The sequence below is a fragment of the Lottia gigantea genome (genome assembly GCF_000327385.1).
Source record: "Lottia gigantea unplaced genomic scaffold LOTGIsca_39, whole genome shotgun sequence".
In the NCBI taxonomy this organism is placed as follows: Eukaryota; Metazoa; Mollusca; class Gastropoda; family Lottiidae; genus Lottia; species Lottia gigantea.
Genome location: NW_008709333.1, coordinates 877,851 through 949,939, shown reverse-complemented (window position 1 = coordinate 949,939; position 72,089 = coordinate 877,851). Strand labels below are relative to the sequence as shown.

Sequence of the window (72,089 nt, the reverse complement as noted above, 5' to 3'; positions counted from 1 at the left end):
TTTAGTAAATAAAAGGCTATCTCTGTGACTCCCTTTGAAATGCATCAAATTTGACTAACACCGTTAAGATTGTGTAATATGCTAAAATGGGGTCAAGTAGGAAAAGGCGAGTCACAAGTTCCGTCACTTATATAAGACAGGGTCAAATCATGACATGACTGATGGTTCAACACTCGGGATCTGACAAGTTAAAACACATCTTCGCAATGTCAAGTTATTATACCACCGGCACACTGCAAAAGGTGCGCTGCTACTGCGGCGAAAATTGGCTCATTAGGTCGTCATAAGCATTGTATAAAAGTGACAAAGACGCTACAAAAACGTTAGAACGTAGCTTTTCAACCACAGGGACATGTCCCAAGGTGGGGACATTTGCACTTTTCTTTGGGGACATTTGATGTAAAACAAAAACTTTCCAACTACAATATATACAACATCTCATATGATGACTACACTATACACAGTCTTAATTAACATTGTCTAGAAGTACTTGCAGAGAATTATTACTATCAAACTATGCGAGAACGTGCCTGGTATCCAATCATAGATACACTTGCGATATTCATTTATATATCATTTTCATGCTGATTCGATTTGGGGACACATACAAAAACAGGTTGAAAACCACTGCGTTAGAACGTAATATGGTCGCATAACTCGCAGTTGTAGGTCGACTGTTTTTAAGTTTGTAATTTTTTAAGTACTTTTTCTGTAATTTTCTCACCGTTTTACCGCGACTTAGTACATTTCTGTCGCCGTAATATCGCAAATGGTCACAGTCCGGTTTTACGGGCTATTACGAACTCCGTCTTGTATCATGAATTGAGCGATTTGATTGGATCGTACGCCAGTGAATACAGCCAATCAGAGCTTTCGACACGAAGGTTTATTGTTTACAGACTCTCTGACGAGAGCTCTAATGGGCTGTATTCGCCAGCGTTTAATCCAATAAAATCGCCGTATTTATCAACTTCCGTATTACAAAAAATAGTGCTTATTGCAGTCAAGGTATAAGACGAGGTTCGTCGTACGTAATAGGTTGTCATTGTGAAGATGATTAAAAAATTAAAGTGATGACAAGTTATAGCAGTCATGAATTGTGAATTAATTTGAAGTATAAAATACAGGAAGAGACAAGAATTCTATACAGAAAATTGGAGACAAGACACCTGACTACATCTATAAGGTAAGTATTCCTCTTTTCTACACTCACTTCTTGGTTTTGGTGCGTTTTATATGATCTGATGTGGATGTTTCTTATTTCTAAATGAAAATGATAAGAATGGAGTTGTACGTCCTACCTTTCTGTACAGTGTGGGCTAATGAAGACGGAAATGCCATGCCGTGTGCAATGAGGGACATTTTGCCAGAGCAGTGGCATTAGCCAGCTCTTTTTCGATTTCCAACTGTCGAGGGATCTTTAACGTGAACAGTCTGTAGCACACGGGGCCTCGGTTTATTGTCCCGTCCTAACAACTAGACACTTTTTTCCATGTCAGTCCCTCTTGCCTGCATCACTGACAGGGGGAAACCAAATTGAAAAATCACAAGGTATCATCTCGACCTATGCCGGGATTGAACCCTGGACCTTCCGGTTGGCGAGCAAGTGACTTACTCACTGAGCCACCGTGGCTCCTTGATTTGTTTTTGCGGTGACTATTCGTACCACCCATGATCTGACGAAATTGTTATACATCTTCTGTTATGGATCATTTAATATTCAACCTATGCAATTTTCCAAAATTTTCCTCATTGTACACATTGTATGGCGTTGTCCGTCTTAATAAGCCCAATACGATTAGGACGTAAAACTCCGTTCATTTCATCTTATTTTCAAAAAATGCGATTTAATATAGATTCGTGTTTTATTAAGGTAACAAGGAGAAAGTCTAAGAACAAGATATCAACATGGCGGCCAAGATGACCAGCATGCTGGTTTGCTGTATAGCGATTGTCATCCTAGAATCCACATCTGTACTCGGGTGTAAGTAAACCTCAATTTTCCAAATAAGGCGCAATGGTGTGTGGTGTTAAGTTGCAGTAATGAAACGAAACCAAAAAATTTGCGAGGCAAGTTGAAAAAGAATCATGATTGTTAATGCGTTTCCTGTTTTTTTTTTCAGTTTTCCACCCTCCTATGCCGGACTGTAAAACCGACGCAAGTTGTGGAGCTGATTCTGTAACCGCCAGCTATGGAGCGATTAATTACTGCTGCGCCTCGGGAAGCAAGCTGTCTCTGGGAGTAGAATCAGTCAATGGTCAAATGAAGTCGACTTGTAAATGTGTCAAGCCCTTCAGTTTTCAATCATTGATGCCAAAAGGCTTCCAAGTCCCACGATTTTGCACACGATATGAAGCCGGACAACCAATTCCTTGCGGAGAGAATGCGGACACTGGAACCGCAAACAACAAGAATGTATGCTGTGGTACTGGCTATACACTTCATATTACCAGCAAGATTAAGCGTGGTGTAACCAAGGAGCACTGTAGATGTAGAGCGGTGTCAGCTGCAGCACCCGCAGCACCCGCAGCACCACCACCAGGAGGCGCTGTCCCACCACCACCACCAGGAGGCGCTGTCCCACCACCACCACCAGGAGGCGCTGCCCCACCACCACCACCAGGAGGTGCAGCTTCACCCGCTGCAAGTCCATTGTAAGCAACAGTGCCTGTCCCTCAAGAGCCGTGTATTAGACAGTCCATTCCCCGGATTCATAAAAACCTAACCTGTATAAATCAAAATCTTTTGACTTTCAAACAAAATAGTATGAACAAATGGGTCTAATAATAATAAAAAACATTTTCAAAAGTATGAATTTTTAATATTATCAAAAAATTTTGTTTCGCATTCAATTCATGCACTTTGGTACGGGACCCGCTATGTCTTACGAGACATAATTGAAAAGATATCTCGAGTTATAATCAGTACTAGAAATAAGGCGAACACAATCTGTATCTTTAGCAGGTTGCATTTAATCCCTGTTGAGTTAGTGTGCTTTATTCTTGTGTACCAAGATCTATCCATCTGACTGACACGCTCTACTCCCATTCGGCGACGTAAAACTCCATTTATTTCATTTCCACTCCCATTCGGCAAGTCTGGGCAGTTTTCGTAAAGCTGAATATGTTACAGAGCGCTGGCAGAATTTTCACGGTAGGCAGTTCAGTCCAATTTGACACAACCTTCGCCAAATTCGTTAGTTTCCATGAGATGAACATTGACGAGCAGCCCCTAGTCTCGAAGTCTACGGATTTAGTCCGTATAACATGTAATATCATACGATTCTAGCCTCTATCACCCAGTCCCACTTTGTCTACGCATAGCTGCGACAAAAGATATCCATTCATCTCAACCTTCGCCAATGTTCGTTAGTTTCCGTGAGTGTTAACTAGCATCATTCTAGTCCTCAAGTTGATACGAATGCGACATAAGATGTCCTTGTTAAAGACAGGAGAGGTCTGGGTGTCAGAGACTGAGACAATTCCAGCTACTTGACGACAGATTTCAGTTTATCTAGGAATTGATAGTAGTTGTATTTTATATCATACTCCATATCGTACCAATAGTTTACTGTAAATATAACAGTATCACTATAGCACACAATATAAATATTCAGAACGTAGGGGTAGTCAAACTCTCATCATAAAGACTGTAAACAGTTTGAATGCGCGTGTAATCGGTCAGCTATGATTGGTTATATTCACTACCGTACAATCCAATAAAATCACTGCAATTACAAACTTCTTTGATACAAAAAGGTTGTCATTGCAGTCAAGGTATAAGATGAAGTTCGTAATATCTATACATTGTGAAGATGTACATCTGAATAAAAGAGCCAGAGCGTTCAGAGACGGTAGACCCTGTCAAATAAAGCCTATTTTGGCATACACTGGTAACAGAACTAAAATATATTAAAGAGTAAAACGAACCTGCTATACAACCATGAGATTGTTGAACATGATGAAACCATAGTGACGGTAAATACAATGTTTCTCCAGCAAATACAGTTACCTCCCTTATACTGGCTTTTTTAAATTGGGGATATTTCACTAAGTCTGGGTTTAACGGGTCGACAGCTATCCATGGTACCTTAAAATAAATTAAGCTTTAAGTGTATACAGATTTCTAAATCGGTTTCCTGCTAGTCAGTGATGCAGGTCAGTGAGCTTGACATGGAAAAGCGTTTGGTTCTTCAGGTGGACTGAAATTCTGTGTGTTACATTCTTTATGAAAGATCCTACAACAGTTGGACATCTATAAACAGTAAGTGATTGTCACTGTGCTGGAAAAATTTCCCATATCACTTAATAAACTACATCCGATCAGGGGCAAAAAAAATGAAATGTAAAATTCAAAAAAAACTTTTATTCACAGTGAATTGATTATTATGATACAAAATGGTGATAAATAAGAGGAACCCACTGTTCATGCTTACTTCCAATGTTCAGGTAGAAGATGATGCACAGAAGGTTAGAATTGATACGCATTACACTCGCAATTATATGGTATACAGAGAACATGTTTTGAATGCCTGTAAAGAACATTATAAACCTCTACCTGTGAAGTATTGGGATCATCCTCAATCAACCACTCTCCTTCTTCCTGTTGTTTATAAACACCAGTTTCATATGATTCTATAAATATATTATCCTCTTTCAATATTTATATCATTCCAGCATAATTCAATTTCTAGTTTTTGCATTTTGTTTTAGCATGAATCTTTGGTCAGAGACTATGATCTCATCACCATCTAACATAGTTAAGCAATATCTAAACCATCTTCATAACATTACGAACTTCTTCTTATACCTTGACTGCAATAGTCACCTTTCTTGTATCACAGTAAATGTAGCGATTTGATTGGATTGTACACTAGAGAATACAGTCAAAGCCCTCTACAGAAAGCCTGAAAACAATTAACCATTATGCTTACAGCCTTTCTGTTAAGGGCTCTGATTGGCTGTATTCACTAGTGATACAAGAAAGGTGGCTATTGCAGTCAAGGTATAAGAAAAGTTCGTATAAGTTGATACAATAGCTTGATTGAAGATGTATCTCAGCTTACCGTAAGGTACAAATGGTAAATCAGTTGGTGGAATCAGTAGAAATTTTTTCCAGCCGGATATCACACAATACAAGTTTTCATAATGATCACGATGCACTGGAAAAACAAGTCACAAACTGCAGTATAAGAGGAAATGATGTAAAATCTCTGTTTCACTGAAGTTTATTCATAAGTTTAACAATCCACAAGTAAAATATAAGACTAACAATCTATCATATCATAATATTAATATATTTTAGTCAAACACAGTTGCTCAACGCTTCAGAACTGTACTTGGCACTACGGCAGTTTCTGTGGTCAGAATATATCTAGTTACTTACTAGATGTAACAGCCTTTCCATCTCCCATCCAAAAATTTACTGCATCAGGCTCCTTTCCTGAAAAAACAAAAAAAATAGTTAGCCATCCTGGATCATATGAGAATCTGTAAAATATGAGTGCTTCGTCACAATTTTTTCAACTGTTGCTTGAAACCATCATGCAAATACATAAAGTGTTGTGCAGAAGACCATCAATTTATATAAATTTTATTCAAAGTGGCAGGGAGAAGCTTTGTACAACTGGGGGTAACAATATGGAGTGGCAAGTTTTGGGATTAACATTCCAAATGTGGGAGCTACCTTGAAGAGTCATAGACAATAAAGGGTCCGCCTTTCAGTCAGAAGAATTGTCTTAAACTATTTCAAGCCCCACTATACTACCACTGGATATTCATTTCGTGCACATCAGAATTCATATCGATATATAAAATTTGATGGTACAAATCTATAGGCCACAACTTGAGAACAGTCCTATCAACTCCCTTATCTGTAATATTTCTTACCGAAAGCATCATGTCCTAGTGGTATATTAGTTGAAACATCTTTAATAATAGACTGAAACTCTTCAGTAAGATTCGAATTCTGTTTCTGGATGTAAAAGACTTCTTTAGAATTTGTGTCTAGGACATCCAGGAAGTCTGACATGGTCATTGATCTTTCTTCAGGCATTACAAATTTCCCATCACACACAGCATCAGCATAACCATTAGGAGTCACTGTAGCTGTCACTTTCAGACCACCAATCTTCTCTCTGTAAATAATTTGGTCACATTTTAAGCAAATATATTTGGACTTTACCAATGACAAATTTGAAAATGTGAAAAATGCACAAACAAGTAGGCTCAATAGTTAAAAACCAAGAATAGTAAGTAACACAAATAGGGCCAGTTTGTCTTAAACTTATAGGGATTGGAAAGAGGATTTCTAAATTTTGTATGTGTATCCAAACACTAACAGCATCAATTTGCACCATTCCAATTTTCAATCAGATATCTGTGGTTCTAGAAATTCTACTGAAACTAAGTGTTTTATGACGTCAAACCCAGTCTTATATGATACAAGTAAATTTTGCACTTAATTTGAGTGGAATTTTGACTGAAAATTGGAATGGTGTCACCAATACACATACAAAATTTTTGTGTCTGACGACTGATACAGAATACAAACAAACCTGAAGTAATCTGGACTCCATGTATGTAGCGCTGGCCAATCATTGATGAGATTATTTATAACAACTGGTTTATTGGACGATACAAAATTACGGTAGAATTCTACAGGTGAGGGTGGGGTTTCTAATCTAGGTATAACTTTATCTAGATACAACTCTGAAATAAAGAGTTGGAGTAGAGGTCAGCTTTTGTATTATTTTTTATTTCAGCTATTAGAAGCCATATTGCAATAAGTAACGCTTCGTGACATAATTGGCAATAAATAAACACTTCTTCAAAACAAGGCACAAGTTTCGGAAACCATCAATTTACATAGTGGGAAATTTAACTGTGGTCTGAATATTATAAAAACTATTTCACAAAATAAACCAACTAAAACAATGTATCTAGCCTACCATTTGCTTCTTCGGACAAAAAGGAGAAACATTCTGTTATTTCAGCTTTGAGATTTTGTGATTTATCGGTCAAGTCGGCCATACGACAAGAATAATGAGAGAAAACCTGTCTGCTTTTTATTGATGTTTACAAGTCTACCGGAAATGGAATCGAAAGTAGAATCTTAAAAAGAAAGGAAAGATAACTCTGCTATGTTAGAATATATTGCATTAGTGGAACGTAAAACTCTATTTCATTTCAATATTTCAACAGCAGAAAATTAGTCGTTGTCATGATATAAAAAGCTGGAAGAATTAAACAAAAAAATAAGGGATTAAGATGAGGAAATGATTAAGCTATCACGTCGTGTGAGTCAACAAAATAATTACCTGTTTCACACGTTAGTATTATCTAGGCTATATCGCTCTAAAAACTCGAAATAAAAAATATTAATTTTAAAAATCAACTTGGGTGTCGTTCATACATCAGTGCAGTCGTACTCTTTGGATACTCTATGGCGTTAACCTATGTTTTGATTCGTAGACGGGCAACGGGAAACGCCGCGCAGTATAAAAAATAAATTTTGCCCGATCATAGAGTTTGTCCCTAGGCCTACTTCATTATGTTGAGATTAAGCCCCGTTTCATCAGTCCGAAAGCTATTTAAGAATGAAACTGAGTTAAAAAAATATATAACTTTTCAAAATAATCGAACCTTTAACCCATTGAACTACGGATTTAAGAGAAAAAATAATTAGGATTTTAAAATTTTGAACTTTCTATTTATCAATCAAGTTTCACACCATTATCCTCGCCATACAACAGATTTTTAAAACCTAAGATGACCTCTTTGTTTCTTTACCTGACAGCGTTTGATCGAGTACAAAATTATTGTAGATGCGGTCGGTAGTGATTGTTTATTGTTTACATTCATTGTAGATTTTTTCTAATAAACAATATCTTATCTTATCTCATACATTATAAATGATTTGGGGAACTAATTTTGCCTACATGGTCCTTCTACAATATATTATGATGTACCAAATAGCCTAAGACAAACGGTCTACGGTGAAAGTCTCTCTAGCGCTCTGCAACAGATTCTGCTTTACAGAAACTGTCAAGTATTGCCGAAAGTCAATAAGGTATAGAACAGTAGGATATAAAACTCCATTTCATTTCATTAGCTCAAAAAGGTACAGAACAGTAGGATATAAAACTACATTTCATTTCATTAGTTCAATAAGATACAGAACAGTAGGATATAAAACTCTATTTCATTTCATTAGACCAATAAGATATAGAACAGTAGGATATAAAACACCATTTCATTTCATAAAGTCAATAAGATACAGAACAGTAGGATATAAAACTCTATTTCATTTCATTAGTTCAATAAGATACAAAACAGTAGGATATAAAACTCAATTTCATTTCATTAGTCTAATAAGATACAGAACAGTAGGATATAAAACTCTATTTCATTTCATAAGTCCAATAAGATACAGAACAGTAGGATATAAAACTCTATTTCATTTCATAAAGTCAATAAGATACAGAGCAGTAGGATATAAAACTCTATTTCATTTCATAAAGTCCAATAAGATACAGAACAGTAAGATATAAAACTCTATTTCATTTCACAAGTCCAATAAGATACAGAACAGTAGGATATAAAACTCCATTTCATTTCACAAGTCCAATAAGATACAGAACAGTAGGATATAAAACTACATTTCATTAGTCCAATAAGATACAGAATAGTAGGATATAAAACTCCATTTCATTTCATTAGTCCAATAAGGTACAGAATAGTAGGATATAAAACTACATTTCATTTCATTACTCCAATAGGGTTGGCTACAGAACAGTAGAATGTTAAACTCATTTCATTTCATTATTCCTTTTAAGTAGGACAGTAGGACATGGAATTCCATTTTATTTCATTAGCTCTTTATCTTGGACCGCATCGATTTCATCCCATTTGTCCAAGCAATCTTAGGGCGTAAAACCCCATTTCATTTCTTTTTCAAATGTGACGAAAGGTCATCTTTAAGTCCACACTGTCCCTTGTATCCGGTTAAAACATTGATGAATTAAACAGTTCAAGTTAAAATGTGTATTTATGTTCAATCTCGGGTCACGAGTTGGGTTGTGACTTGTAAACTATAAAAATTACAAATACATTTTGATGGTGGTTAACACTGAGTAGACGAGTAGACTAGACAGTACAACGACCAAACGTGGGGAACGTTACTGAGAGCTGTACATATGGTAACTGCACAGTAAGGAGTATACCATACGAGTTATACAGAATATAACTGTAAGGAGCCTTATTGAATATAACCATTAGCACTACATAACCACGGCCTGTAAGGCATATGACTACGGAATGTAAAGAGTGTTTCTACGAGCTCTATGGATTATCACCACGGACTTTAAAGAGCGTTATCTGCTTTATACGATATACTCAAGAGTTCTATAGAATATAACTATGGAATTTTAATTCGTGCTCTATAGAACTCCGGAATGTAAGGGGTATTATTATGAGCTCTATAGAATATAACCACTGATTGTATAGAGTGTTATTGCGAACTCTATAGAATATCACCACTGACTGTATAAGAGTGTTACTGCGAGCTCTGTAGAATGTCACCACTGACTGTATAAGAGTGTTTCTCCGAGCTCTACAGAAAATAACCACTGGAGTATTATTACCAAGAGCTCTATAGAAGTGAACCACGGATTGTATAGAGTATAACCACGGACAATAAGGAGTGTTACAGCGAGCTGTATGGATGTAAAGCATGACACTATAACTAGAAGATGCCTGACAGTACAATTCGATATCTGAGATACATCAGCATGGCCATCAGAACGAGCTCTACTATCTGTTCAGACCTGATCGCCATCTTGTTAGTGACGTCTGCCACGGCGTTTCAGTTGGCAGGACTTCTGATACCGGGTTGGTGGAATGTGCCTGGCTTGCCGACTGCCAACAGAACAACTCGTTATGGTGTCTGGACAACCCTGACTTGTATTCACGGAGAATGTTATGAGATTAATACTCAAAATACAGGAAAAAACGGTAAGTTGATTTTTAAGTTTGACCAGATGTGATTAGAATGAATGGGACTATTCAACCAAGTAGCAGATGGCACAAAAGCAAATTTTTTCCAAATTAAAACAAAGTATCGTGTCCAGCTAGCCATTAGTAAATGGCGTCCAAACTAAATTTTCCCACGTTTTGCAATATTTCAGCCTGGTTACAAGTGACTCAAGTTTTTGAAACTGCTGCTGTTCTGTTGTGTTTTTTGGGATTACTGGTGTATATTTCATCCTTTCTGAGAGAAAAATGGAGTTATATTTTAAAACGACTGTTTGTTGTTCTGATGGCCGGTTCAGGTAAAAAAAAATTCTTTTACAAAGTTATTCCTTGTTATAAGCGTATATCAAGCAACTGATCGACTTCTATCAAGATTCAGATCTATCCAACGATCGGTCAGCTTCTCCACGCTGTCGACATTCGTTTACATATCCACCTGCTCAGAGATTCTGCAAGATTTCAGATTTTTACTCGCAAGAAACTGGAACATAACCACATCATCTTTTATGTCTTTTATTTCAGGTGTTGCTATAGCAATAGGAGTGGCGGTATTCGTTAAGAAATCGGCTGGATTAACTCGATTTAAAGGTCGCGGTGGCCATGTCGAGTGGCCAATAGGACTTTCGATTTTCGCCGCGGTTTTGTGTATTACAGACGCTATATATATTGGATTGATCCTCCGTCCACCGGACAGCCCTGGTCATAACATGTTTCTCTAGAATTCCACTCATTTTAATACTTTACACTGAGAGTCGGTCCTTATAGGCGGGTTTTTAAAGCTGTCTGCGACACCGATAGCATCGATTTTCAGCATGCCAACGGTCATTCAAGCCTTTGGTTAGTGCCATGTAAATAGATTTTCATAATTTTTATGTGCATAAGGGACACTGATAGGATCGATTTGCATCATTCCAACTTTCAATCAGGCGCCCGTGGTTCTCTTTACGACCCCTTTTATAATCGAATTTATAACAGTCTGTAGATTATATTTTGTGTAATAGAACCCTTAAAATACTTGTACGTCGCTCAAAAAATATCAAAACGGATGAAGTGGTAGGTACCCCCACCCCTCACCCTTCACAACTTTATTTAACAGACAACCTAGACGTAGGAGACTTGGAACGTTCCCTTAATGGTATGTTTTCGAGGGGGGGGGGGGGGGGGCATTTTTGATTATTATCTGAGTCCATTAATGACCGTAGAATTGCAAATTTTGGTAAGAGGTGACAAGACTCAATCCTTAACTAGCACTCACTAACGATAACATTTGACTAAAATTGTTACTTTAACGACCAATTAATATGAGTTAATCCAGTTCAAGTCTTGACGGATACGCAACGCTGCTACTATTCGTCGGTGGATACATAACGCTGCGACTAATGAACAATTTTGAAGGAGTAAACGGGATTGATTAGAGCCACCTAAAATGATTTTAGACGTCTGGCGGTTATGGTTCCTGTAATTTCAGAAAAACTTCAACAGGTTATGAGGTCTTTATCGAAAACTGTGGAGTCATTTTGAGAAAAACTACGAAACAGAAGTTCCGTTACAGAATATCCAGAGTTGTTTTATAATCTGATTGTACGTGAATATTTAAAACAGTTTATAAGTTAATAATGAGATTACAAGGTTTGAGGAAGATGTAGGCTATGCACCTTGTCTAATCAGGATGATCTTATCAATATCACGATATTCACGTCGCTTTTTTTTAAATTCTCGCTTTCGTATATTATATTAAAGATTATTTTTTGTTAAAGTGGTTCAGTCTATATTTGTGGATGTAGAGGTTTTATGTGTGACTCGTATTGTATTTAAAGTTTCTTATTACGCCAATCCATATTACTGTTTGGTGGAGATGGACTTCCGTCAACCAATGGCGTTTCTAAGAAACATAAGTTTCTCCCCACTCCCCCTTTTGCAACTGGTAGAATCTGGAAGATTCAGTACGCGAATCTCTGAAGATTGCTTGTTGTCATAAGTTTCTCGTGTTCCACAACCTTTAACCAGCTATTCGTTCATGTCGATTACCTGGACAGATGGAATCTACAACCATCTATATATTTGAACGCAGTAATTGTCAACAGTAGGACTATAGATATGAAATAAAGCATATGGTCCGATGGATAATATCTCCCCATCCCCTCACTCAACTACTTTAAGTGTACATTTTGAGATAGAGAATCGTATGTCATAAAATCATTTCCCAAGATGGAAATCCTGATTTTTGGAGGGGGCATTTAAATAATTTGCAAATAATCAAATGGGTCGACAGTTTGATAGACCAGAGTGTCCAGAGACAGGTACTCATGATACTTCTTATCCAGAAACTATAACTACATGCACACACAAGCAGGGTCGAATGTATCATATGGTTCGATGTTGAAAATTACATGTTGTCTGATGATATTTCTGAAAGCAAGAGTTGTTATCCTTTGATCATTGGCCTATATTCGGGCTGGTAAATCAAGATAGTAAAGACCAAATGTTCGAAATTAAACTACCTGTTAGGTGCCGTGTGCAAATACAAACAGGTTGGTGGCTTTACATTTATTGAATTTTATTCTTAAAAAAACAATATTTAGAATATTCTGTTCTTTTCAAGATTTTTGCCTAATATTTCTCTAGTGTGTATGTTCGATTCTACGAAGTGTTTTAGCCTCGGTATCGAAATCGCGGCTAGATTTCAGTTGAGCGCCAAATTCGTTTTATCACGTTCTGTGCTACTTTCGGTTTATCATGACATGAGTCAGTTTTCATGATGTTGATATTGCGCCTTATAAAGTCTTGACATTTATTGACAGTAGTGTAGCTTTAATGTCCTCTAACTCTAGTTAAAGGTGAGAGGTTTCTTCTTTCTAGATAATTTTGTGAATCAATTTTAATTGGAAAAGAAAATTCCTTTCAAATCTCTTCCAAAAAGTAGGTTTTAGTGTTAAGTTGGGTATTTAAAAAATGGAATTTGGCTGTCTATAGAATCCTCCGGTGCAGTAAGTTCAAATTATTCATTGTCTGAATGGGCTGCCATAATGTTCCTAAAATATCCAGTGTAAATCACACCTCAGGTATTTTGTGTCAGACTTACCTATATTTGGTTGCCAGGGACTCCAGACACTGTATGTAAAGATGATAATAATTATATGTTTATTACAAAATGGTTAATAAAAAATCACATTTATAATTTATGAAATTTTTTTTTGTCGTTTTACAAATATTCAAAAATATGATATTTAAATGTACCAGTATTTAAATTTTGTCTTTTAAAGGCTTTCCATTGAAATTGCCACACAATTATAGTTTTGAAAAAGAGTGATAAGCTTTTATCGTGGGTGACCGCTTGAAACCTAGTATAACATACACTAGTAGTTGTAATTTATTCTATTGAAGAAATAGAAATTACTTCATATTGATTACAGTGAAACAGACTTCTAATAAATAAAAACTTTGTACTTATCTCTGGATAAGCTGTACATGTGTTCTATTCTGTTTTGTACTATGTAACTGAGGGACTACATATTTCTACAGTGTTTCCATTCAACAGGTGTACTTTGGATAAGGGATTGTTGGCAAATCCACATGCTTGCACATGGCTGTTTTTGCGTTTTGTTTTGTAAATATGAACACACGATTTGATTGGTTAAAATTCACTGTCTCATACAAAGCTATTTGGATAAAGTGAACAAAGGTACATGAAGGTATTCCATATAAACTTTCTAGGTGTGACTAGTGTGGGACTTCAAGACAGGAAAATGGTGACCTAGAAAATATAGTAGGGCAGACGTCAATCTTTAACAGATGTCAACTGGAATCTATTGTTCTGGTTAGATCTTGGTTCAGGGTTGGTACTTCAAAATAAACTAGCCAGTTGAAGTATTTTATAATGATTGTCATTTAGACACAGTACTAAAGACATGCTCTTTCTATGCACTCCTTCAATCAGGCACAATGTCATTTAGACACAGTACTAAAGACATGCTCTTTCTATGCACTCCTTCAATCAGGCACAATGTCATTTAGGCACAAGTTCAGTTAGACATAGTGTAGTGATTGCCTAAATGACAGGGAACCAAATTAGTATACAAGTTTTAGTTGTTTAGGGTAGGGTTGGGTAAAATCGATCTCAATTCGGTAATCGATGCCCAGCCCTAGTTTAGGGACAATAGTTGTAGGATGAGAAAACTATTTTTTCCTAATTTCATGAAATTATGGTGCCACACTTGGTCTGGGTGTCTGCAGCATGAAATTATAGTGCCACACTTGGTCTGGGTGTCTGCAGCATGAAATGAGCTCTAGTCCCAAAGACAGGACCTGTATAAACAGACACAAGTCTAGGAATATTCTTCTGTTAAATTAATTCTAAGCTGTAGAATATGAAACAAGACCAGACACAGTGTTTATACATGTAGAGTTTATATCCTGCTGTGCTGGAATATTAAATATTATATTATAAATATATTAACTGTCAACTATCAATCATATAATACATGTTATCATAGGATTGGCTTATAGATATTATATAGTCTTTTCTTAGTTTCTGTTTTCTTTTTAAAATTAGATTCAATGAAGTTTGTGATTGCTACATTTGCTTCAAACTCTGTTGTTTTAGGTTTTCTAGTGGCATTTTATTAAGATTTTTGATTGCTATTTTTGCTTCAAACGCACGAAAAATAAAACAACGCATCATCCTTTTCAGAGAGTCCACATAGCTAAATAATGTTAATTTGGTAGTTAAGTTTGTCGATTCAGCAGCATCCCTTTCAGAGAGTCCACTTGATTAATAATGTCTATCTTATACTTTGGTTTGTCAACATGACATCTCTTTTAGAGAGTCCACATAGTTAATAATGTTTATTTAGTATTTAGGTTTGTCGATTCAGCAGCATCCCTTTCAGAGAGTCCACTTGATTAATAATGTCTATGTTATACTTTGGTTTGTCAACATGACATCTCCTTCAGAGAGTCCACATAGTTAATAATGTTTATTTGGTATTTAGGTTTGTCAATTCAGCAGCATCCCTTTCAGAGAGTCCACTTGATTAATAATGTCTATTTGATACTTTGGTTTGTCAACGTGACATCTCTTTTAGAGAGTCCATATAGCTTATAATGTTTTTTTGGTATATAGGTTTACAAACTCAGCAGCATCCCTTTCAGAGGGTCCACATAGCTAAATAATGTTTATTTGCTATTTAGGTTTGTCAATTGAGCACCATCCATTTCAGAGAGTCCACATAGCTTATACTGTTTATTTGGTTCTCAGCTATGTATCCCTCACAGATAGGCATCTGGTAATGTTATGTGGCATGTATGTTTGTCAACATGACATCCCTTTCAGAGAGTCCACATAGCTTATACTGTTTATTTGGTTCTCAGCTATGTATCCCTCACAGATAGGCATCTAGTAATGTTATGTGGCATGTATGTTTGTCAACATGACATCCCTTTCAGAGAGTCTGTGTAGTCAATGTGTTACAAGGTAGTTTAATGAGTTAGAACTATATAGAATGTAATAATATGCTCGCTATATCCAGTGTTTATTGATTACTGAAGAATGTTCTCTATAATTGAAGAATCTGATAAAATCATCTTGTATAGATTGATTCTATATTTCAACAGGTCAACATGGTAGCTCTGGTATAACTTATTAAAATTATAACAATTTCTTGTCTTTTTTGTTTTCTGATAATTTCCTCTCCATTGTAATCTTAATAAGTTTTTAACCAAAAGACTGTCCACTTGATGTTATTTTTTAACCAATCAAAGTGTGTCATGTTGAACCTGTTGCTTGATAACATATCAAAATGTGGGATAGCCAAACTCAAAGAGATTGACATATCCCTTTACTTTAAGTTTTGATATCCCACAGTTCATAATTTGATCAAGAAACAGGTTCTACATGGCAGACATTTGGTAGAAAATTAATCAGATTACCATGGAGACTAGAAATATCATATAAGAAAAGAGATCTGAAATTGTAATATAATTATTAGGTTAGACTATTGATGGAAAAATCTAGTATGACTTATTAATATTCTGGTAATAGGGGAACATTTTTCTCTCACATAAGTTTTACTTGTCCAACTTCAGTAGGAACACAGGCTGATAATAGGTCAGTTGTCTAAAGATCACACAGCATGAAACTCTGAGTAACAACAGGTTTTAAGTTCTGTTTAAATATTCCTTCATCTCTCTAAAATTGATGTATTTAGCACTTTTTTGACAGTGAGAGATATTCATGTTAACAGCTGACAGATCTAAAACGGGTGGTTGTAAGGAACTTGTTATGTGCATAGACATTTTTTGATCCATTTTCTAGATTATGTGGTGATTTTGTTTGTGACGTGTGTTGAGACCGTGGGGTAGAAATAGGATCTGTTGACCTAAATACCTGAAAAATGACACCTAACATTGTTTTGATCTACTAAGGGTCATTGTCAGTATAATTGGACCACAATGTTTTGACCAACTGATTTCACCTAGAAACATCAAATTACAAACCTCAACTATGTGGACAAGGTATTTAGTGGTTAAAGGGACAGATGAGCCATTTTATTGACCAATCATACATTAGTCTCAAAAACAGGAATATTTTAGCTAAGCCAATCAGTAATAGTGTTTACAGCTCACCATGGAAATATGAACTTTCAAATCCATGTGTGTCTAGAATTATCTACTATCATATATAAAAAATACCTAGTAGGAAAATAAATTCCTAGTTTTAGATATTTTTGAAGAAATATGTGATTTTTGTACATTTCTAGTACATGTACTTCTGAAGACTTTACATATATTCAAAATGGCGCACCTGTCCCTTTAGTGGGATCAAAGTTGGTTGGTCTTTTTTAGACACCTGATACCACTTTTCATTATGAAATATTTACTCACTTATGATTGATATACTTCCTCATGTTTGGAGTTCATTAGCTGCTACCAATGTATTGCCAAACTGTTATTTTTGACTTTGTTTGAGCAGCAAAACAACATGCACAGGGCAGTGCATGCTAAATCTTCTAGACACCAATTTTCTTTATGAAATACATCCTCATTTATGATTGATATACTTCCTAATGTTAAAAGTTCATTAGCTATTTTGTACTATGTTGTTTCGTTTTGCGATTCATATTGCAAGTACTTGGTTTATTTATTGGACTCTAATAATTTTTTAGAGGCATGAGTCCACTAGCCATCCTGGATCATTCAAGATAAGATAAATGAGGTAGGTATGAAATGAGTCCACTAGCCATCCTGGATCATTCAAGATAAGATAAATGAGGTAGGTATGAAATGAGTCCACTAGCCATCCTGGATCATTCAAGATGATAAGATAAATGAGGTAGGTATGAAATGAGTCCACTAGCCATCCTGGATCATTCAAGATGATAAGATAAATGAGGTAGGTATGAAATGAGTCCACTAGCCATCCTGGATCATTCAAGATGACAAAATCGATGAGGTAGACATGAAATGAATCCAATAGCTATAAGCCATCTTGATCAATGACTTTAAAAAATAAAAACAAGTGTGAACTTTTGTGACCCTGAACATTATGAAAACAATACTTGTATGTTAATAATCCTATAGATAAAGTCATGTTTGACCACCTGTCTGTCTGTAATAATAGATGATAATCAGTGAACCAGGTAATAACAGGTGACTGTTTGTTTGTTCTAGGTGTTACAGGTGAAAATTTGACCTTTATGTTACAAAAAAAGTGACAAATTAGTTCAAAGTAAAAATTTACCTGTAAAAATTTCACTTATGATGACCATGACCTAATTTTATAACAATCTTAAATCCAAAATTTTATTTTCAAAAATCAGGAAATAGATTTTATTTTTGGTGAATATGCTTTCGCGATATGTTTTAATAATATGTAAAACTAATTGTTTTTAGGACATAATTTTATGGAAATAGGAATGAGTGAATGAATACATTGTACTATATATTAAACTTTTCTGGAAAAGAGATTTATCAGATGAATAGTTGTGGGTGGAGTCTGTCAATGACCCCAAAATGTGTTACATTCAAACCAGGGAATTCCAGTAGAAAAGTTGTCATTATTTTCAAAACTTCTCTAATAATTGTTTCATTTTGTATTCTGACGAATTTACAAACTTTTCTAATATTTTACCCTATTTAAATGATGTAAAGATGTTAAAACTTTTTATCACTGTGTGATTGATTGTTATTGTGTGAAGATTTATAGAAATAATCAGCTTGTTATAACTGACTGTCAGCTTATGTTGGTTTTCATCCACTTAACTAGGCTTTAACTTAGTTGTTTAGAGTGGTTATAGGTTTTTATTGTTGCTTGCATTGTTTTTGTCAGGTTTATCTTGTCCTCAAACATCAGTTGGTGTAAGAAAGTCATCTTTCCAGTTGTCCCAGCTGTTATTGATTCCTGAAAGCCATTTTCCTTATTAATTCAGATACAGTGCCAAGAGGGTTTGCAAAGGACCAGCTGGTAGACAAGTCCCTTGGCAACCTAAGTCATTCTCCTTGTATAGTAAAGTTGTATCTTTTCTTTCTATTTTATATGCAACGTTTCTGACTTTTAAACACAGTTTATCTTATTTATCTGTATAATTTCAGATTATCTAAAAGTTATATCCTACAAGTAAAATGCCATCGTTTGGAGGAGCTGAAAAATGTCCACGATGTCAAAAATCAGTCTATTTTGCCGAAGAAGTTCGTGCATTGGGTAAAAAATGGCATAAGATGTGTTTAAAATGCAGTAAGTATGTCTTTGGTCGATACACATGAAAAGTTTAGAATCTTCACTAAATACACAGTCATACAAAAATTATGAAATGCACAATATTTACACACAAGGCAATGGTGAAAAAAGCGAAACATGTAGAAAAGAGTAGCACTGTCTTTAGCCTCATTTTAAATTATAACTCTTATCATCTGTTTCAGGTAGTTGTAATAAAATGTTAGACAGTACTAATTGTAACGATCATGATGAAGATATTTTCTGTACCGCCTGTCATCGTAAACATTTCGGACCCAAAGGTTACGGTTTTGCTGGAGGGTCGTCAGGGTTGTCAATGGATACAGGAAAACGTAATGAATTAACAAGAGAGTAAGCAATATTTATAGTAGAATTTTCCATTATAATTGGTACAGAATTATCTTATCAATATTGGTATAGAACACTAATTCATAAAATTCTGTTTTAAGTTAGATCCAAAGCAGGTACATAACTGGACTCAAGATTTGTTCATTTCTATATCTTAACCATATGTCAATTGATGTTGGTGTATTTTAGGGGGTCCACTGTCTTACTAATGGCAATGGGCAAACATTATCCCAGTTAGATACAGAACTTCAGCAAATGAAAGAGGAACATTTCTTAGTTTTTCATTAAGAATTTTGCAGTGAATAAGATTCAGTTCTTTATATTTGATCAAAAGAATCATGATATTTATGATAACAAACTATTTTTTGCAGTAATGTATCGTCGTATGATAAGGCCCAGTCTGGGGTAGCGATTGGAGCTAGTGGGGACAATAAAAATGGTTTTGGTTCGACTGACCGCTGTCCAAGATGTGGTCATGCTGTTTATATGGCAGAGAAGGTTATTGGAGGGGGACAGGTTAGTGTAAAAATTTACAAAAATAGAAGTTTTCTGTGCTTTGTTTTTAAGCAAATCTCCAAAAAATTTGTTTTAAGTCACTTAACTTTCATACCTTTAAAGTTAGAAGATTTCTAATGAACATCTTATTATGGATAATTGTACTTTTAAATATGTAAATTTATAAACTGTTTATAATCAATTTTTATAATAAGATTTTTACAATACACAGTTTTGAGCAAATGGTGGTTCACATATTGTTAATAATAATCCAGGGTTATTAGACGGTGATGAGAACGTAGTCTCATAAAAGCACTGGCCTAGGTCACAAAGTATAGACTCATGTTAAAATAAGGTGCAATAGTTTTTGTTTGATAATGGCCCCTATTATTTTTACAGTTTTTAATATTAATGTAATATTTTCAGTCGTATCATAAAGCATGTTTTAGATGTGGTAACTGTAAGAAAGGTTTAGATTCTACTACTATCGCTGTTCACGAAGGAGAGATCTACTGTAGAGGTATATTATTATTGTTTTCATCATATAAATTGACTAGATAATCCTACCAACGTGTGTTTCAGATATACAATCCCTGTCAGAACACTTAAATTCGGCAATTGGGGGTTCACTTTGTAGAAGTCCAAGTTTTAATTTACTAAAGTTCATCTCAAACTGTTACCACAAGTTATAATTTTCATCAAGGCAGCTTTTTAAGAAATGGGGGTTTACTTTTAAAATGTAGAACTTAAGGCATTTGATCAAAAACAGAAATTTTGTGAACAAGAGCTTAATATTCTCTTTATCAAATTAAAAGAGCCTTATTTAAGATGATAGTTATTTATACCATTATTAGATTGAAAGATTTAAAAAAAAATGTCAGATATTTGTCTATTCTGCATTTACAGTCTCAAAAATCAAAATTGTTCTTTTTGACGTAATCTTATGAAATTTAATTGAATCCTGGCTATCATTAATAAGGTTGTTTCATTGTTTTCTGTGGCAGCATGTTATGGTAAGAATTTCGGACCTAAAGGATATGGATTTGCTGGTGGAGCAGCCCTGGTAACCATGGATACAGGAAAAATTGGCGAAATAACCAGACAGTGAGTTAATTTAGTTTGAATTTTGATTTTGTAGAGGTTTATTAATTAACAGTTTATTATTAATTTATTATTAATAATCAGTAACTATTTCTGTTAAAACCTGGTTTCTGATTTATATTTGTATTGTTGTGTTTCTGTTGATCTCATCACATGGAAACATAGACTTTCATCCACTCCAGTATGATTTTTGGGTGTGTATTCTCTATGTTATAATAACTCTCATTATTCAGTACTTAAACTCGGGGTTAAACAACGTCATTATAAGTCCAATTAGTAAATAATGTTGTATATATTGAGTTTAGTGTAATTATAATTTCAGTAATGTATCTCATCTAGCCCAAGCCCAAGTTCGACCAATTTACGATTCTCATACGTATGAAGCCAAGGGAGATAAATGCTATCAATGTGGGAATACAGTTTACGCTGCCGAGAGAGAGACTGCAGGTGGTATGGTATGTTAGTTTTTGTTACACAATGTTTTTATTGATTTGGTATAATAAGTTGTCTTAAATTCCTTTTAGATGTTGGCTACTGAGTTATTGCCCTTGATTTTGTGAAGGTGTAAATTAAGCCTGGTTTTACAAGCCATCCTGTGAGTCAAGGCTCAACACTTCTAATTAGATGTAGGCTACTTAAAACTGAGTTATTGCCCTTGACTTAGTAAAAAGTGTTTGTCATCTTGTCCTGTAATGTTTAATATAACAGAACTTTCTACAAATATGGTAACTTTTTTAAACTTCATTAACCCCATAAAATATTATTAATAAAAAATATTTGTTTTTATTTTCAGGTATTTCATAAGAGTTGTTTTAAATGTGCATTTTGTAATAAAAAATTAGATTCTACCACATTGTGTGAACATGATGACCTGATATTCTGTAAAGGTAAGGGTTGAATTCTATATTTTATACATTCACAAGCTAGTCTTCCTAACCCTGGGACCTGTTTATAGATACATACTTAAATACTTCCCTCTAACACTGGGTTGAAACACTCTGTCTGTAGCAAGTTGGATTGTTGTTTGGTGGATTAGTGAAATCTGATTGAAAATTGTTTTGGTTTCATGACGTAATGGCTTAAAATAGTTGATACTCATAATTATATATCTTGATGTAATGCTGTTGATTGTTGTAATATAATGACTATTGTTAGATTAATAAAACTGCTTGATGGCTGAAAACACTTTCTCATTCTCATCACCAATATATTATAAAATAACAACAGTAATATAAATTTGTCTATGAATTGTAGGGTGTTATAGTAAGAATTTTGGTCCGAAAGGTTTTGGGTTTGGTGCAGCACTGCAACATACAGAATAGAGTGTGGACTAGAGTGGACCATGCTATCACTATAAACACGATATCTTAACTTTAACAGAACTAAACTACACAATGACTGTCCACTACATTTTAGCAACTAGTGTAATATTCTTTTTCAAAAATCATATTTAAATTTTTAGTACAGTATTGCCTGGGTGTGAGAGGGTGTGTGTGAGGGTGTGTGTGTGTGTGAGTCCATCAGGATTCTCCTTGATTTCCACGAATATTGAGGCCTGAGAACTTAATTGTAGTTAACCCTCATTCCAGATTTATTATCTGAAAAGTTTTACTGGTGGCCCTATTGTTTGTTTAAATGATTAAGGTGACTATATCTAATTAAGAATGATTTCAAATTATTATCAATTTTATGAAACATTTTTCAAAAAGAAACGTGAACTTTTAGGATTGTTGTTGTTTTGAAGCTTAAACACACTTTTCATTTTACCAGTTAAAACTTTTATTATTGTAAGTAAATATAACCATCATGGTTAACTATGTTGTATTGTTCTGTTACCATGATGAATTGTTTTGCATAATATTTTAAAATATGGTTAATGAATTTTGAAGTTTAAGGGTAATCATTATCATAATGTCAAGCTTGGTTGGTAGATGACAAGTTAACATTAGCTTCCAGCGGGTGCTGATATCATCTTATACCTTGACTACAATGACCACCTTTCTTGTATCATAGAATGCAGTGATTTGATTAAATTGTACCTTAAGCCAATACAGCTAACTAGAGTCCTCGACAGACAGACTGTAAACATTATGGATTATTGTTTGCAGATTTTCTGTTGAAGACTGATTAGCTGTATTCAAAAGAAATATCGCTGGTTCCGTGATACAGAAAAAGTGGTTGTTGTAGTCAAGGTATAAGATGAAGTTTTTGATAACTTGTGACATTATGAAGATGATTACTTTAAGATTGGCCTCCATTAAGTATTGATTTAATTTAAATTATATCTTCAACAAGAAGAAATGTTTTGGACACAATGATCTCTGAAAATATAAACAAGGGACCAAAAATAGAGTATTTTGTATTTTGAGATTAAGTTAGTTGTATTTTGAGATAAGATTGTATTTTGTGAATTAATTATTGTTTTTAGTAAAACATGTATTCTAGAGTTACTTGATGTCAACATAACAATAGTCAAGATATTACAAACTAATAGTTCGGAATAGTTTGACCATCGTAAAGATGACGATAATAATTTATTGCCCTTACTTATAGATTATCATTATTAAGAAGCAGTTTTCTAAAATAAAAATAAATTAAAGGATTGTAAAGAGGTTTTATAAAATTTTTATGTGTATCTGGGACACTGATAGCATCAAGTTGTACCATTCCAATTTTCATCTGACGTCTTCTGTGGTTCCTGCAATTCCACTTAAACTAAGCATTTTATGACGTCAATAATCGCAAGATATGCTTTATCACAAGGACTTCACGATTAGTGAAAACAGCAAGCACTTAGTTTTAGAGGAATTGCAGGAACCACAGATGTCTGATTTTAGAAATTCTCTTTACAATCCGACTAAGAATACAGAATTGTTTTCGTACAGTGAATAATCTTTATCTTTGTACATCCTAAAAATAATAACAACCAAAAAGGTCAATCTATGAAGTAAAAACCTAGAAATAAATAACTTTTTAACATGATTCAAGTTATATAGACACAGCTTTATGGAACAACAATCAGGTTTTTTGCAACGTTTCAACGTGTTTCCCGGTCATCCTCAGACACATGTTGCATAAAACTGTAACCAGTGATTGTTGTTCCATAAAGTTGTGTCTATATATCATACTCACAATTACTTAATATCATTTATAGACTTGATTCAAGTTATGTTGTAATATTTCTAGGATATTGTATTATAATATTCTATAGTTGCTTGCTGTTTAATATTAATGCTAATGATTATAGTTTTTTATTGCATGACATAATGACCTAGTCCACATACAATCTACTGTTATATTTAATTACACAGAAATATACTAATATATTCTATACTTGTATGATCATGATATATTCAGCATTTAGAAAGACACAAAACTTATAGAATGCTAACAGATAAGCATAAGCATGTAAATGCTTACTCTTTTCAAACACCTGATGGTACTTCTCTTTGAAGGAGTCCACTACTATACAACTTTTACTCTCAATTTTGCCATTGATTTTGATTTTGAAATTGTCTTGATTGTACAGATATCTAACCAAATCCATAATTTATAAAAGAATCTCATCCAATGTTTGTTCTTTGATATTTAGTAGTTTTTTTTATTCTATTATTATATTTAAAGGGGTGTATTATTGTCTAAGAACTTTATTGGCTGATAAACCGTAGCTTGATTCCAGCTTCTGCTAGTTTGTTTTAATTTAAAGATGGGTTTCCGTATTTTTTAGTGTCAAATTAGGCAAACTATTTGATAAATTGGTGTTTCCAATGAATAATCATGTATTCTTAATCATATCATTATGTTTATATTGCATATGATTAAGAGTTTTAACCAATCATAAATATCCATGTATGTACAGTCTGGATAAACAAAAAAAAGACTTTTTGACCTTTCTTGATAGGTCACTCATTGGAATTCTGCTGGTAATTCTGTTCTTATTGAGCTGATTATGAATTAATTATGGACATGTGAGGTAAACTGGTATTTTTCAAGTCATTAGAACACCTCTACTTCATATTCATATAAATATTAGCATTTTCGTTTATGAATGAAAATAAGGGAACCCATCTTTAAAGGAACACCATTACAGCAATTTTGCACCATCCTAATTTTCAATCATACATTACACATTCTGACAATGACAGACTTATCCTAAGATAGTATTTAGTTTAGTTTATAATTCTTAGATCTTTTAGAATTCCATGAGTAGGTTTATCTATGTGCACTCTCTGAAACTCATTCCATTCCTGTTTATTATCTGATTAAAATACAGTTTTGATATTCTGTTCAGGGTTTCTGTGGTCAAATTTTGTTCAGCGCAAGTCTAGAGCAATGTTAGATTTAGCCAAAGTAAACGGAAAAAGAAAATGGAGCAAAACTGAGATTCATTTTTATTTACATACAACTTGTAATTTACTGAATGAGAGGCATCCCACTGCAAATTTTCTTACAGCATGTCTTGTCTTGAATGGGTGAGACATCTCGCAGCAAAAAATAAACTAAAATGTAGACTATTGACATAAAAATTGTCATCATATATCTTGAATGAGTGAGAAAGCCCAATTTAAGAATATGAAACAAAATGGAGACTCAAATTAGAGAGGCACTCACAGAAGTAAATGAAACAAAATATATAGAACTGTATTTTAATCAGATTATGTCTTGTCATAGCGACCACATTTTTAAAGTTTTTGATTAATTGTTAATGCTTTTTGTGTTTTTAAATAATTTGATATTTAAGTGAAATAGCATAATTTAGATATAGACATTGTAACTTGTAGATGTTATGATGTAGTAAACATTCTCTAATTTCTCTGTCTTAATGTAAGAATCAATCTCATTGAAATAAGATCACAATTTCCTATCTTTTTGATTTTCATTTACATGACACGCTTTGATTGGTTTAAAAATACTATCTCTGGGACAGGTCTTTGGTAGAAACCTTTTTAGATTACAATGTAGACTGTAAATAAGAGAAGATAAAAAAAGATATGAAATTGTAATGTTATTTTAATATGATTGGGTGAAAATAGACAGGGTATGGTGTCCGGTGCAGGATTTTAAGTAAATAAATAGAAAACTGCACATTCATAGGTGCATAAAATCCCCTTAAGATTAAGCCTAGTTTTTCTGTCTCAACACCAGCCTGCAACTGTCAAAATAGCTGTAAAAGGCAGATGTTTCAGACAAACATGTTGAAAACTGAATATTTTTAGCATGTTGGTTATAATTTCTATCTGTAATATTAATCTCATTTTAGTTATCATTTTATTGTTATTTATCTTTATTAATATAGCTTTTGTATCGTTATTTCTTAATGCTGCTGTCCTGGAAACATTTTCCTCATTACACACTGCAGTACCTCTTAAATATTTAATACTGAGGACTGTGCATTGTGATACCCATCTTCAATAGCTCAATAAGGAGCAGGAAATAGGGGCAAGAAGGGTTTATTCAGACAATAAACCATGCATCCTGAATTGTATCTAATTGCACAAGAATTGTGTTGGTGTCCTACCTACTCCCTCTCACCCTCAATAAAGAAAGTAACCATGGTAACATAACAATATATTTATTAGTAACTTCTTATATAATTCACTATTAACTACATCTAGCCCAGTTTCTCATCCTGGAACATTTTCAGGGAATACATAACTTAATAACTTAACTTAAACATATTTTATGAACATAAAAAACAATAGTCTTCTAAATGCTTCCACGAATTTACCTCGTGCAGAGTTCATTAAATGTATCAAGTAATCTGTATGGTGAAGAGTTATTGCCCTTGATGGTAATGTCAAAAACGAGGCATTTAGTCAAATTATGCCTAAAATACAATAATATATAGGTATAATAATAATTTGTCTATTAGACAGGATCCTCAAATACACAACATAAAACATATCAATTGTATTACACACTGTAATATGTAGGTCAAGTTTCATTATGCACGTGCATGACCCGGACGTGAAATTAAAACGCTGATGCATTCTATACCATTATCATGTGATCTGAATATTCTGGAATGTTCACATGCTTATTTGAATCACATGGAATAAACTCTAGTTTCACATGTTACATTATTTTTAGTGCATTAGACATTATGCACGTGTATTCTATAAGTCATTATGCGCGTGAAGTAAACAAGATATGTAGGTCAGGTACAACAAGCTTTACATTTGACAGTTTTACTGGACGGAGAGCTGTTTAAAATGGAATTGTAAATGATCACTTTATCACACTCTTCTGAAAAAAAAAAGAATTTATCAATCAAATCTTCAATTAATCAGACAGTTTGTATCAGTTTCCTATCTTAACCCTCTAATGTTATATTGAACTCTTCCACACGTGCATATTTCATAGCAATATGATACATTGTTATATACTGTCTATTTCACTTCCTCTTACTCGCTTATCGCTTCAATTATATTATTTTACCAACACTACGATAATTAGCCACATCACCGTAATGTTGCTGAACATGGGCTTCAATCTGAAGATCTCTTGTGCCAACTTTGGCCATTAGCATTGTATCCAATTTTTGTTCACTCGTAATCGGGTACGATGAGCTCTCGGAGGGTATCATCGAGTTATAAAAGATTTATTTGAAATACTTACTACATCTATAATCTGAATCGTCCTCGTCGAGAGATTTACCCACTGTTAGTGCTATACCAGATAGAGATGGACTCCTACCATTTCTATAAATATATAGATTACAATTAACAATAACATATACCAAGGCGACAAACCAAAACAATATTAGCTATTAAGACCCTCAGTAGCAGTTCATAGACAGTTTGACAGTGACGGCGCCAGCCTTCCCAGACTGGGGGTACAAATAGAGTGCAGACTGACTCAATGGGAGCAACTGTTGAGGCTGAATTCAAATTATAGCTACTCTGTGGTGGTGTCATAGTTACAAGCCTCTCATAGAACGTCTTAGAGGGTTCTCTCAAGAAAATGATTTTGTACATTCTGACATATTTTGGAGAAAAAAAGGTAGACATTTAGATTTGTTGAAAATAACGTGGGGGTACAATTGGGGGTGCAAACCACCTTTCTAATGGGGGGGGGGGGGGGGTGGTTTGTGGGGTTGGGATGGGCTGTGAGACGTACGTTGTTGATTGTGTAGAACATCGAGAACAATTTATAATATCGTCTGATTCATAGCTATACGTGGCACCATGGTTACTGTAACTCGTCTGATCGATTGGTTTATTACATTTACCTGAAATTACAAAATATATCAGTTTAACAATCCTAACTATAATTTTGAGACTTCCATATTCGGTAATAGCAGTAGCATCCTTCAGAAATTTAAGTATTGTTTACACCGGAATGTATTCATGTCGTATCTTTGGAACTACCAGATTGGAGACGTTTAATTTAGATGTGATCTGAAATTATCAGCACGTCGTTTCGTGATGGCTACATCAGCTGTTCAAAGCATACTAACTTGGCCTACTTGCAACTGCCATTAACTGGATAGTCGCAGATTTGACCACGCAGGCAACAAGGCAATTGGTTTGCAAATTGGGTAATTTTTCAACCCGAAGTGTGCCCTTGTCGACTGAATTCAGATCAAATGTCGCCATAAAAAATCAACTTGCAAGAGATTCTGTCAGTCGCAATCACTATCATCTACCCTATCGGTCTTGATCCAAGCTTTTGAAAATAAACCAACACTACTTACTACACGTGAAACATTGGAGATGCCATTTTTTACCCATAGCTAGCAACTCATCAGCAAAAAACACATGTTTGTTACATCGAGGACAATTATCAATAGAACTAAACGATAGAGACATCTTGGACCTGTAAAATACAAATAATAGGTTGATATAAAGATCAGTTTCTATCAAAATAATTTCTTAACGAGATTTTAAATAAGTCTCAGAGTATCGTGGATACTACTATTGTTTATTAGCACCACTCCAATTCCCATCAGACGTCTGTGATTCCTGTAAATCCAGACGTAAAGACCAGATCAATCACTAACGCCGAAATGGAAAAGTTAATCGTATAAGCGGAATTATTTTCTGGGTATAAAAGCTTTAGTGTCCAAGATACGAAGACATACAACACTCTGGTTTTTAACCTAGGGTACTGCTTCTACCCCCAAAAATCACAGTTCCTCCCATCTAGTGTTTACTGCTATCGTACACCGAACAACCCTTGTTGCTTTTTGTACGTGTGGGGAAAAGACTTTATCCCAAAACAACCATTGTAAGCAATATTTAGATTGAGTAAAGATATTTCTAGTCCAAATCGTAAAGCGAAAATCAAAATTCATCAACGTAAAATATAGTTCATTATGAATTAGCCAAGAAACAAGTTAGCGTCGGCAAATTTTAAACATGAATTTTTTTGTGAAGTGTTTCGAGTCAGTAAGTACAGCTATTGAAATATTACTCAAGATAAAAACATAACAAATCATCAATTTGTCTTTTATTGTTTACATGTCAAAATAATATTTACCCTGAGGAACGATATCAATTAAGATATGTTAAGCCTACACTCGAGTCCCTGGGGTCAGAATGCCCTGGGGTATATTGACTCCCACCCCACGTACTAATGTATGTATTGATTTTATACATTTAACATTCGCTTATGTTAATGTCATCTTCACAATGTCAAGCTATAACGAACTGTGTCTTATACCTTGAATGCAATAGCCGCCTTTCTTGTATCACGAAAGTTTATAAATGCAGTAATTTTGTTGGATTGTACGTTAGCAAATACAGCCAATCAGAGTCGTCGACAGAAAGACTGTAAACAATAAGCCATAATATGTGTAGTCTTTGTGTCGAGGGCTCTGATAGGCTGTATTTGCTGGCATACAATCCAATGTGGCACATGAATAGTGGATATTGAAGTCAATGTATAAGACGAAGTTCGTAATAGCTTCACATTGTGAAGATGTCTTTTATTCATGTGTAACCCTATAGCCTCCACTCCAAATTTCTGTGGAACTCATCAGTGAGTCGTGAGTGGTCATTGTTTGGTAATCCCCCCCTCTCATTGATCTGTAACCTCGTGTGCTACAGACTGTGCACTTTAAAAAAATCCCTCGACAGTTTGAAATGGAAAGAGAGCAGGCTAACGCCACTGTAGTGACAAAATTGTCCTCAATGCACCGTGCATGGTGTTGCCCTTCTTCATCGGCCCATATGGTGCAGAAATGTAGGACGTAAAACTCCATTCATTTCATTTGCTTGTTGAAGTGTCACCAACTGTTGGTATAAACGAAGGTAACAGAAACCGTGAAAGTGATAATCGGATTGGTTGGTTTAGGGTTAATCCAAGATTATAACTGTTCGCTGAATACAGCTTGTTTAGTGAAATGATATAACCATCATGGTAGGGAGAGGATTAGCATTCATTAACCCTTTGAACTGGCTGTTCGACCAACTGTTGACTGTCGATCCTTTTAAAGACTTAACAACACACTGATATCAAATATCAACGATTTTTACGCCTTGCTATTCTTCGCATAATGGAAGGGCTGTTGTTCTTCATTAAAATTTGTATACCAGACTATTTCTTTTTTTTTCTTTTTTTTGAAGAAGAAGTTTAAAGCAAACTTTGGAATGGAAAATCTAAATTTTATTATCATTTTACAAAAATGACATATTTGTGTACAAAGGGAAACATGTGATATACACCTACTTGTCGTCAGGACTATGTTTTTATCAGATTGACTATAAATATACTTATAAGGCTCAGGAATGTATAAGGTCAAATATTTCTGTAGGTAATCTTCTTATAAATTATAGATAAGATTATATCAGATATTAATATGTACATGTATTATTTATATAGCAACCTTAAATAGTTAGATCAAACAGATGAGGCCCTACTGGTACAAATTATTCATTAATCCTTTTGAGAGTAGGACAGTTCCCTTTATTTTCCGATCGTAGGCGATGTCCTATGGATAATCCGATCAATGCCTAGAGGTTTGGTCAAAGAAAGGATCATTCGAAAAAATGAAAATGAAATGAATGGAGTTTTACGTCCTACTTTTCTGAAGGATCATTCGAGTCAGCAAGTTTCATTGCGTAATCTATGCTCTTCTCTCTTTTTAAAACATCCGTGATGTAAAATCGACCCAAGAAGAAATATAGGGCAATATATCAAACTTATATTTACGATATAAGGTAATCAATTTTTGAAACTAAAATAGAAAACTTTAGGACAGCAGACGATGGTATGACGTCATTATCCAGACGACAGGCCATAAACAATAGTGAATGATAAAATGAAGAATGTCATATAGACATCCATTGTACTTTCTATCAATGACATCTTCATAACTTTTACAATAGCGAGGTTTGTCAGTACAAAGCTTCAATAGCACTATTATTTAAAATATAATAGTTCGAGGTTTGGCAAAACATTAATCTCTCAGGACGAATTGTGTCCTAGGGAATCTAAGAGCAACTAGATTTTCTACGACTGCTTGCGAAATTGCATTATCTGAGAGCGTCTGGTCAGAGGTGGACTTTGACACACAAACCATTGCAGTAACCTCAAATTGTCTTTGTCAGTGGCTAAGGTTGAACCAAGTATACGAACCCCCAATCCCGAAGGAGGCCCCCCCCCCCCCCCCCCCCCCCCAAAAAAAAAACTACAGGAAAGCATATTATGTTACAAAAAAAGGACAGAGGCCCATACCCACTTAAGACCATGGGCCCCCACCCATCTAGTTGAGGCACTGGTCCTTGATTTAATTTGAAGCAAGAATTGGTAGCAGACGTAAATATGAGCGGTCGGAATGTACTGTGTCAACACTGACATTTTATAATAGCTAAAATAATACAATATATTGTAGATCGAGATAGATAGGCCTCTTTATATAAACAAGTCTATCACAGGTCTATTAAATATAGTTTTTATAAAACCTGTATTCAACTAAAATATGCTCCAACAATTACTCAACTATTTCAATTTATATTGATATAATGAAGTGTCACACCTGAAGTTCATTAGGTACATTTACACCTGGGTGACACTCAGAAACCTTCAAACTAATTACTCTCGTATACGGCGTATATTGTATAGTCTCTTTAACTAGAATTTAAATGGTCATCCCGGTAATATTGAAGTGAGGCAGTGTAGAGTTACTCATAACTTAGTTGAAAATAAGTGCTTGATGACGTCATTAATCGCAAAATATGCTTGTGTAACGTAAGGCCCTTCGCTATTACTGACGTCATCAAACAAGTTTTTGTGGAATTGCAGGATCCACAAACGTCTGATTGAAAATTGGAATGGTGCATATTGATGCTATTAGTGTCCCTGATACACATAAATTTAGAAAAAATCTCATCACAATCCCTTTAATGAGAATCAAATCAACTTTACAATATTACCAAAAACACATATTATTGTTGATCAATGGGAAAACAATATAGTCAAAATATCTGTTTATAAGAAGCTGTCACTATTCTCTTTATTTCTGACCTTGGGAGTCTTTAGAAGCTTCTTTACAAATGAATGGGGATAAAGTCCACCCTGCTACCCGCTACCTAATTTGCCGAGGGCGGGTAGGTAGGTTAGCCTTTATACTATCATAAGTCAATAAAGTACTCTATCCTTGTAACTAAGTTTTATAACTAGCTTGTTTACTATATAAGTTTGTTTTATCTATATATTGTATTATTATGTTTCTGGCCTCGAGGGTACGGAGATAATCTTTATTGTAACTATTGAAATTCGGCCAAAAAAACTTGGTAAAAACGAGTTTAATTACAAGGTGGAGTAGAAAATAACATAAAAACATTCATTAGTGACATTCCAATATACTTCATATCAATATTATTACATTCAACAAGTGGTTAATAAAAATATCCAAATAATGTCATTAGCCAGGTGGAACGGTAGAGAAGGGGCAAGGGAGTGGGGCATATTGGAAGGCCCATGTCGACTGACGGTTCCAAGCATCACTTTGTGTGTCGAACGACATCTAGCAATTGTAATCTCAGGGTGTACCATCATTTGCTTCGGTTCTTTTTTCTAGCATAAAAGTGGATCTGGTCGTAGAATTTACGAACCATCCAGTCGATCACAGTCTACAAGATCAGTTTCAGAACAGATAAGAGGTAGTCAATCTGGTCATTTAAGCAGATATCATCTATGGCCGAGTTTCAGGTAAAACATGGGAACAGCAGTCAGACATTTGTCGGATCAGATAAAGTTTCACTAATTACAGGTAGATACAGGTAACAAGTGGCCTATTTATCCAAGCAATTACATGTACATGTATCTCCCGTGACTTCCAGAGCAGCCGAACATTTGTCGGATCAGATAAAGTTTAACTAATTACTGGTAGATACAGGTAACAAGTTACCTATTTATCCAGGCAATTACATATACATGTATCTTCCGTGACTACCAGAGTTTCAGGTGGGAAATAGGAACAGTAGTCGGACATTTGTCGGATCAGAAACAGTTACACTAATTACAGGTAGCTATAGGTAATAAGTGACATATTTATCTAGTTAATTACATGTAGGTATTTAAACTAACGACCAGGTGGCAGAAATAGTTACATTACAATCATTCTACCATCGACATGTTACATTGTCAACTGTCACGTTCATACCCTGACGTCAGTACAGACGACGTGATGAGATCCATTCAGGTCAAGGTCACAAAGATCCATACAAGGAACATGGGGAGGGTGGGGATGGGGCAGCATTCTTACACACAGAAGCTTGTCATGGTACCAATGTCAGCTCTGTATATAAATGAGCAGCCTCGGGGTGAAAAAAGGCGAATCGGACGTAACGGGAAGAAGCAGTAAGGAAAAGATTTGGGGTGGGGATTTGGAAGGGGCGATATGGGAATAAACCAATCTGTAGGACACACCGCATCTTAGCCAACCAAACTCTACCCCTTGTCTACCCGGTTCCTCAAATTTGATGTGCCGTCACATCCGTATATCACGTCTGAGAAAAATGATGGGCAAGTGTGTCGGGCTTATCGCATCCCTTACTTCTGAAATACAACCCTGGTTCCGGGGTTGTTGAGTGGAATAGGCGTTTGCTCGGTAATGTCATATCTGAGGGACCAATATCTAGTAATGGTTTGTAGGCTGGTTGAATGCCGAGGATTCAAAGAGAATCTATGTCAATACGGTATATATTGCCTTCCATGCAAAAAAAAAAACACCTGCCAAAAACTGGTGTACCCATTTCATTTCATAATAAGGTACTAAGGGTGATGTCAGGGAGTCGGGGATGTTGATAGAATCTCTGTATGGTATATATTGATTATTTGTACCTCCCAGGTAGGAGAGTTGATTGATAAGACAACACTATAATCAATATTAGATGATCAAGTCTATTGTTTCTTCTCTATCCCTACCTGATCTGATTTACTCTACAGCGGGAGATCTGCCGATTGTTCAAATCATTTCATACTAGTAAAATCAGTCCAGTTTCAAGTAGTCAGCCTCGTTAGATAAAACAGTTATTCATAATAACAATGTTTCCTTGCTTATACAATTTGAAAGCTTGGTTGGGTGCGGATTTCCTGTAGCTCAACTAGCGCATCTAATTAGTGATTTTCTGTGATTATAATTAGTACCTTTCAAATTTAATTTATCTTAACAATTGTGTTTAATTTTCAGTCTCAAAATATTATTAATTATATCATTTTTATCCAAAATATTGACGCAAGAATTCTCACCCATAAACTGATATACTAAACAGTACCAAGATTTAACGATCCGTAACGTTTCGGTTGAACTAACAATAATAAACCTAGACTGTTGTTAGGTTCTTTTATTACCATTTTTGAAATTTTCTGAACAATGGCCTAGTTTTATAACATATGACTTCATTTATTTTTTTATTTTCACTTTTCGTATAGCAGGTTAAAAAACTTAAGGAGTGGGCGAATGCAACTGCCCTGACAAAATGGCCCCCATTGTACTCTACATTTGAGGAAAAGATTTCATACTTTCATAATCCTAATCATAACCATTTTTAACTATATTGTTGACAAAAGTATGTTCTCTTCTTGTGACCTTGGCCAGTGCTTCTATAGAAGAGTATCTTCTATAACACCCAATACTAAATATCAACTATCTCATCCTTTGATTTTTTACTTCATGACCTATAGGCCTGACCCTAACACGTAATTACTTTGCCAATCTTCAGTAATTTCAAGGCCTTGGATCTTGTCTTGTGAAGATGAAATATTTTAGACATTGCCCTTATTTTCATAAAACCTAACATTTATATTACATAGTTAGCATCTTTAATGAATATATGACGTCACCAGTTTAATTAAGACCTGCATGTAAATATGTCAAATGTAAACAAAATCCTGGGTGCATCAAAATACATCTGTATCTAGGTTTGTCAACACAAATACACTGATACCAAATGGTGTACCGTGAAAGTTCCCCTGACGCTCTGAAGATACAGAATGCACGTGTACAATGTATATGGATTTAGTCATAGATGTATATAAAAACTTTATATTTTAATGTTAATATTTATAACTCTATGGGATTGGATACATCGTGTAGTCGCAATGGAGTTTTACACCCCCTGTTCTACTGATGATTGAGGTCCGCTCTAGATATTCGGAAGGTAGTTCAAGCTATTTAGTCAAATGATCTCTAACAATGTCAATGACCTGAGCACTCTGCATGCTGGATTTTAATGAGGGCATTGATCATTCTGGTCGTGAGTTTTATGCTACATTGTAAATTCCGGTAAGGTTTAAAAGACTGAAGGTACGGTGGTGCAAGCCATATCGTTGTCGATCACCTATCAACAATATAACCAGGCTCCTGATATTGCTAGATTTGGAACCCCGAAGTTGTAACCACTGTGCATGCTAGATTTTTTTCATCATATAGTTCTACTGAAAATGTACAATAGGATTATCTCTCTAAAGCCTTTACCATCCACAACAGTATAATTTCGTAATCACCAGGGTATCATACTATCTCTTGGTAATGTTCATAGATACATTTATTTTAAGACCCACGAAGTTTTACAAGTCTTGTAGAACTACCCCAAGTTTTAAGAACTATAGATATCATTCTAGATTTTTATTCTGATCAAATATATTTTCAAATTAACAGATTAAGACTATGGGGCTGTGGTTGGCCGCTGGGGGTGGGTCTAGGCTGGGAGGTCTACTTGTATAATACATGTACTGTTAATTTAAAATAAATATACCAAAATAAGGTAACATTTAACCCAAATCGAGAATTCCAAGACTAACAGTTAAAATATTTCCATGTTTTTAACGACAAGTTGGATAGAAAACATCTGTTTCACCTACATTTCATTTCTCTACATATTGGTATATTTTTTTCTCTCATTGACATTATTATTTGTACAATTTTTACATACTTTACTCTGTTTTGATTAAACTAACATGACAGACATGATAACATATGCCCACACAGCAGAATGCTGACAAATAGAAACTCCATGCCAATACCCGTATATGATCAGTGGTAGGAAGGGAAGGTGTCCGGGGATGGGGAGTCGCCTAGCTCCCTTAGATATGCAATGAAGCTATGTGGATTTTCAGTAACTGTCTTATTAGCTTTGGGCATTTTGAAGCAAAATCTGACTGACATAAGATACGATCAAAACTTCTGATATGTTACACGTGAGTTTGTTTACACGTGAGGGCTGTTAAAAAAAATTACACCCGGTTCATGAAAGCAATCGGTAAAACTCGGCGACCATTGACGATTTCTCCCCTCCCCCACACCACCTCTCAAAATAAAAGGGGTCAAAGTTTTTGGGCAGCACTTCACATAGAAATTATTACTATCCAGTACAAATTTGGGCCTCTATGTTGCTTGGGAATGGTTGCAGTGGGTTCGAATCCACCATCGTAGGTTACCCCCAGGTTAAAAACTCTGTTATAGAATGAAATAGAATGTGACGGGTAGTCAAAGGGGGTGCAGAAGGTGCAGCAGGGCAGCCCCCCCCCCCCTCACAGTCCCGAATGCAAGTCTTCCGGGCATGACTCTCATAACTAGGTTAGAAATTCGGGCACCCTCAGATATTTAGCCCACCCTCGGACGTAAACCTGGCTCCGCCACTGGTGACAGGTCTCACCATCTGTGACCCTATACAACATCATGAATATTCAACGCTGTTTTATAACCACTTTGTACAAACCGGTCTTCTACTCAACCATCGTGTATTCTAAATCTAATAAATTCACAAACATATTTTATAGATGATGAAAAAATATCAAATTTTCTTACCTATTCAAGCTAAAATAAATCCACGGTATAAGATATTAAAATTCAGCGAGGTATTTGTGTTTTTGAGACAGGTAAAGTGGACAGGCAAAACACAGGTATATTCTCTCACCTGTCGTTCACTAGTCCGTCATATTCAAACTCAGAGTAATCTTCTCATTCTGCACACGTTACTATTTACTATAACTATTGTTACGGTATCATTGGAATAAAGACAGGGCGCCCTGGGTTATTATTGCTGGCTTTTGGGACATTCACGTCACATAAAGTTGTCTCAAACACAACTTACTAAATAGCTTTATGGACGCAGATAATTGCTTATGGTGAGATTTACTCTGAACCCCAGAACTGTTACTGGTCCAGCTTTTTGGTGGGATAGATTAAAGGGACAGGTTTGCCATTTTTCGGGGGTTGATTTGATGTAAATTTAAGATTTGAACGACATATAGGAGCGAGGAGTAAATAGTCTTCAAAAGTATAAGAAATGTACGGAAATCGCATAATTCCTTTAAAATACTTCAAAATAGGAATTTTACTCACTATTTCTTTATATGTCGACCACAGAGTATTTTAGAATGACGAGTCGTCTTTTTAACCTTTAAACGCGGATAATTCTGGACACACATGGATTTGAAGGCTCAAATTTCGATGGTAAGCTGTGAATACTATTACTGATAAGCTTAGCTAAAAAAAAGTCTAGTTTCTGTGACTAAGATACGATCGGGCAAAACATGGAGCATCGGTCCCTTTAAATATTGGCCTGCAGTCCGGCTTCGGATTGATTCAGATGACTGGGTATCCCTTTAGAATAAGTAGAGAACATGGAACTAGGAACTAGATACAGGTCGCTAGAGACTCACAGTGAGATATTTTCACATCAACAAGTAGCCTACATGTTAAAGACGCGAAGAGACGGGGTACGGACAGTGGAGCGCCATGCGTCACCCTAGAAAAATGGTTTGCACCCCCAATATCTTTAACGAATTACGTTTCCCCCAAAAATATTTGTCAGAATGCACCAAATCAATTCAATTTTTCGAATAATTTCTTGGGAGAATCCTCTCAGACACTCTATGAGAGTACGGAGTTCGACCAGGAGTCAACTATGAACTGTATTTAATCTGTGATCAATTCGGGTCTGACTCACACAGCGCCCTGAACAACATTTCCGTAGGGACAGTGTAAAATGTCGCATGTCCCAGTTGATACACTGTTCTGCTACATATTATGCCGATGACGACAGATCACAACGGACAGAGAATTTTTAGAAAACTCATTGAATAAAGTTTGGAATCCTCCAATGGACTCGGGTTCTCAAGGTCGTACATTTGAATTAGCCTAATTGAAATAGGAAAACTAGATGCTATAACTTTAATATCATTACCAGGGAGAATAGTCAAAAAGGGTTGCAGAAAACTAAGACGAAAGGACATCCCCCTCATTTGATTGGAACTCACGTGACAAAGCAATTCAGTTCTTACCTTGCACTTAAGTAACCCAGGGGCAGTTGGGATATTTCCACCAACCGTAAAGAGATTTTAGTTAGTTTACTTCAAATCTATTGTTATTCTTTCATCGTGAACATATTTTTTAAGTTTTCTCTACTTGACCTGATATTGGGGTCACCCCCGGAGTCACGGCTGATGGATATGTAAATAATGCGGCTATTGATTCTGTTTAATCATCCTTAAAGTCTACATGTTTGAAATTTATTATGAACAGTTGTAAATAGACTCCCTCATTTTCTAAAAAAAAATCTAATGAGTCAAGTTTGATTTTGATTTTAAATAGTCAATTTTTTTTTCATTTCGAGTAGGCTACGACCTTTTCGACCTTACTTTCTTGTTTTCTTTTGCTCACCTTTTAAAATGCAATTTTGAATTAAAGAAAATAAATTCTGGGGGTATGGCCCTGGGTGGATCAACAACAATTTTCAAAATATCAAAGACAAGGTACGGGTCAACAACTTTCAGATTACACTACCTGCACCCTTGACAAAGTCAAAAAAAAGGACCAAAAGATGTTATCTTCAATCAATAAAAAAAAGTTACAGAAAATCATTAGCGTGGTCGAATTTACTGTTGGGTTGATTTATCCGGTCGAATTTGATTTAAATGGTCGATTAGTCTCTAACCGGAAACGGTAGTGATTCTGCGCGAAAACTATCAACTTCCTACACGCTAACGAGTGAAAAACGACAAAAAAATTAAGAAAATTGAATAAAAACAAATAGTTTTGCGATAATGGTGTCTATTGAAGAGTTGTACAAGAATTTTGGAGTTCTTGCAGATGCAAAAGAGAAAGCTAGCGAGGTATGAACTTTTTCAAATAATGCTTTTTTGGAAATGAAAACATGCTCTCATCGACCGGCTTCTGTAAATAAAGTAAATAACATGAAAACGAGATGTTACCTCTTGCCATGTAAAACTTCGATCGGCGAGTAACTGCCCACTTTACAACGTTGTAAGGTTTTGTGCGGTATTTCATTGGTAGAGTAGATGCACAAATGGAATTTATTGACAATTGCAGTTAATGAAGTTGGTCACTATTAAGCACTTGAGGGATTGTGAAAAAAAATCTCACTTTTTAAAGTCAGAAATAAATTTTGCAAATTTTGATGTGAAAATCATACTTGGAAAATGAAAACATGACACGATTATTTTTATCCAACACAATGCATCGATAAGAAGGAAAGAATTGCGATTCATCGGTGAATCGTTGCAGTCCTACTTGTGAGCTTATTCTTAATTTTAATTGCACAAGACCTAGGATTACATTAACTTGATGATGTTTTGCAGCATGAAGAAGAATATGTATCATTTATTGAAGCTGTGAAGGGAGGTCCAGGAGAGAAACGTCTAGCCTCACAGTTTATCACTAGGTTTTTTAAATATTTCCCTCAATGTGCTGCCAAGGCTGTCAATGCTCTGTTTGATTTGTGTGAAGATACTGATGTCAATGTAAGTGAACTTAATAAATAATTTCTTCTAAAATATAGGCTAACTGTAACTTGATGATCCATTCTGAAAATAGCCCAAATTATATTATTATTGAAAGATAATACCTGGTATATTTTTTCAGAAATTTGATAATATATTTTTTTTTTTAACGATTAGCACAGACATAACTTTGATCCTAAAAATACTTTAAGGAGGGGTGGGGGCTACTCTTCTAAATAAAGAATCGGTCAGCAGAAGGAAAAAAATTTCTGGCAAAACATTACATTCAATTCAATTCTTACATGATTAGGGTGATTAAAAGTAAAAAGAGCAACAATTTATAATTCAACAGTAGGTACTGGCACAGGGTCAAAGTAATGTTTATAATTTCTCCATACCGAGTGCAATTATCTCAAACCTTATTGTTCTGTTGTAGATACGTAAACAAGCTATCAAAGATTTACCAAACGTTTGTAAAGTCAACCCAGAGCAAGTAACGAAGATATCAGGGGCATTAACTCAGATTCTAGCTTGTGATGACCAAGGGGAGATCAGTATAGTTCAGTCTTCGTTGTTTAGTCTTTTTGCTATTAATGTTAAAGGTAGGTAGCTTTCTTTAAACTTAACCCCTAACCTTTAGCCTCAGATTAAGTTGCATGGTTGAAACATATAGAAACCTCAACAGAGCTGTTGCTGAAGGCTCAACAAGTTTTAAATTACCGGTATCAATTTTTAGATTAACAGGGATTTTGTTCCTTAGTAATAGAGTAATTGTGCTCTTAAGTGACCAGGGGCTATATTCTCTAAAACTTAAGTTACGATTTGTGTATTCATGTTATCTGATCAATAACTCAAATCAATTTTGAATTAAGTTGCCTTGAAAATTGAACATTTTTATTCCATTTTGGTGTTAATGTTCACTTTTGACAAAAAAAAATATCTGGTGTAATTTCAGGTACATTACAAGGAATATTTGACCAGATAGTAGGAGATCATGAAGAAGATGATTCTGTACGAGATAGAGCGTTAAAATTCCTAACAACTAAACTAAAAACATTACCGGAGGAAACTCTGGATAAAGAGGCAGAAGAATATGTTTTAACTATGTCTAAAAAGGTAATATTTACATTTGGGTTGTCCCAGCATGTGTATGGTTTTTGTCAACCTGACATAGAAGAATCGTCCAGTCATTCAGATGGGTAGAAGAACTGTAGCCCAGTTTGCTACAGACTGGATGTTAAAGATCCCATTGCAATTGGAGAAAGAAACCTAGGAGGCTAATGCCGCTGTCCTGGCAAAGTTTCCCTCATGGCACCCTGCATGGCGTTGCCCGTCTTCATTAGCCCACAAGGTGCAGAAAAGTAGGACGTAAAACTCCATTCATTTTTATTTCCAGGTTCTAGAAGATGTAACGAAGGAAGAGTTTATGATGATAATGGATTTATTACGATCTCTAAGAATTATGAAAACTGTACAGAGTCGTCAGAGCTTGGTGGAAATCGTGGCCTCACAGGCTGAATTAGACCAACCCCTTGATGTAAGTAGAAATATTGATTTTCACCCTGGAGGAACTGGGTTCAAAGTTTGCTTATTTATCTCAGGTCCTTATTTTTGAAAATTAACAATCTTCATCAGAAGAACTAGTTTTGCAAATGTCCTCTACTTAAAAAAACTCACATTTCATTTCTGTCAGGAGCTGAAAATTAGGCCTAAGTTCTCCATTTCATAGTCTTTCATATCTCTTATGTCATATTTTACATCTGCCAACGACCCAGTTATGGCTAATTTCCTGACTACCCAATAACCAACCGACTCGGCACCAACCCGGACCTAACACAGTCTACAGCCAATAGGCCCTCAATTTAACTCCATTGGATTATCAGATTGCAAACTTTCCAACCACATGGGATCTATAACAAATCTAAACCTGGAAACCCCCACTTCTCTCTCAGCTGTTTATTAAGTAATTGATATATTGATATTATTGTAGGTTAGTGATCCTGATGGTGTAGACAGATTAATACAATGTATTAAAACAGCTGCTCCCTTATTCTCAGTAAGTTACTTCTGTTTTAAATATAGTAGGGTGAGGTTGTCCCAAAAAAGCCTGTGTTTGTCTGTAAGACCAATGTTTCGATCAGCTCATTTGTTCTCAGGAAGTTGTCTTGCATTTAATGGGATTGGCTTGGTGTATTTCTGTCATAAAATTTAATGATGCTTGGATGCTGAAAGCTAAATAACAATCGGTTAAATAGTTATTGTTCAATAATTTGATGGTTTAGGGTTGCAACCAGGTATAGATGATGGACACCTAGTATGATTTTATCTAGGGCTACCTTTGATCATGATACAGGCTGACCGTTTGAGCCTGATGCAGGTCAGTCTTGTTAGTGATGCAGGGCAAATTGGAATAGCATTCAAGTTATTCATCTCTTATTTCTCAGTATCACTTTTACATTAAATCTCTAAACCAGTCATGATTAAATTTCATTTGGTTTAAAGAAATAGTAATTATTTAAGGCCTTTTTGTTTATTCAATATGTATGTTCTCTTTTTCAGAAAAATGTCCATTCTAAAGCGTTTGTTGATTATTTATGTGATCATGTGGTAACAAACCTATCTGATATTACTAGTCCAGAGGAAGGTGTGAACGTCCAGCTAGATATATTAAAAATACTGGCTGAAATCTCAGAATTTGCTGGTGACATTGATTCAAAAAGACTGGAAAATCTTTACAACAGACTACTGGTAAGTCTTGACAGAATTTTACACTTTTCTCTCCAACCGGTCATTTCAAGACTTTTACATAACATCCAGTGAGTCAGTTCTTTCTACTTCCATTTTATGTATTGGTCAACCTTATGCTGAATTGTGCATATGTGGATGTGATCCAAGATCTTGCATACTATTTTCTGCCATTTACAAGAATGTCCCATTAAAGATTTTGCATTACTATGTGAGCCTACTTCACAGGCTACTTCTTGAAGATTCAAAACATCAAAATGAGTAGTCTATTTATTTGGAAGAGTAAGTAGTAATGAACTCTATTTTGCATAGTTTCAATTGTTATTTCTATCCTGATATAAAATGGGTGCTTGTATTTATGATTTGATTCAAACCAGAACATGTACAACTATCTTTGCTTGTCCTTATTTTGATAACGTTCATTAAAATATCTTTTTAACAGGAGTACATGCCCTTACCACCATCAGAAGAAAACGATGCTACAGTAGCAAATGAACAACCCAAGCTGGAATTTTCATATGTAGAATGTCTGATGTTTGCATTTCATCAGCTCGGCGCCAAATGTCCAGGATTCCTGGCAGATGAAGAAAATGCTGAAAGACTCAAAGATTTCAGATTAAGGTATGGAGATTATGACCGAGTGGTAAAAAAAAAACAAGATTATTTGATTGAGTAGATTATCAGTTGATGCTGCTACATGTGTTGTGGTTAAACAATCATTTACTGGGGCCGACATTTTTGTGTGACCAGTAGAAGGGCCGCTAATGTTGAATGAGTAAAGTCTTGAGCAAATTAAGGGGACTCAATGCAACAAGTCACTTGTCGATAGTTTCGCTATGTATTAAGATATCCACACCTTACTATATTTGTGATGGTTTCAGATTACAGTATTTTGCGCGAGGTGTCCAGGTGTATATAAAACAACTCCGAGCAGCGTTACAGGGTAAAACAGGGGATAGTTTAAAATCAGATGAGGTATGGTTATATTTTAATTCATTTCTAAAACATAACATTGATGTGTGAGATATTCACAGTGATTTGCTGTATAAGACAGCAGAGAGAGAGCCTATTTTTTGCACCAAGAACTCAAGGGTTTTGATCCAGAACATTGTGCACAGTTGCCTGCTACAAAACTTCATGGACAGTTTTGTTCCTTCAATTTGCTTATACTAGCCATAGTATTACCAGGTGATAACAGTTAGTTGTACGGAGAATCCACTAGATTGGAAAGGAGCCCTGTCCTGCAAATAATCATGGTTCAAACGGAAACTCAAAAGTTATAAGTAGAACTGTAGATGTAAAATTTCGTGTATGTGTTAGTTGTTAATGGTATTTATTTTATCTAATTTCAGAACAAGATCAAGGTTGTAGCGTTAAAAATAACATCGAATATTAATCAGATTATTAAAGATTTGTTTCACAATCCACCCTCCTATAATATCTCTGTTACTGTCTCCTGGAAACCAATCACTGTAAGTTTTATTGTTAAATTATATATTTTTCTGGGCACCGAGATTTGCCTCTTCACAATGTCAAGCTATAAGACAAAGTTTGTAATAGTTTGTTATTGTGAAGATACTAGATTTGTAGCCAATGTACATTGCCTGCACTATCGATCTATTTTCAAAAAAATAATAATATGCATATAAATGCATATCAATTCAATGAGTATGATGCATTTTAGAATTTTGACATTTTGTGACATTTTGGGTTTTGGATCATCATACTGAAGTGGGTGTGGTCTTTTATTTTCAGCAGTTTGAATTTACAATAACTAATTGTTATGTCTTTTTTACAGCCAAAATCAGCAACAACACAGAATACCAACAATTCATCTACAATTTCACCAGGGTAAGTCTTCTATAATTTCTTTAGTACTTAGGGACTTTATAATGGATGGTGGAAAAAATATCGTTATGAATATAGATTATTAAGTTGGGGGTATATATTTCTGCACCATGTGGTCTAAAAAAGACAGGCAACTCCATGCAGGGTGCAATGAGTGCCTGGACAGCTGCACTAGCGTGCTCTCTTTTTGACTGCAAGGGATCTTTAATGTGCACAGTCTGTATAGCACACAGGGACTCAGTTTGTTGTCCCATCCGCATGACTATACGCTTTTTCCATGACAGTCTATGGATGTGTCTAATGCTGTAGGCTGTGAATGTCAAACCTTCCTCAACAGTTGAAAATCAAAATGATCAAACTCATTCTATTCTCCTGCAAATTTTTCCTATTTGTTGTCAATATGATTAATATTTTTCAGTCAAAAGAGAATTAATCCAATAACATTTGAATCAAATGGTGCCGGTGGTAAAAAACCTCATAAAAACCCACGACAGCTGTATTCACCACCCAGTGGAAAGTTTAGTGAGAAAGCTGGCAATTATACTGGTAGGTAGACAGAATGGTTAAAATACTGATTATAACTTCCATGGCTAATAAATATACCAAATAAACCATGTGGACTCTCTGAAAGGGATGCAGAGTTTACAAACCCTGCCTGTGCTTTCATAGAAATTGCTTTTCAGCAATTTTACACCCTCTTAATTATCAAATAAACATTAGGTTATGTGGGCCTACTGCACAGGATTCCAAGTTATTAGAAGAACGAAACTTGTGGCAGCTTGTTCTGGAAGGTGGTGCTTAATTGGGGGGTTCTGAACAGCTTCCATCTTTTTTAACTCTGTAGATTAATGGATGCATTACAGCTGATTGGTTGTAGAGTGACCTTCAGGCAAATTGTTTTTCAATCTTGTCAATGATATGACTAATGCCTGTGATGCACTATCAATGACAAATTCTTGACCTATGTTAATGTATTTTTCAGGTCAAGGTCAAGGTCGTGGTGGTTACCGAGGGGGACGTGGGGGTCGGAGAAATCGTGGGCGAGGTTTTCGTAGATTTTAAAGTGTCTCACTATATCATTTGTTAATTTATCATTGATCATTATGTCATGTACCAGCCTGAATGTCATGTACCAGCCTGAATGTCATGGAGAATAGAGGTGACCTGTAGATACAGGAAGACCATTACAGTGGAAATTAGAAGAAGTGAATACAGGATGTCTGATGAAGAAACACTTTGCTTCTTCTTAATTCTACAGTATTGATAATCCTGCACCACACAGAACACATTATTTCATCGACTGTATTCGTTTCTTATCTCTGTTAACTATCAGGGGTTAGAGAGCGGTGCCAGAATGTCAAAAAACTAAGATAAAATCAAGATTGGAAAATATAGTATTTGGGAGTCTACATTATTCATCATCAAAATAGACTGGAATAACCTGTCTCTCAGCTCATAGTAGTTAATCAGATATAGCAAAAGGGCCTGGTAATCAAGTCTTCATCAATCATTATTTAAATAGGCAACATTTTGTGCATTTTAGATAATCTAACATCATTTCATGTTTGAAAATCAATTTTTATTCATGTTTTTGATATGTACAGTAATTGTACTAAAATGGTACTTGGCAGTGTTTTCCGTGTGGTAATATCTTTAAAGGACTCCAGAGTCCTAATTTTTGTGTTTCAAAATTCATTTTCATTCATACTTAAATATGTACAAAAATTATTAAAATTTATATTCAAATATTATTGAATATTGAAATTACAGGTAATTCAAAACCCATCAATATAGTGAGTGAAAATTTATCACATTTTATATTTTTTGAACAAATCATTTTTATTCATTATCATTTACCATCTACACAGACGACTTGAGATAGAGAAACTGAAAAATGTGGAATGTATTACTTGATAGTTAAAATGGAGGTATATTTTGTGTTATTGCAGCAGTGCTACATTATTTACAGGCTATATGTAGAGGTGGAAGCTGATGATGAAAACAAATTAAAATTTGACTGTATTGTGGCTCTTGTTCTGTCGACATGTTTCTCCTATTGTTCTAAGAGGCATAAGCCACATACTTTAAAGGCTTTAGAATAGTTATAAGTTTTTCTATGACATGTTTTTACAGTGTTTTACCAAATTTCAAGTGATGTAGTTGTCTAAATATTGGTTAAGGGTTTGTCCAAGAATGAATTCCTTGTTGAGTTACTACTAGCACTCATGGCAAATCACAGATACCTGAAGTTTCATTATTATATTAGAACTACGAAATGCCCATTTAGAGATAGAACCCTATATGGACATTGGGTAGTTATTAATGCAACTTCAATACTTGTGGCCAAATCTGTCCATGCCCTGCTATGCCACATGCATATGTAGTTAATATTAGTCAGGGTGAAAGTTCTATTATTTAAGACATGTATTTTAAGAAAGAAAATCTCTATAAGAAATTGATCCCATTGTTTATGAATGATTATCAGACATTGTTTTTATGTAATATAGTTGTATAATAGTAAAAATATCAAAATAGAAATCTGGTTTTTCAAGGGGAAGAGATCCTCCCAAAAGTTTTTGTAGATTCATAAGTACAGGTCCACCAAAATATGTAGGCCATTTCGATGCCCACTAAGAGCAGAATTCTAAAAGCCTGTATCTGCAGGTTCTCCCAGAGCTTGGATACATGCAAATCGGATGTTCACCAAGAGAAGCGCCAAAGAAAGCAGGTGTCTGGTTGACCAAGAATATTGATCGAATGAATGTAATGTTAGGTTCACCAATAACGGGGTGATAAGCAGCTTTTGACTGTCTGTACCCAAAACCCAGTCAAACCTAGGTGACTATAGCTTCACCAAGACCCAGGGTCTATAGCAGGGGGTCATTACATATGAGTTGGCTTGACCAAGAACAGGGTTTATTAAAAACAGGCATCAAGAGTCTATCAAAAACTGATGACTATAGGTTCACCAAAATCAAGGACATTAAAAGCTGGGCCAATCTGATAGACCAATACCAAAAAGTACACTGAATTGATTTTTATCTTTGGTTTATTTTATCAAATAAATATTTTATAGAAACTTAAGATTTAAATATCACAGATAATGTATTTTTAACAATTTAACATAACATAATGCTGTTTTGGTTTACTTGTTTATAAGGCTGTCACATTCTTGGACATAAAAAATGCTGTATTTGGTTGCATTTTCAGTTTCAGGCTTTACCCTTTCTCCAAAAAATATTCTACCTGATGCTTTAAATCAATTTACAATATCAGTTGTAGGAAAATTCATTTCATTTTAGCTTTTTCATAAGAAAGTTGTGTGAAAATTTACAAGTTTGGTCTTTGACAAGATGTTTGAATCATGGGATTTGTCTAAGAAACAGGGTTAATTGGAGATATAGATCTATTGTTTGTGAACTTTTTATAACAAGATTTGTATTTGAATCAGATAGGGAACGAGACAAATACCTTTCTTAAGAGACAACCCCCATTTTGATGGGTCGGAACATGCCCTGTTGGCACTGAATTAGATCTTCCATATCTGGATTTATTTTCATCTAGGTTTGTATTAGAATCAGATAGGGATCATGTCTAATTACTCTTGGTACGTTAGTTCAGATTGACAGTTAAAACATCAAATATCCACCACTCGTCTGACCAATGGGAGGTAAAATAGCAGGTTGGTATTGAGTGATGGAATTGTGGGATACTTGAGATCGACTCCACGCTACAGGACTGGATGTCTGGGACTTCAATGAGATTGTAGACTTCCCCATTTCTGAACGTCCAGGTTGGTTAGATGTTGGTTTGACACGTTTAGTAATAGCTCGGATCAAATCTCGAGCGTGTTTTAAACTATATGCTGAAAAATAAGACAGGTTATTAATAATATACATGTACTTGGAACATCTGATACTATCGGATAAGCCACACACATTAGCATGATTGACAGGTTTGGCCCCGCCTTTTACACCATTGACAAGATTAGATAAGCCACACCTTGATTGACAAGTTTAGCCACAGGCTAGGCCCTGCCTTTTACAAGATTGACAAGTTTAGTGTGGCCCACACCTTTTGCATAATTGACACGTTTGATCCCACCTTAAGCATGATTGACAAGTTTAGCCACACCTTTTGCATGATTGACAGGTTTGGCCCCACCTTAAGCATGATTGTCAGATTAAGCCACACCTCTAGCTTCATGATAGGAATCTTACCTTTCAGTCTAGCTTTAACATCATCAGTAAAATATCCTGATTCAATCCACTCTTCAAAATCCACGATATAATCAAACGCTGTCAGACCTAAAATCACAGAGCATAGGTGAATTAATGAACATGAATCTAAAAAAATCAGGGATGATAATTATGTTCTTAGAAAGTTAGAAACTTGAGGAATATGTTGAATTCTGGCAAACTATTCCTGATAATTTATTAGGGAATGATCAAATAATGATGCCTTAGAAATCAGGAAAAAATCATGAAATGAATAAGCTATTGAAGACTATTGAAAGTCATAAGAGAAATGGCATTAGCCTACTCTTTCATTTTTTCAACTGGTAAGGAATCTTTAACCTGCACAGCCTTGACTGGGCTTATCTAGAAAATTGAGTTAAACCATAGATTCTGAAAAATGACTGCTCTAACCTTGCATGTTTTTATGTCTGACCGAAGCTCCCTGTCCAATCAGAATACAAGCTGCTAGTTGATTATTAGATTGAGTGGCGAAGAAAAGTGGCGTGCACCCTTCATCATTCATCAGGTCTACATCACCACCGAACGTTAAAATCAACTCTAAAATATCTGTCGTACCACTCAGACTAGAGGCATAGTGTAAAGCCCTGAAATAACATGTAGAATGACTCAAATGAATAAATTTTACTGTCAGAAAATTGTAGTTATTGTGGAGCAAAGCATTTGTGCACATCCTGGTCTGATTCAAAACAAGACACAAGCAGTCTACTATACTTTTAGGCTAAAATGAAATAAAAAAAAAGTGCGCTCATTACACGTTTTACAACTTATGTTTTAATTTGTTCAACTATAAATGGCAGACGCGAAATAAAAAAGAAATAAAAAATATTGCAAATTGCTTAATAAAACTTACGTATTACCACCAGGGTAATGTGGATTAGGGTCAGCTCCATTCTCCATCAAAAACTTAGCAGCTACAGCTCGGTCATTTCTACAAAATATTGACATAAAGAAGTTTTTGAATGTGGTTTTCCAGTCAATATGCTTAGCTATCATACAGCAGAATGGTATCAGATGTTCTGTTCTGTCTTTCTAGCAACACCCTGCACAGTACTTATTATAGTGGAACTAAAATTCAATCAAATTCTTGAACTGACAATCAGTCAGCATGCTTTGTTCATAAAGATCATGTAGTTTATACTAGTGTGTGTTATTGATGTTAAAATAATAAACTTACAATTTAATCTGCTCTGTTAAAATTCTCTTTAATAGAATATCAGGTTCCTTCTCTTTAAAACTAAAACCATTCTCCATTAACCTGGAAACAAAACACAAAATGTCATGGTTTATGAATAGAGCGGGGGTTGAAGCCAACACCAGGTGGATGCTCAGAATCACTGTACAAGGATACCAAAAAATTTGCCAAATTTGCTGCATTTATTTTTGGAACCAGTGTGGTGAAAGTAAGAAACTAAAAATTCCTGGTTTCTGTGGGAGGATTCTGATAGACAACCCCCTTTGCCCATCCAGCCTACGCCCCTCTAAATTTCATATCATGCGCAAAAATCACCAGTTTCATGTATTGAACTAGATCACAATATACAATTTCTCTGCCCCTTCTTCAAAAGTCTCATTACGTCTCCCTCAATATCTGACTAAAAGCACCCTAATATTTCAATACAATTTCCCTGTCACCTCTCCTATCAAGTTTCCTAAAATTTCCATCAGGCAGATATAACTTCTCCCTAAATTTCTAAAAAAAGTCAAACCCTGATAAACCTTACCAGTAAGAGGCATCAATAAAATCGTTAGCTAGAGCAAGATGTAATAAGCTAGGTGGATGTCGATCTTCTTCTTCGTTCAGTGTTCGAATTAATTTCTGCTCCGTGTCAAAAGTCATCAGTAACTGCATCACGTCAGTACGACCCTGCATAGCACAACAATGAATCGGCAACAGACCCTGAAATATAGAAAATTCAAAAAGGTGGTTTGATTTCATATCAATCTGATCTTTGAGTAAATGGGGACAGATATTACGGGAAAGATCAAGAGGTTTGGTCAAGAACCAGCTGGTAGAAAAGTCCTGTGAAACTAAGTTGTTATCCTTGTAAAAAATGATTGTTTCCTTGTTTCACATAATAACTGACAGCAAATAAGTTTCACAGGAAAAATGAACTGACTTAATGACTTACCTTATGATTCCGTTTTGTTTGATCAGCTTTTTTATTGAGTAACAATTCGATACAGGGAAGTTCGGACGGTTTCCCTGATTCACCATAACATTTAACATGTAGAGGTGTATTCCCTTCACAATCTTCACTATCAATTACAGCTTCACATTCTAATAATATCTACATTATAGAAATCATTGTTATGAATATTATCCATGAGAGGGGGTGATGCATGTTCAGATAGTTCAGATATCTTAATCCTCTCTATTAGGTGGTGAAAGCAGACACCGAGCTGACTCTCACAAGCATATGTCGTAGCATCAGAATTTTTATTACTTTGTGTAGGATTCAAACCCACTGTCAACATTCGCCCAGCAGACGATAGTCTCACTAGATAATAAGCTTTTTATTACAGAGCCAAGTATTGACTTAGCTTTATATAAAATGCCTCAGTAGTGGCTGTGACCATGAGAAGGATTCGAACCCATGACACCTAATCACCTACCAGACGACAGTCTAACTAATTAGCTAATGAGCTATTCTGTACAGAGCCATGTATTGATAACATCTGTATGATTTTTTTAGTGTTACATAGAGTGCCAGTACAGATCCAGACCAGTGACTCAGATCTTGAATTTTGATCCCCCTTTAATCTTCTTTTTAACATGCAGAGTCTGTCCCACGCAGGCTCTCGATTAATTTTCCCAAGCAAATAACTGAAAGTCAATCAAATTAAAAAAACACGAAAAACTTCAGACCTCCATTGTGCTGACATCTTTAGCTCTATGTAAAGGAGTAGCAGACTTGTAGTCAAGGAGACTAACAGGGAACCGATGTTTAGATAATAATTCTAATACGACGTCTTTATCACCATAGTAACAGGCTGTGTGTAATAACGTACTTCCATTAATACATCTATCAAAAAAAAAGAAAGAAAGAAATTTTACAAGAACGAAAGAAAATAATAATAACTATCTAACAGCTGGTCCCTGTGTAAACCTCTTAACAATGACTTGACAAAAATAACATCTTATGCTCTCAGAGATTCTGTTTACAAGCTGCTCCTTGGCTAAACCTCGCGTTTTCACAAGAATAACAGCTAACTAGTCCAGGACCCTACAAGATTATCTCTTTACAGCTGGGTAGGCTTGAATGATAAGGAAAGATGACTTAATGAACAACTTTCACACCCTGACTATGATTAAAACTTTCGACCACCATTTGTTTGACGTAACCAAGGATGTTAACTGACCTGCTCTGTATAGAGTGGAACTGGTCTCCACTAACTTCCTGTTCCTTGATGACTTTTTTCAATAATTCCATATCACCATTCATAATTCTTGGCACCATTTCTGAATAGTGGGTGTATAATTCTGAAATAAAAACAATGCATAATTTTGAAAATCATTTTCAAAAACGAGATAGTGGGCACCATCTAGCCGGTTCAATTTGATCCTCAGATCCTCTTTTGACTAGTTTTGTGAGGGCGCATCTGTGTCCCAAACGTGGTCCTTTTACTAGAGTCATATCCTGGTCATGGCACCAAAATATAGGATACGAAGAAGCAGAATTGTTTGATCACAGACATGTATTTTAGCAAACCTCCAAAATATTACAGATTCAAATATTAAAAAGTCAAAATGACGTTAATATGTATAAGCTGCTTGTCGCGTTAATGTTCACTAACTTCTCAACAACCTAAATATAGGACAAGTCATTGGCTATGTGAGACTGGGTTGCTTTCGTCTACTTTTATACTTTTTTGTATGTCCAGGCCTTTATTTTATACATACATGTACATACAAATTTTCATTAAAATCAGCGAAAAGCGCATGAGCTGTACTATTTTCCAGTTTCCAAACAAGGGAAATAACTCTCAATCAAATTTGTTGCAAATCATTAGTTCCTTTTGAGACAAGGGACAAGCAATTGCTACTCATTTTTTTTATTTTATATAATTGACCTACCAACTAAATACTGTTTAAAATCATCATTTTTAGCTGATTCTATTGGAGTTTGACCTCGATTGTTTTTTATATGTACATCACAACCCCATTCTATTAATATCTGAAATAAAATGGACTTTTACATTGCTTTACATTGATGGCTGGCAATACAGCAAGGCCATACAGTAGGTAATGTACTACATATATCAATAGTAATAAACAGAGTTTGACATTCTTTACATTGACAGTTCATAATATGATGCAGTACGCAATTAGGGAAATTTTTCCAATATCTGAAATAAATAGAGTTTAATATTCTGTAGATGATAAGCAGTACCATGCAGTGTGAAATGAGGGAAATTTTGCTTTGACAGATAGATTTCAATTCATTTTTATTTCCAACAGTATAGGGATTTCTTAAGGCACAGCCTGCAGCACAAAAAGCCTTGGTTTCTTGTCTCTTTTCTCATTCATTAGGTAACTTACATGACAGATTTTCCTCTGTAAGCCCTCGACAGCAGAATGAAATGGAGTACATTTAAAATTATTTTTGGCATCGATGTTGGCTCCATTTTCTAACAACAATAATACAATATCCTGGAAAAATGAGAAAACTATTCAAATATTCCAAAATGTTAGAACTCAACAATCTAATTGTAATCCATAAATCTTCATTCCAATTCATTTATATTTTCATGTTTTCTCTGATATGAGATGTAATGTTGAATTGGATTTTTTGAAGACATGGGATCAAAATGAAAATTCTGAGTATATATCATTAAAATTATCAACCCCAGAAATAGTCTATTATCTTAGACCTTATATCAAAAAAGGAAATAATTACAGGAAAAAGAATCATATCAAAACCACCTAATATACTTACTAAATAACAGAACACAATTTTATGATATACTATTCCTTAGTTTTATTACACACGACGTTTCAACAATCTACATTGTCATCTTCAGGTGAAGTGAGGAAATATGGTGCAAGAAGTTATATATATACACAAAAAATATAAACGTAGTGTGTAATAAAACTAAGGAGTAGTATACCATAAAATTGTGTTCCGTTATTTAATGTGATCTCTACCCCTAAATGTCGCTAAAGGATTATTATACTTACTGTATTACCCTCGCGACTGGCCCAATGTAAAGCTGACATCCCAGACTTAGGTTCTTTACAGTTGACAAACGATCCTGAACCCATAAAAAACGTAATCATTTTATCCACAACGTCATAATCATTCTCTCGTGCACATTTTATAAAATGTCTCTGCCATGTGACAGTATTGCCTGGAAAAACTTGGTATAAAAATTTAGTGCCATTTTTCATCTGTTTGTTTCTGCTTGAAGCTTCCACATAAATCTGAAAGGGAAAATTTGCTCAGCTGGTAAATTGGGTTTTGGTGGCTAACGCAGCCTTAGTGATCACCAGTTGCATATGGTTGCAAATAATGGAAGGGGTCATGAGTGTGTTTGGACCTCCTTTTCATTATTTTCATACCACTTTCATTATTCACAACCATACACAACTAGTGATCACTATAAAGTGAGGGCACATTAAGTGACTTAAACGCTTGCTCGATCTGCAGATCTGGTTCCATCAATCCTAGCAGGTAGAGATCCCACTTTCAGATTGGAAATATTGCCTTGAAAAAATAACTTCAGCTGTTCCTTGGATTGAAGGTGTGTTAGTGATTTAGACACTTGCTTGATCTGATTCGGTCAATCCTAGCAAAGGCAGAGATCCTACTTTTAGATTGGTGATAGTGCCGTTGTTTTGGAGAGTAAACACATATATTTTCTTTTCATTTGTGTTTCAAATCTGTGTGTTGCATATTCTGACATGTTTCTCAAATTCTAAAATAGCCGGTACTTACATCATATTGAGGATAATTCTGTGGATTCAACTCCACAACATTGACATCTGGTAGCTTTAATATTTTCTTTATGGGCACTGAAAATTAAAAATAGCATTCATTATTTAAATATACATAGTTATAACATATAATTCTTAGTCTACTACCTTTCTTGAATCACTGACAAACACGTAGTTGGCATTTGATCATGGAAATAATACAGTTTGCAAAAACAGTATCCGACGCTGATTTTGCAAAATGTACAGTTAGCTAATAGATTTCAGAACTAAATTCAATAAAACAATACCTTTTGTTTTGACAGTAAAATCATCAAGGAACTCTTCAGTTTGTTTGTTAAATAAAACCACTTTTCGTCCATCAGTCAACATTTCTTTAGTCTCCAGTAGATAAAACCCAGATCCATTCGTTAAACTCTGAAATAATAGGGAATTATTATGAAAATTAGTTACATTAGCCCTGTGTTCAAATATCTTGGAGCTTTGGTAGCATTTTGTTTTATACTGAAGGAGTTTTGTCATATCAAAAGGTAAATGAAGGAAAGACAAAATATTTTATAAAAACAGTTTTATTAAACCGAAAACCAAACATGGGGGAGATATCATGTAGTTTTACCCTTCTGTTCTAGTTCACATAAGAATAATTTTAGCTACTGGTAATATAGAATAGCTTCATCAGATATCATATCATTATATTTTATACAATAGTGAAGAATGGCAAATACAGTCCTATAATTTACTCACCAAGTTGATAACGAATGATAAACACAGATCGTTAATAGTGATATTACGTGGTATTGTAATAATATCAAATCTATCTTTAATCTTCTTTTTTATTTCTTTACGAGCCTACAATATCAATCATACAATATCAATCATACAATATCAATCATACAATATCAATCATATAATATCAATCATACAATATCAATCATATAATATCAATCATATAATATCAATCATACAATATCAATAATACAATATCAATAATACAATATCAATCATATAATATCAATCATACAATATCAATCATACAATATCAATCATATAATATCAATAATACAATATCAATCATACAATATCAATCATACAATATCAATCATACAATATCAATAATACAATATCAATCATACAATATCAATCATACAATATCAATCATATAATATCAATCATACAATATCAATCATACAATATCAATCATACATTTAATAACTTGAAGAAAATATAGTTACAGACTATAGAGAAGTATGGAGATGGTACTTAGCAAGTTTTTTGTAATTTTGCCCTCATCCATTCACCAATTAGCATAAAATATATTTAAACTAAACTAGTATATCACAATTGACAATTGAAATTGTTATATATATGGCATTATCCTCAAAAAAATCTTTCTAACATGCCAACAATATCAATAAGAAAATCAAACTATGTAAGATTGATTGCCAAAACTTAAACTACAGTCACCCTTTTCCACATTAAGATGCCCCTGGTACCCCTCTGCCCACCATAAGCAAAGTAAATTGGGCCACTACATAATATTTCATGAATTGTATTTACTTCTGCTGTACTTATTTCAAAATTTACACAGCAGCTTCTAGGCTGCCCTTAAAGTTTCACTGGTACCCCCAGGGAATAGTCAAAACATTTGAAGAAATTTCTACCTCCAGTTTACAGTTCTCGACATCTTGCAGCCATTTTCTCCCGTAAGTTACGTCATACCTTTTCTCCATGATGACAATAGCTGAAATAATGATCATGTTATTTGATTTTATCTGATTACTGTTTTCCTTCCACTTTATAATTTATCTTTTAACATATATATATATATATGTTTGTCTAGTAAGCCTTGTAAAGTTATGTATTGATTCACAAACATGAGATACCAGATGAATTTAGTGGTATACTGTGTAACAAGGTGTTATGGGAGGTAAATAATAGTACAATACAATGATAATAAACCCACATGTCCTATGAAAGGAGGATGGCCCACCATATGCAGTGCGCAATACAGGAAATTTGGGAAATTTGCAAGGATGAGGATTGATCTGATCAAAAACATGTATCATTATCACACATCTGCACTTGAGTCCTCACTGAAACAAAATTGATTTAAACCCACCATCTTTATGCCTGCCCGTTTCCTTCAGCATATCTTTCTTCTGTTGTATTTGTGAGGCCCCGGTCGGTGTTTCTGGAAGTCTGTTTATAACTTGATAACATTCTCTCATCAATTTCTTGATCCAATCCTGGAATGAACAGAGTTTAGATCTTTACTATCTCTATTTGAGGTTCCAAAGCACAGTCAGTTAGAGCGTTGGCTCTTTACATGATGTTATTTGTTTGGTTACAGCGAACAAATGGTGGTTATGGGTTCTTATCTTAATCTGATCCAAGAAATGCAGCACAATCATATTTCTTTGGAGATAATAAAAAGAAAAATGAAGAAACTTACTATTCTATTAATAACAGCCTTCAGTTGACGATATTTATAGGCACACATAAAGAAAAAACAAAAATAACTACACACGGCCATCGGGTCAGCCTGAAATTAAAACAGATACATATATAATGAAATGAAAAGAAAATAATTTAACATGATCAATATAGCCTTAAGAAATGAGATTTTATATCCTAATATTCTATATCTAATTGGACTAATGATAACACTAGTATTTACTTAATTTCAAACAGTAGAGTGATCTATAACATGCAAAACTTCTAATTTTAGATAAAACAACATAAACTTACGTCTACCAAGTCCTCAGAATCAAATGGTGTATTAATATAAAACATTCTCTCAGCTGTTCTTAGAATCAGGTTAATTGTCCATCTAGAAACATAAAAAATAGAATATGTGTTTATTTTAGTACTCATTATTTGCTGATTTTATTCAGATTATAGAAATTTTCTTGAATCTTTTTCAAATAGTTTGGGATATAAAAGCAGAATAATTATTATTAAAAAACTGGCGTATGTTTCTCTGCCAAAATATGACCTAAAAGTCGCAATCAGAACCAGTTATCTTTCAACTTCCAAAAAAGAAGCATTGATAGATATTACACTTCAATAATAAATCATATTCTTAGGATGCTTTTACCTTATGAACCTAGGCAAAACTTCATTGCTGTATACATACTGATAAAACTAAAGTCTATAATTATACCTGTCATTAAGTAATAAATCAGCAGTAAATGTACTTGGTACAAACGAATTAACGAGGGCACATAAAACACGACTATCTACCAAATCATCTACTGTCTGAAAATTATTAATAAATAGTTCAATATTTCAATTCAGTTTTAGAGTAATCATTTAAGGAAAAATCACAAGCAAAATATTATAGTACAGTGGTTCCCAACCAGGGTAACAATATATTATCCAATTACAAGGAGGTAAACATGTGTTAAGTGTTAATTTGATTGAATTACTTCCCTTTAGTGTGCTAGGGGAGATAATTTGCTTGAATTACTTCCCTTTAGTGTGCTAGGGGAGATAATTTGCTTTAATTACTTCCCTTTAGTGTGCTAGGGGAGATAATTTGATTGAATTACTTACATAACAATGGATTGATCTGCCTTCTTTAGTTTTCTGAAAAATAAATATTAATGCAATTGAATTGAACAATTTTTTCTCCTATTCTATTAGAAGGTCATGAAGTAATGTTTCAGAAGTCAATCTCAACTAAAATCAATCAAACAACATAAAGATACAGTCACTGTCAGACGTTTGCAGTAACACAAGCTATACATGACTGGTAAATATGACAAAGAACAACATCCCTTAACAGCTCACCTTTAACTGTGTATTAACCATTTCTAAAATACAATTCTCTGGTGTCGGATATTTCCCGAAATCTCGTCTTTTCTTCTTGAAGTTCTTCATAAAATCAGCACGTGGAAACTGAACCCATTCTTCATCTGGTTCTGGCTACAATTCATTTTCTAATATTATGTCAGGGCCAGAATAATGGCAGGTTGAAAAACATGAAGGGATATCACATCAATCTTGTCGAGACTGGACCCTGAACCTTCAGGTATCTAACTCACGGAGCCACTTCAAAGGTCAGAGACAGAGTTGTGTCTTTAGTTTCAAAAAGACAAATGGAAAAAACGTCAGACTTGCAAATGCAGAAAACAGAAATCCAGGCATACAACCACCATATACTTGAGCTACATCGATGCATTTCTTCCAAAAATAAAAACACATTCATGATAGAAGATATAAAAGTCAGTAGCAAACCTCTACAGATGTGTCTTCCACCATTGAAGATGACCCAAACCCAGTTAATAAAGATTGTTTAGATTTACTCTTTTTCTTCTTCTGGGGTGGGGGATCTGGAGTCCACTGGAAAATTAAAAAAATAGGGGGTTAGAAACATCTTAAATGATTTTCAACAATATTCAGATGATCATAATATACAAATTCTCTGTCACTTCTCCCAAAGTTTTTCCCAGTCTCCAAACATTTCTACCAAGTAGAAGTACCTTCTCCTTTTATTTCTGGACAAATTTGAACCCTAATCAGGAGATTACATTGGAAAAACAGAAACTTGGGTATCTGTAATAAATTGTGGGTATCAGAAGACAGTAAAAACAACTTAGATGTACAAATTCTAAGTCAATTTCCCCTCATTTCCAGCCAAATTTGAACCCTAATCAGGAGATTACATTGGAAAAACAGAAACTTGGGTATCTGTAATAAATTGTGGGTATCAGAAGACAGTAAAAACAACTTAGATGTACAAATTCTAAGTCAATTTCCCCTCATTTCCAGCCAAATTTGAACCCAGATTAAGAGATAGCCTTTACAATTCAGATGTACAAACTTGGGAGAACCAAGAAAATAATGAAAACAAAGTTACCTTAAAAGGAACCTGAGTAAGAATATCAATATCGTCATGTTGTAGAAACTCGACTCTTTCCCACACAAACCAAATATCATGACTGATTAATCTCCATATTAAATCAAATACCTACAATATAGAACTCATATCTTAGAGTTTTACATCCAAATTGTTCCCCAGTATAATCAAATTTCAGCTTTATCATTGTGACATCTATTTCTAGTACATGCATATTTACAATGAAGTTTTGTATCCTATGATCTGCTAGAATAATGAAATTTGAGTTCAGTTAAGTTCAATGTCTTCAGTCTACATCTTATCAATCAAATGAAGACCTGCTTTGTCCAATGTGTGCAAAATAAATTTGCAAGGACACAACTGTTAAGGGATCTAAAACATTCACAGTATGTAGCGTATGCTGGTGCATTAACTTTGTTCCATCTCCAAATCTATTTACTCACATGATCTGTACTTCTCATAGCAAACAATCTAGAATCAACATGGACATCTTCAGGAATAACTTTACATGCTTTTAGTTCATCTACAATCCAATCAACTCTTGTGATCTTCTGTTGGGCTGTTAATCTGAAAATATTTATGTATAATCAGAACATATTCATCATTGTTTTTAAGCTCTCTGATTAGCCAGAAACTGTCTTCACATAAAGTGAGGTCATTGGGGTCATTTTAGATTTATGGGATTCAATCAATGTGTATCACAACAGCTACACAATTCAATTCAATTCAACAGGTGAACAAAGGGACAGATTGTGCTCATAAAGGTTGCACAAAGGTTGCATTGCACTTATAGTGATAGAGTGAGATGAGAACAGTATTCTCAATACAGCACTGATATGAACAAGGAGTTAGAGATGATTAGTGTAAAAATAGTAGGCTATAGTTTGAGGAAAAGGAAAAGATATCGCTCTAAAAAATTGAAGATCTAAATCTATATGAACTCACCCATCAAAAGTTTCAAGTCTTTTTAAATCGCGTCCTGTAAAACTTTCTAAGAAATATTTCATGTTAGTCCCTGTCAATATGTCCATCAAGACGTTATTTAACAGATGATTGTAGGGATTGATACGCAGGTTCACCCAGGCTGTGAAACCACGAATTCTCGTTCTCATCGACATTATGAATGTCTGTTGGTTAATCTAGCACAAACACAAATCTGAAATTACAAATACTATATCTTTAACATAAAACACAAAGGAATATATTATGGTATAATACACTTATTGAATAGCATAGTACCAAAGTTTTGAGCAAAAGTTGTTTTGTTATGTGTTTTCTCCACTTCTTACTAGTCTACTGTCCTTCACAAGCTATAGAACAGGCTTTCTTGTCTGACGCAAAAATTCCTTATTTATATATATATGTCTGATGCAAAAAAATTCCTCCCTCCCATATGTGGTTGAGACACTATATGGTCCTTTAGAGAATTTTATTAATTCAATAGTCTATAGCAATATATTTTTCCATGTCAATGGCAAGATGCACCTTAAGGGAAGCTGATTGCTCAGCTGAGCCACTACAAGTGCAGAGGCAAATTAGGCTCAACAGGATTGCCATAGCCATAGCAGGTGCTCGATCTGAAGCCATGAACTGAAGACTTTTTGCAGTCTGGCAGAGAAAAACATTAAGAAAATCTGAAGAAATAGGAATGAGAGACGATTTTTAAATAAAAAAGGTTCGTATTCAAAGGGAACAAGTTGTTTTTACCTTAATCAACCATTTTTTCTTGGAGAAAATCAAAGTTTTTTACGTTGCACAGATTCTGACAAATGAAAGGCAGCCATTTGTAAACAAACTCTGTTCCTATGAAGAGTTGGCTTAAAGGGAGGCAATCCATTTTATTCAGACAACAGTTAAATTCCCATTTCAATTCACTAATAAAAAGATTCAAACATTTCATCCATTGGTGGGGTTTGAAGCCATTACCAGAGGGGACTTCCCTTGACATAAGAATTATTCTTTCCTTGAAAAGGATTCGAACACAAGGCACCCAAATGCCTAGCAGACAACAATCTTATTGACTACCACCAGAGTAATGGGTGGGTTCTTATTCTTTTATTTTGTTGCCTTTATAACTGTAGGTATGACCAATGAGTTACATAACTCTGCTTCTGCTATAATCCTCACGTCTGCCTCCATTTCAGCCTGACAGTGTTGTCGGCAACTTTCAAAATAGCTATCAGAGACTGGAATAGAGGCAGATGTTTTGGACCATCCACTCAGCTGACTGACTCGGTTGATGGAGCAATTCTTACATCCTGCTTTCAGCCCTTAGGAGAAGAACCATGCAGTGTGCAATTAGAAAAATTTTGCCAGGACAGCAGCATTAGGCTACCCTTTTTCAATTCCCAACTGTCCATACAGGGAAAGCCTGTTTCTCCATCTGTTTCTGTCTTATTGTCAATAAAATATTGGTAAAATACAGACTTTAAAGCTTCAACATGCCCAGCCTTTAATAACGGTTGGTGAAGAACATGACCATTAACCTCATTTGAAAACAGACAAAATTCATAATTCTAAGTTTATTAACAATGAAAAACAATTGAAAATATCAAATACAAAATAACCATCAATTGAAACATTAAAACTCATTCTAACATTATATACACAAACTTTCATTTAAAACTTTGTACTATGAGAAGGGGAAAATTTATACTTCTTTAGTCTTCAAACTAAGATCTTTTTATGTCACTTTTCTCTTCATTGAGATTGAGCATGTTCTAAACACAGTTAGGCATAAATTCTTTCATTAATCTAATAAGGTACAGAACAGTAGGACATAAAACTCTATTTCATTTCATTAGTCTAATAAGATACAGAACAGTAGGATATAAAACTCTATTTCATTTCATTAATCTAATAAAGTACAGAACAGTAGGATATAAAACTCTATTTCATTTCATTAATCTAATAAGGTACAGAACAGTAGGACATAAAACTCTATTTCATTTCATTTATCTAATAAGGTACAGAACAGTAGGACATAAAACTCTATTTCATTTCATTAATCTAATAAGATACAGAACAGTAGGACATAAAACTCTATTTCATTTCATTAGTCTAATAAGATACAGAACAGTAGGACATAAAACTCTATTTCATTTCATTAGTCTAATAAGGTACAGAACAGTAGGACATAAAACTCTATTTCATTTCATTAGTCTAATAAGGTACAGAACAGTAGGACATAAAACTCTATTTCATTTCATTAGTCGAATAAGGTACAGAACAGTAGGATATAAAACTCTATTTCATTTCATTAGTCTAATAAGGTACAGAACAGTAGGACATAAAACTCTATTTCATTTCATTAGTCTAATAAGGTACAGAACAGTAGGACATAAAACTCTATTTCATTTCATTAGTCGAATAAGGTACAGAACAGTACGACATAAAATTTCTTTTCATTTCATTAGTACAATAAGATACAGGGGCCTTTTTCTTGAAAACTTAACTTCAGATGATGTTAGTGTGCCAGTCACCTGATTGGTCAATTATTAAAATCGATTTAAAATTCAATTTTTCTATCCAATCAGAAAACAGTATGTCATAAAATCTGAATTTTTATCATAGTTAAGATTAAGAGAATAAGGCACCTGAACAGTAGGATATATCATCCCATTCCACATATTCCATATTGCATGCACTTCAAAGAAATAATATAATACCATTATTATTATTAAAACAATATCTATTAATATCTTTATGGATAAATACAAATTTTCTTGATCCAAATATATAAGGAGAGCAGATTACAGACGCTTTATTAACATTTTCACCACACCTTTTATTTGGTAATTATGATAAAAGTTAGTTTGGTTTAATACACCCCATCATACATAGCTATTCAGTAAATAATTTAGTAGATAATTTGGATAAGTGAACCATGTTTCAATGAATGTATTAATTGGGGAGTCTGATATTAACAACAATACAATAAACTACCAGAATTAAACATAAATGTGTTGAAAAATTCGCCCACTTTTTTTTCAATTTGGATACAAACAAACAAAATAAATAATAACAAACAAAATTCAAAATATAAACATCCAAATTAACCATTTAACTTTTACATTAATTCATAAATCATCAACAATTTTAACTCTTCAACTTCTCAAAATCAAATATTTCAAACAATTTCAACTATAACCAATAACCTCTATAAGGTGCAATGTTTGACCTTTGAACTGGACAAAGTTGACAAAAGTTTCAGACCACTCAGTTATAAAGATATAGAATTCAAACATCAAACTTCAAATTTCAAGTAAACGTAAAGAGGTTTTCTAGCCTTATTGTGTGTATCAAAGAAATTATAAGATTTGACTCTTTTTTGTATCTCTTTTTGTAAACTCTTCCAAAATTACCACTATACTAAATGATAGCTATTACCAGTTTCTTATGGTTGCTAATAATGAAAGTGGACATTTGCCTTGCCGTACGCATCTGATGATCGCTATAATGTGAGGGCACTAGGCACTGTAATCTGAAATTTGGATCCCAAAAACCATCAGGGCCTCAAGTGTCTTTTGTGGACTTTTAGGAATTTATCATTAAGAGAAATCAGAATGGTGCCAATAGAAATAGAAATTGTCTTAGATACAGATAATAAAGTCAGAAAACCTTTTAACAATCATTTAACAATAAATCCATCACTAAGTGAATTTCAAGTGTATCCAATATACATAATAAATCAAGTAAACCTCTTTACCATTCCTTTAACGTGAAAATTCAAATTTATGCAAATTTTGTATAACATGGAACATCCTGCAGAATATTATTTGAATCAAGACTAGATTGAGAGACTATTTCATCACTGTCATCCAGACCTGAATCATTCAATACTATTTCTTCTTCATTGAAGACTATTTTAGACACTATGTAATCTGGACTACCTTCTTTATCAAAGTCATTGTCCAGTCCGAAATTGAGTTTCTCAGACGTCAAGGCATCTACCGAATTGATACGGGGAATATATTGTACCGTCACATTTGGGCGTGTTGCTTCATTCTTTAACATGTCTCGTTCAGAATTGTCTGCTGCTGAAATGTCGCTCACAATTCCTTCGTCATGCAGAACACTTTGTGAATTTGAATTGAAATCCGATTTCGAATTTGAACTGTCATCAGAGTTTGAGAATCCATTTTGAAACTCACCTCCACAATTGAAGTCACTGTCTTTTGCATCATCTGAAAAAGATTCATTTGAATCTGGCGATTCATTTTTCACAGAGTCTGTCGTCTGCGAGAAATCGTCTGCTTCAAAATCACTGACCATTTCTTTGAGAATTAAATTTCCGTCCTTCATCACAAAAAACATGTCTTCTCCGTCGTCCACTTCAATTTTAATAGTTTCTAATTTTGAAGTCAAATTATTCGCATTCACATCTGACTTGGTGTCCATTTCCAAACAATCTAAACTGTTTCTATTCATTTCCAAATTTTCCACTTCTAAATTTTCAGAGATTTCCCTTACAATTTTATTTAAAATTTCACTGATTTCATTTCGCATGAGATCAGCTTGATATTTCGATACCACATTTGACACCATTTCGTTTAAAATCTTACCCACTTCAAAATTAGTTTGATGGTCGACAATATTTTGCACAATTTGATCTAAAGATTGTTGAACATCAAGATCGATTTGCTTGTCAGAAACTTTACACACTATTTGGTCCAAAATTTCACGGACTTCATCAGTCAATTGGTAATTTTTAGCTGATGTTTCACAAGAATGTGTCACTTTGTTGACTATTTTGTTCATCAAATTTTGAATATCTGTCTTGTCCAAATCTATTTCAGAAATTTTGCGACACATAACTGTTTTAAGCATACTGTTTAAAAGTTTCTTAATTTCATTTCGTCTGTGAAGCACACCTTTTAATTCTTTCCAAGATGTAGTACCGGGAGCTGAGTTTTCAGTTTTACTGGTCTCACTTTCAAAACTATTTGAGGCATCTTTTACCATTTTTTCAGGTTTTATTTTCACATCAGAGTCAATTTCTAAATCCGAGAAGCTGCCAATATTTGGTGCATTTTGTGTCGCAACTTTTTCAAGCATATAGTCCAAAAGTTCACAAATGTCGTCTTCTAGCTCTTGATCTGCGAATACTTGTTTCGTGATAGTTTTACGCTCAACAAATTTGCGGAATTGTGACTTTTGTTTGAAAATGACTACATTTAATTTAGAAGGGGATTTGACACCATTTAATTTTGAGATTGGTAAAACTAAACGCTTCTTTGCCTTGACTGGAGCATTTGAATCATGGACAGAAATATTATCAAACGAAGGTAACAGACTGCGTTTGGCGGCAATGGTTGCTTCAGTTGACATTGGCAAGATTTTCTGTGGAGTCAGCTTCTTCTTTAGACTATTGGTCAGTTTTGAAATGAGATCATTCTTTGTGATCATGTTCTTCAATGGAGATTTCTTGGCGTCTGCGTCATCAAGTTGTTGGCTGCCATTTTGTTTTTGAGCGGTAATTGGTGAGGCTTCAATAAACAAATCCATAAAATGACGTCTGGTTTCAGGCGTTTTTGATTTCGGAGTTGATGAGAAATCAAAAGTGTAGTCAGAATCATCTAGTATCTTTTCTGATTTAGTCACAGCTTCAATCACTGGGATTAAAACTGGAGGTTCGTCTGGTAGATTAGGACTGGACAGTTCTGGACTATTTACTAAATCCATACGCTCCAGGATTGGCGGAGAAAAGTCTTCCAGTAAGGAAATATTTCTACTGCAATCGATATCTGTTGAAATCGTAAGAGGTGTGAAGACATCGTTTGTTTTTTCGGATGACGATTGATTTTCAAGGAACTTATTTTCGGGGTTGAAAATATTTGGAACGTTCACAGGAGAATTAGGTCGCGGCTCCCCTGACAAATGGTAACACCCAACCAAATCAAGTTCATAAAAAAATTGCTCTTTTTCAGGAAGTTCGTCCATGATCAGTTTCTCATTTGGTAGCCATATTGTTTTTGTTCGAGGAAGTGTTGGTATATACGATGGCTCTGGCCTCTTTTTGACTTTTTTACTCTTTTTCTTTTCCTCAAAAAGGGTTGAGACTTTAAGTCCATGTAATAACAACATTGGCTTGCGATATACATTGACAACAGTTTTTTGTGATGCCTGAGATTTAGTATTATGGGATGGATTTTTAGAAGATGACTTCTGGTTACTTGTGTTTAAAAGTTTGCCAACATTTGTTCCACGTTTTGGACGCAAAACTTTTTGACTCATATTTCGCGTGTTAAAAATTTTACACGGATACTGAGAATGCCTGGAGAGAAGCTGAGATGTTCGAAAAGTTTTATCACAAATTCGGCACTTAAATTCATCCTCATATGAATACCTCCTTCGACTTTTCTTCGATTTCTTGGGTGGAGATTCTCTCCCTTTGTTAGGAATTTTAGGTTTTTCTTTCTTGGGTGTTGGAGAAGGGAGACTGTTTGACAGTTCAGAATTATTTTGGTTGAGATCTGACTGAGGGTATCGAGCAAGATGGCTACTGATTGGCAAATCAACACTGAGGCTTCTGTCAATGTATCTCGAATTCAAACTTTCTGTTGTATCCATGGGTTGTTCCCCTTGATTAGAACTCTGTTGTTTGCCATTTTGACCATCATTGTTGTAAGAAGAGCTATTTGTTGCTTCAGATTGACTAAGCCTGCCAAGAATCCTTATTGTACCGTTCTCAAACGAGGGATAATCATTACGAGGAGATCGTGGGGGTTCTGGGGGATTGTTGGAACCGAATTCTTCATCCGGTTTGCATTGCACTCGACTTCTTTTCACATTTTCATCTTCATCTTCTTCTGCTTTCCTTTTTTCTGGATAAATCAGATTCCCCATGGTCGCCTCTGCCGCCTGAGTTAATATATTCATCCCAGCAAATTGATCATCGTCATAGTAAAATAACTCTTTATTTCCAGATTTCAATTCCATGGGATCTTTAACCAATTGCCCAGTTTCAGTGATATAGTAGGTTATCTCCCCTTCTTGAGAATTTTCATCAATTCCTTGAATAGCATCTATCACGTCTGCTTCAATTTCATCTGGAACTGCTTCCTGAGTTTCAGATTGAGGCTCCTGACCTTGAACTCCCTGCTGTATTTGAATATGAGGAGGCAGAATGTGCTCTGTTTGAGTTATCTGCCCCTTTTCATCAACTTGCTGCACGACGACGACTTGATTGACAGCTGATGCCTCCTCCCCGGCAACCAAATATCCACCTTCTGATAATTTTGATAAAATGTCACTCAATGGGATGTCGTCATTTTGCGAATGAACTTCAAAAGTTCGGACTCCAGTACTTGGGTCAGCAGATTGTTCTACGATTTCTCCTAAGACTGGTTGTCGTGTTATCATGGGCATCTTGGGTTTTGGAGGAATGGGTTCCTCAATCACTTGCTGCTTTCGAGAAGAATTGGGAAAATAGTTCGTGGGTGGATCGATAAATGTAGTTCCACCAGAACCAGGAATCAAAATGGAGCCATACTCAATTGGTTCACGTTTACTGCAAGGGTACTTGACGTGTTCTTTCATGTCTTCAAGAGATGGAAATGGTCGTTTACAAATAAAACAACTGTACTCTCCTTTTTGCTCAATTTTCTCAAACACTTCGTTTTCATTTTCGACAGTCTCGTGTTTAACGATGACCAATTGTTCGCCGGTAACAGTTTCTAGAATTTCTGTTGTGGTTCCGTGATTCTGTTTAGAAATGTCATCTTCCCGTTGTTTCGATTCACAGTATTGTTGTAGTGCAGATACATCTTGTTCTATTCTCTTTTCGTGATTTTCAATGCCACCAGTTTTACAGCTCTTACTATGTCGCCATCTTGTTATGGGATCTTCGAAGGATTGCATGCAGTGGCGACACCAGAAGAGTTTAGCAGACGGTATACTCAGTCTGTGACATGGATGATTGGAAATCTTCTCATCCATAATTCTGAAAAATACAAGAAAAATTATTATTACCATTGCTGCATAAGTATTAATTTACATATTTAGTCAAAAAGACAGACAATGATTGATGAATTTTAGTTGAGATTTGAACTGTTGAGTGTTGTATAAGTCAAAACTTTTGCAATCATATCAACTCCTTTCAACCTGGACACCTGTGGCCTTATTCTATAAATCATGATGAAATCTGGATTAAATTTGCATTAACCCAATGTAAAACTTTTCATTTCAAAAAGTGATTCAATGAATGACTGATTCTTCCTTGTTGCAACCTTGCCCTTGGTGTAAGATTGTAACACTATTGCTGAAATTGTCCTTGGTTGGTGGCTTACCTTTTTGGAGTTTTGGCTTATTTTGCTTACAACATTGTGATTGATTTTAGAGTTTAGTCACCTTCTGTTCACGTTCAACTGATTATTACAGGCATGGACTGACATGTTGTCTAAATCAATTAAAATCACTGAGGAGTGATCGCCATTAATTAGCTTAATTACGGTTAATTAGCTGTCAAAACATTGTTTACATTTTCCTCTGGATTTGTCCTTCCAGTTACCTCCCATTTTTATGGGCGCTGTACTCTCAGCTAACTTTGTAATTTCGATGCATTTTGCTTTCAAAATGGAGCAAAATTTATTGCCATTATGAACTTTACATCAAAATAAACAAACTTGCCTGCAATCTTTGTATTTCTACAGTGGATTCTTTTCTAATTCATCGGAATTTGTCAGCATCCAGCTAAAAGTCAATAATGTGTAAATTGTAGAGGGCGCGACCGCGTTCTATAATTCAAAACTAAGGGAAGTAAATCTTGTTTTACTCTACAGAGTTTACTATAGTCTGAAGTTTTCATAGATTTAATAGTAGGATGTGTCTTTTTTTAAAATCGCGAAATGGTAAAGGGATCGATCATACTTTAGTCTCAGATAGTCATTTTAAGATACTCTGTTATATATAGAAAGACATGATATATGGAAATAGTGAGTAAAATTCCTTGTTTGAACTATATTTAAAGGAATTGTGTCATGTGATTTTTGTACTTTTCTGGTACTTCCGAAGACTATTTACATACACTCCAGACTAAAATCAACCCCCAAAATGCCGCACATCAATTTTGTGATAAACGATTATCATTAGTGAAGTTTTTTCCTTACAATAATTGTGGGTTGTAAGTTTCTTGTTTAGCGGATTGAGCAAAGAGGGAACGTTTGTCAGATGAGCGGAATTAGCCTGTTTTTTTTAAGATTTGCGACTTTCAAGGAAAGTTCAGTTTTGCAAACAAGCGTCTATTGTTCTTTTCTTGTGAAAAATGTTTTCACTATATGGCTTGAAAAGGAACCCGTGCTCTTGCGCTTCGGGCGGGAATATATTAATACCAAGTCACCATGGCATTGTGAAACGGTGTCGACATCCTAGACTCAACAATACAACAACCTATTAAAAAGTTGTTATTGTAATTTACAAGTAGGATATTGATTTCAAGTCGACAATTCAGTGAATTTAGTTTAAAGATTTATTGATTCGATATCCAATATTATCTTGCTATAAAATTATCTGTAATAGATCTTTCTGAAATTACAAAGTGGGTAAGTGGCGGAGGGGGTCGGGAGACGGGGACGAGGAGGAGTGTCACATGGGTGAATTTTCTTTACTTTGCTCATACGCTTTAATATTGAAAAGTTGACCCCTATTTCTAAGACAAGTCGTCCTGATGCGAATGGTGATGCCGAAACACGGATGGACAGAGGAAATGAGCCCAAATCAATGAAGACCAACATTTCCAAAATAGATAGAAAATTGAGACGAAAATTACGAATCTGTAAGACCATAATAAAGACTTGTACATGTACCCATGTACCTTTGATCGCGATTTTTAGCCGGATAGTTTAGAACGTCAACATACCTGAATTATAAAGACATTCCTAGGTCGCGAATAGAAACATAGAAATTATACCGTTATGTAAAGTTATCAATATTATAATTTTATGGCTTAGATCTACCATAATGGGTTCAAAGAAATGAGAAATGTGAAGAATTAAACAAAAAGACTCATAATATTTGGTTTATAAAGACGTATTAAGAGTGTCACTATAACTGTACCGACATAAAACTTGTAATTATCAGTGCAAAAAAGTCATTAATCTTGAATTGACTATTTTCTGTTTTGTATAGGCTATACTATAACAGAGTCTAGACCTAGGTAATTATTCATTATGAATATAACTCGACCTTTTTCTATTGATTTCAAACTTTTGAATTGTCAATTATAAGTATATTGTACATGGTGTTGCAGAAAATAACCGAGGCAGGGGATGGTCACTCTTCTCAAACACCGGATGTCACTATGACCACGACTTGGTAACCCCGCCACACGTCTACGATGACGGTACCATTTTTCGACGCCGATTTTCTAAACAACGAGGGGCTGGATGGTAGAGGGTACTCAAGCGTAGGTAGTGGTATCTTGCAATAAGGAGCAATTTTACTGGACTGTTGCGTTCCGAAAAACAAAGTCGTTGCGACTGAGCGTCAAGTGAAATCTGATGTAGTTTTACGTCCTACTTTTCTGTACAAACTGGGCTAATGAAGACTGAGAACACCATGCAGTGTACAATGAGTTGAACATTTTGCCAGGACAGCTGCATTAGTTTACAGTTCACTGCAACCTTATATTGTCTTAACGCAATGCACGATTGCGTGTGAAGCATTAACAATAGTGAAATAGAGGAATAATATAAAAGAGAACGAGTCGATTGCCGGGCTGACTGACTTGTCCCATTCAATATAGAAAATAAAATCTTTATAAAACGACTACTTTATTTATTACCGTATTATATTGATCGATGTGACAAGTTCAGACCAAATGTTCTGTTGCTAGGTAGTTTCTCAAACCGGTTTCAGTTGATTGCTTTTACCTGTCGGAAAAACTTTGCGTTATTTTCATAAAATCTTCTAAAATTCAATATTTCTTTCTTCTTCTCAATAAAGTGGTAAAATATATCACAATTTTAAATAAAATATGACATTTTGCAATTAAAAGTTGATTTTCACCTGTACACTGAAACTAGTTTAATGAGAAACTGAAACCGGTTTGTAAAGCGAACCAGGTAATTGTTATGAAGTTGTTTACAAAGAAAATGGTTGAAATAGTAAAGACTTTGAAGCAGTGGAATAATAATAATAATAATAATAATCGTAATATTGATTGGCATAGCTAAATATATAGGACGGATGCCGTTTATAGCAGAGAACCTCAGAGTGTGACATAACACAGCGTTACTGTCAAATAGGAATAGAGGTGTAATCTCAATCGTACAGTGGTCTCAAGCGTTACTGTCAAATAGGAATAGAGTAGGTAAGTCATGGAGATTTATACTGTATAGAGCTGCAGTCTCAATCGCACAGTGGTCTCAAGTGATACTATCAAATAGGAATAGAGCTGTAGTCTCAATCGCACAGTGGTCTTAAGTGATACTGTCAAAAAGAAATAGAGGTGTATTCTCAATCGTACAGTGGTCTCAAGTGATGCTGTCAAATAGAAATAGAGGTGTATTCTCAAGTGATACTGTCAAAAAAAGAGGTGTATTC

General features: G+C 34.8%; 8 protein-coding genes across 8 annotated transcripts; 4 read left to right on the top strand and 4 right to left on the bottom strand.

Moving 5' to 3' along the window:
* The first annotated feature begins 1,052 nt into the window (after positions 1-1,052).
* Positions 1,053-2,805, top strand: LOTGIDRAFT_233397 (hypothetical protein). The gene is given in 4 exon segments (XM_009059432.1): positions 1,053-1,186; positions 1,874-1,984; positions 2,124-2,556; positions 2,576-2,805. 3 exon segments carry the CDS (start codon positions 1,909-1,911, stop codon positions 2,724-2,726), a joined length of 660 nt encoding a protein of 219 aa, XP_009057680.1. The 5' UTR covers positions 1,053-1,186; positions 1,874-1,908; the 3' UTR covers positions 2,727-2,805.
* A 683-nt stretch (positions 2,806-3,488) lies between these two features.
* Positions 3,489-6,712, bottom strand: LOTGIDRAFT_122126 (hypothetical protein; the record flags this gene model as incomplete). The annotated part of the gene is made up of 7 exons (XM_009059431.1): positions 3,489-3,571; positions 3,931-4,090; positions 4,559-4,635; positions 5,067-5,162; positions 5,387-5,443; positions 5,890-6,137; positions 6,558-6,712. Coding segments are annotated over 7 exons (876 nt in total), but the record flags the coding sequence as incomplete, so codon positions are not given.
* A 3,079-nt stretch (positions 6,713-9,791) lies between these two features.
* LOTGIDRAFT_163337 (hypothetical protein) lies at positions 9,792-10,751 on the top strand (the record flags this gene model as incomplete). The annotated part of the gene is made up of 3 exons (XM_009059430.1): positions 9,792-10,014; positions 10,188-10,331; positions 10,555-10,751. The coding sequence occupies 3 exons, from the start codon at positions 9,792-9,794 to the stop codon at positions 10,749-10,751; spliced, it is 564 nt and encodes a 187-aa protein (XP_009057678.1).
* A 7,900-nt stretch (positions 10,752-18,651) lies between these two features.
* LOTGIDRAFT_163336 (hypothetical protein) lies at positions 18,652-22,029 on the top strand (the record flags this gene model as incomplete). Its single annotated transcript, XM_009059429.1, has 5 exons — positions 18,652-18,763; positions 18,949-19,114; positions 19,483-19,627; positions 20,033-20,126; positions 21,962-22,029. 5 exons carry the CDS (start codon positions 18,652-18,654, stop codon positions 22,027-22,029), a joined length of 585 nt encoding a protein of 194 aa, XP_009057677.1.
* Positions 22,030-26,263: 4,234 nt separating this feature from the next.
* Positions 26,264-28,518, bottom strand: LOTGIDRAFT_233396 (hypothetical protein; the record flags this gene model as incomplete). The annotated part of the gene is made up of 4 exons (XM_009059428.1): positions 26,264-26,953; positions 27,326-27,408; positions 27,827-27,938; positions 28,404-28,518. The coding sequence occupies 4 exons, from the start codon at positions 28,516-28,518 to the stop codon at positions 26,865-26,867; spliced, it is 399 nt and encodes a 132-aa protein (XP_009057676.1). The 3' UTR covers positions 26,264-26,864.
* Positions 28,519-39,128: 10,610 nt separating this feature from the next.
* Positions 39,129-45,523, top strand: LOTGIDRAFT_191299 (hypothetical protein; the record flags this gene model as incomplete). The annotated part of the gene is made up of 12 exons (XM_009059427.1): positions 39,129-39,274; positions 39,761-39,922; positions 40,338-40,503; positions 40,857-41,017; positions 41,298-41,438; positions 41,892-41,957; positions 42,461-42,649; positions 43,089-43,267; positions 43,528-43,621; positions 43,999-44,118; positions 44,920-45,040; positions 45,483-45,523. Coding segments are annotated over exons 1-12 (1,509 nt in total), but the record flags the coding sequence as incomplete, so codon positions are not given.
* Positions 45,524-47,530: 2,007 nt separating this feature from the next.
* LOTGIDRAFT_233395 (hypothetical protein) lies at positions 47,531-60,664 on the bottom strand (the record flags this gene model as incomplete). The annotated part of the gene is made up of 26 exons (XM_009059426.1): positions 47,531-48,359; positions 48,715-48,801; positions 49,144-49,337; positions 49,604-49,681; positions 49,928-50,008; positions 50,475-50,650; positions 50,883-51,041; positions 51,620-51,776; positions 52,114-52,234; positions 52,829-52,928; positions 53,294-53,404; positions 53,933-54,175; positions 54,690-54,766; positions 54,976-55,102; positions 55,430-55,534; positions 56,347-56,426; positions 56,805-56,931; positions 57,138-57,227; positions 57,434-57,515; positions 57,849-57,943; positions 58,241-58,273; positions 58,478-58,612; positions 58,925-59,029; positions 59,547-59,657; positions 59,990-60,113; positions 60,492-60,664. 26 exons carry the CDS (start codon positions 60,662-60,664, stop codon positions 48,124-48,126), a joined length of 3,207 nt encoding a protein of 1,068 aa, XP_009057674.1. The 3' UTR covers positions 47,531-48,123.
* A 3,616-nt stretch (positions 60,665-64,280) lies between these two features.
* On the bottom strand, positions 64,281-68,941 carry LOTGIDRAFT_163332 (hypothetical protein; the record flags this gene model as incomplete). Its single annotated transcript, XM_009059425.1, has 2 exons — positions 64,281-68,490; positions 68,898-68,941. 2 exons carry the CDS (start codon positions 68,939-68,941, stop codon positions 64,281-64,283), a joined length of 4,254 nt encoding a protein of 1,417 aa, XP_009057673.1.
* Between the last annotated feature and the right edge of the window lie 3,148 nt (positions 68,942-72,089).

Excerpts from the sequence above, each read along its gene's own strand:
- LOTGIDRAFT_233397 (XM_009059432.1), top strand. The coding sequence starts at position 1,909 with ATGGCGGCCAAGATGACCAGCATGCTGGTTTGCTGTATAGCGATTGTC. Across the intron at positions 1,985-2,123 it reads ATCCACATCTGTACTCGGGT|TTTTCCACCCTCCTATGCCG; the intron begins GTAAGTAAACCT and ends TTTTTTTTTCAG.